We start from the raw sequence: 72,089 nt of genomic DNA, 5'->3' as shown, positions 1-72,089 counted from the left end.
GTTGGATGACAGGTCAATGCTGCTGAGGCTTGGGCACTCCCAGAATGCATTGCTGGCTATAATCTCAATGAGGTTGTGTTGGAGGAAGAGGCATTGCATGCGGCCAAGCCCTCTCATCATACCCTCAGTTAAGTTTGTCAGCTTGTTGTAGCCCAGTTGAAGAACCTGAGAGAAAACACAAAAAATAATATCAGGACAACTGTATTTCTTTTTGCAATGTGGGTCCAGTTGTACTCATCATTTGTGCAGCTGATTACTCCACTTTGATTCAATTTATTTGCTGAGATTTAGTCACGCTGCAACATTTTCGAGAACAGAGTTCAGGAGGGCAAGCAACACAGGTGGTCTAAACATTTTGTGTCATTTCTTTGTTGTGCACATCAGCACTTTTTCTATGCAAAGTATAATTATAACAGACATATCAGGCTCCCTCACTTTCAATTTCATGTCCTTATACTGTAGGTAGCTTAAACAGTATGGTAAAATTGAGGTTTTATTGACAACCTGTGCGATTGTCTCACTGTTTTACGTGTCCAGTGGACTCTCCTTACAGTAAGCAATCCCACAGATTTCATGAATTAAGTTGTAACCAATAACTAATACGATAAAAACAATAAAGTATACTTAATGCTTAACTGAGAGACTGTGAGAAAGTGCCACATACGAGTGAGTACTTTTTTTTGTGACTATCAGTACATTCAACCCCATGTCTGAGTTGTTAGTGATATTATGCCTGCCACTGAGTTTTTAAATTAATTGGAGTATGGTCTCCTTCTAAGGCATGTTTTCATGTATTCGGCAAAAAATTCACTACATTAAAGTGTTGCGTTAAATTTTCAAATAAAATAAAGAAATTCCCCTGAAATGTAGTTCAATGGCATGTTAAAGAATTAAGCATCTAATTTCTGGAAGTACTTTTTTCAAAATGAATCAAAATCTTTCTCACACTGTAGCCAAAGGGAACATGTCAAACAAAACAAAGGTCAAACAAAGGTCTAGTGCATTGTGAACTGTATACTTGTGTTAAGTTGAAGGCTTTATCATTTATTCCCCTCTCACCTGTAGGTTGGCTTGTCCTGCAAAGGCTCCGTCCTCTATATAGCTGATTTCATTCTTGGTGAGGTTGAGGTCAGTCAGGTTGGTGAAGCGGTACATGGAGCTGAAGAGCACAGCTTTCAGCTTGTTCTCATTCAGTCTCAAGTCATGGACCGTGTTGTTGATGTGCTGTGGGATAGTCTCATACGGTGGCTGGTTCTGACTGCAGATGGCCAGCCACACATAGCCTTTGTCTCCCTCAATGAGCCAGCAGTCCCCGTTGACCATGTTGGGAAAGTGGAAGAAGAACAGGAGGGAGGGGATAACAAGAAGGACAGTGGAGGTGGTAGAAGCACCCTGCATGATGCTGATGAAGAAAGAGGGGATGCTATAACTATTAAGGAAATAAACGTTGGGGCAGGCAGGAAGGTTGCGTTTGTAGGAGAAAGAGAAGCAACAAAGATCACTGGGAGGAATTTGGAAAGAGGAGAAGGGTCCGGGTTGGGTGTAGAAAAAGGGGTAAAGGCTTCACAATGCCAGTCACAGCTCTATGGTTATCATCGTGATTAGCAGGGGACCCGTTTTATGTCATATCTTGTTGGGCTGCAATGCGGGGTGACATAGCTTGTCTTCATACTCTCTCCTTAGACTCAAATGGATGGACCTGTGGAGTAATGGAGAATCTGTAGAGGAGAACAAGAAAAGACACAGAAGAAGAAAGCAATGTAGTTAGTTAATTATTATGAAACACGATGTCAAAAGCAAATTTTTATTACCTGTTTTTAAAGTTTTTATTTATGTTTTATATAGATATCATATTGCCTGTGCTTTTGTAACGGAGTCAGTACTTTGTACTAAAGAATGACAATAAATAATCTTGAATCTACTGTAAATGTATGGTACAGGGTAAATAAATTCAGACTGCACCAAATTCCTGTAACTTTTCATTGCCTAAGAATTATTCTATTCTCTGAATCTGCAGGCTTCCCAAAATCAATCTCAATTTTCCTCAGGGCTCGTTCCACAATTTCTTCTTCAGCTGTTTTTCTTTCTCATCATGTTAATTTTATGCAAGCTGGATTGTCCCAGCAGGTCCTCCTTTAACCTACTGCATCTGCACTTAGTCATTCCCCCTTGTGCTCCACCTCGTAATGCTATGAGGTCATCAAGCTTTGCCTGACACCTATATGCGTCTGCCAATCTCTCCTCCGCACTCAGAGGAGAGGCATCCTTTTTTTAGACACGAAGTGAAGCATTAATCACCCAAATACTGACAGCACATTGTCTCCACAGACATTCCTTGTTATGACACTATCCTGCCAAAACCTAAGCTCTGTATCCCATCTGCATGTCATTTGAATAGCAGTCAAGCGTTTACATAAGGAGAGGATTAGCTGCCTGTTGCATCATGACAGACATTGTCCTCTTGCCGGCTCAGCAGCTGGGGAAAACATACTTACAACTACACACACATTACACCAACATGGGACACATGCCCTCAGATAAATGTGTATATGTGCAGACTCAAGCACATGCATGTCCTTATATAAGAAGAATGTATATGCACACAGGCATTTGTACAGATATACAAGTCAAAGCTATCAAGATTGATTGATTGAACACACAAATGGCTGTCTAATACATGACACAATACAGTTTATCTATCTGCCTGTAGTGTTTGTAGTGTTCCCCAGGTCCTCCTCTTTCATCTAACATCCTCTCCTTTTTACATTCTCTTGATTTCTATCATCATCTCATCAAAACACCAAAGAATATATCTCTCTGTCTTTCTCTCTGAGGAACAGTCCAAATTTCTTCTTTGTGCTCCAAATTCAGACTTCTTTCTAAGACCAAGAGAGAATTGAACTAATTCCCGTCTATTCCAGTCCACGTTCCCTGGAGGTGCCAGCAGAGAATCAGGTCCATCCTCTTTTTTAATCTACTTATTACTGTAGAAAATTGTAATACCTAAAGCATGTGTGAAATTGTACATCATCATGTAGATCTAATGACCTTAGGCATATGCTAGATTACCTGTCTCTACTTATTAGGCAGAAACAGGGGAGAGGACATGCATAGTAGTCAATGTGGTCTCTAATGTTTGTGTTTGACAGATGGATATATGCAAAAAGCTCAATTAAAATGCATATAATCTGGTCAAAAGTAGACAGCTAGAAATACAGGTACCAATGTACCCACAAATCACTATAGACACTTTCAATTCAGATCACTGAAGCCACCCTCAGGGGTGGTTAGCATGATTACATGTAATGTGATTTGATAACAGTCCTTGACTGCTTTAAAATGACCACTTAGTCAACTTGGTGAAGCAATAAACATCTCAATCAGGGTTAAGATAATCAACATCTTATCATGGTATGCTAAAAATTTGGGCAAAGTTTTCAAGTTTGTACCTGAAATGATGTCGATCAGCAGTTCTCTTTTTGCTGTTAAGTTAGGAACAGTTTGGTATATTATAACAAATTGTGTTTAGAGGTGCCCAGATTTCTGACATCGATGTAGGATATCTTAAAAAAAAAACTGGGCTGAAGATCAGTGATGATCAGGATTCACAGTCCAATGATTTAACATTTTCCTTAACAGACTTTCAGGCATATTCATTTCCATGGCACCGGGCTGTGTGATACAACTATTAGGTCAAAATAAAATAAACCAGTCAATCAAATTGTATGATCACTTCTCATAAACACTACCACAATTCAGATCAGCAATAATCCAAAAATCCTTTGTGAGTACAAAGATCTTTACCACTCCAACACCTGCACACAATACACTATAGACATCCCTCTTTTTATCCCTCATTTGTTCCACTGTTCCTGCAGTACATGGATGTATTGGGACACTCCCTTAGAATTGATTGTCTGAGGTTTATTCCTTTCACATGAGACGTGATCTCATTTGGTGCTCCACATAGTGAAACCCAGAGGGTTCACATATGGGAGGCAGGAAGCACTGCATGTGTGTGTTTGGGGATATGATTACATAATTAGAAATATGGGACATGCAGAACACCTGTCTCAAAGGGAAGGAGCATGACTCTTGACACCGAGTATGTAAGTATCAAAGTGTAGGACAGAAGATCAGACTTTTCCCTTCACTGCTGCTGTGGGTTAACCTCATTTTTATCAGCATTTTACATAACGCATGTTTAGCCTTCATGTTTCAAATAAAGATCAGCAGAGATGAGGTCATGCAGTTGCTGCTTTAGTCTGCCCTCGGATGATATGATGTTAAGCCGCATCATACACATTACATAGGGGACACTTCTTGCCTCTTTTAATGGCAGTCAAGTCATTTTGATTCGTACTTGTGGAACAAATACAGTCATTTAATCTGAGTAGGTCACAGCAGCAGAAATCTAGGAAATTAACGTGTGAACAGGTGGTGCAAGAGTAGCTGCAGGTGTCTGAATGGCCTACTTCCACCTTTTCCAGAAATACATCTGGTAACACAAATCCTCCGTTTTTAAAAGCCTTAAGGACAATAGTCACACCAGTGGTACAGACAAGAGCGAACTGCTAACTCACTAGCTGGCTTTTACTGTGTTTCTCAGTCACAATAGCTCTTGGAGTCTCTCTCTATTTTTTCTACTGTTCTGTTTATGTCCCACTTGGCATTTTGTTCACCTTTTTGTTTTAACCTTTATTTAAAAGCCTCTATTCTGCAGGAACACCATGATCATACTCACAGTTACACACATTCATACCTGGAAGTTGTCCAGTACAACCACAGTCTGATCTGCCAGCCACTGAGCAGCTCCACTGGAGCATCAGGGCTTAAGGGCCTTGCTCAAAGAGGGAGGGGCAACCACTGCTTTTTCACTTTCTCCACCCAGATTTATCCAGGGATTGTACCGACGACCTTCCCGTCACAAGCTCACTTCTCTAACCTTTAGGCCAGGTCAAAGTTCACCGAAGTTGAACTCAACGTGAAAAATTTGTGCAAATTGAATCCACTGATCTCAGCAATTGTATTGTAACAACTTGAATTCATTGTGGAATTTTACCATTTGAAATGCTGGTGTGACCAGGCTTTGATCCTGTAATTGAATTACTGTTATGAGGAAATAATTGTGTTACTAAATGAACATTTATTGACACACTTAACCACTGAGTGTAGGTATTGTTTGTTATAGCAGTCCATCCAAATTCAAGTGCTATACTTGGGAACTTATTAGTATCATTCAAACACATCTGTACACAATCTGAAGAATTAAAACACTGAGCAAGGATAGCTTTCTCATCTGCAAGTCCTATGTTTCAGCCGATGTAATAGCCAAAGAATAAATTCTGCTGAGTGCGTCACATAAAGTACAGAGGCTAAACTTTTTCATCATGTGTTTTCCCATTAACATAGCCAATATTCAGTAATTGTTACACATACGATAGATTTAGCACATTCAATTTTCCCAAACACATTCAAGATCAGTTTTCTTTCATCTTCAGAAACAACATGTGGATGCAAAACACCTTGTGAAGGACGAAACATACAGTGTAAATCCTTGTGCCTTTTTAATCCAAACACACACACACACATGCGTGCACGTGCACACACACACTTCATCAGACCCCTGCCGTCATGTCTTACGGATCTGGGTTATTCAATGTACATGCTCGTATTGATCCTCACTGTTGCCATGGAAACACACTTATGATTGACGGTGCCAGTTAAGTGTAATGCTAACAGAATAGGATGTTGTTGGCATACACATCAAATCAATGTCTCTTCCGCTTCATTAGCCACAATGATGGAACTCTCCTTAGTGAATTCTAATAACATCCAATGAACATCGAGTGTGACAGGTGTTTGAATTGGAGAAGGTCCATATCTCGACTCTTGGAGCTGAGCCACTGTCGGTCCGAATGTAAATTTATTGACTCGGACCCTTTGTGCTGCTGGGTGCATATGATGGTGTCATTTTGAATCGTGTCACCTGAGAACTATATGTGCTCACTGAACTGACATGTCAAAACAAAGAGAGACAGATTTATGCTGTCTTTGAAAGGACATGGCACTGTGTCTTTCAGTCAATTTGTGGTCACAATATGTTTGTAATTAGTGTCTGATTTACTCAGGCAGCAGCTCATTACACAATTGGACAAGGACCATCTGCATTCTAGGTGCATTTTGAGAGCTAAGAAAAGCACTAAAGATTTACCTGAGGCCAGCGAGTTCAGAAAAGAAATCAAATTGTAGTGATCCTGAAACAGAAATGCTAATTAATTAAGTAATAGCATTCCAAAACATTTACTGAGGCTGCAAGTTAACTAACTGAAAATATTATTTTGTCATCCTTTACTGAATGCATTACAATAATAATATTCTTATGGGTTTGTAGAACTTATAAAGTAGGAGTGAACCGCTATGACAAACTTGACTGAAATGTCAATGGAATTCTTTTATGTTTGTTTTGAATTATATAACTTTGATGACAACAGTAATTAATAAAACAAGTTATACAAATACACTGATAAGTAATTTCATATGCTTTTTGGGGCATATGAACATGGATTCATATTTTATATGCGAGTGTTAACGCCCTACACACAGCACAACGACATTTCCCCAGTCAGCCACAACATCCCAGTGTTTGCTGTTGCTGGTGTTTGCTTTAAAAATAACAAAATACAAAAACATAAACAAGGCCAGACTTCTGTTACTAAAAAACATAAATAAATAAAACTAAGAGAGGAACTATCACGGAGATTTCCTGCCAGGTACTTTAAAGAGCATCAAATAAAACTCGAAAATCCCACTGGATTAGATGACAATAGAATATTGTTGAAGTTTGATACAGTAGTTGTTTATCAATTTGTTGTTTACCAACATCCAGTGAATATTTTGGCAGGTGCTGAAAAGTCTGGCTGTCAACATTTTACTCTCTTTTGACACCCTTGTGACTGGCTGCAATCAATGTAATCTGGCGTACCTAAACAGCCATTCACAGTGTACCTTTGAAACAGTTTTGGAAGAGAAATGAAATGCTATAAATCAGAGAAAAGATCATAGGATGGTGCCTGATGATTTTTATATTGATGTTTCGCCCAGACCTGGTTTCTGATTGACTGATACTCATAGCGACTGAGTATTCACGCTCTCACTCTATTCATCCTGATGCTATAGAATTGATTTCATTCCACCATTAGTCAGAGGATCTTAGACAGACTTAAAAGATTGATTTAAAATGGGTGTGTCTAGCAATGCAAGTACTGATTTCAAGCAGCGAAAACATATACAAAGTTAACAGGATGGTATCACCACTGGAATACTTTTAAGGGCATGCAGTCAAAAAATTCTTAGTGTGTTTCCATTGTAAGGTCAAACCTATTGCTTCTTTCTTCAGACCAATGAAGAATTTGAACTGACAACCCCTCTGATTGTCCACAGGCTGATGTCAAGACCTTAATGAATCCTGTGTTTATTCACTACTGTGATTTGGGGCAGACTTGAGTCACTATGGTAACTGTTATACTAAAGTGTTTGATGGGGGGGTTTGGCTGACGGCTCACATATTTTCATGGCAGAAGATGTCATCTACACGCACACGCACACACACACACACATACATCATCATCATCATCACCATCAAGTAGCCTATTACTTTGCTCTATTTCCTTAAATTTCCTGTTCAGCTTGCCATGCACAGATTTATAGTGTAATGTATGCTATAAATGGCCACAGTGATGTCTTTTCATGAACCTGGGCAGGAGAGGGAACAAAAGCACAACTTCTGCAGGAGCAGAGCGAAGGACTTGGATTATGCCTAAAAGACAATGTAGATGGCTTTTTAGCATGTACTGTAGCTGAAAGTGTGTGTGTGTGTGTGTGTGTGTGTGTGTGTGTGTGTTTGTGCATTTTCTGTGAGTACAGTGACCAGTTTCCCTCCCTGGCATTTGACTGACAAACTGTTCATCACAAACAACCCCACAGACAAGAATCACGTAAAACTCTTTGCTCTGTTATCTTCCTCCAACTCCAATCCTTTCTACTCCCTCCCATGCATCTTTCCCTCTATCCCTTTTTGTCTCTCAACTCCTCTAACCCCTTCACAATCCTTCATATTTGTTCTTGTCTCTTGATTTCCTTCAGTTTGTCTCCTCTTCACCTCTCTCGGTCGAGGCAGATGGCCACCCACCCAGAGCCCGGTTCTGCTTCAGGTTTCTTCCCATTAAAAGGGAGTTTTTCCTTGCCAGTGTCGCCAACTGCATGCTTATGGGGGAATGTTGGATCTCTGTAAATAATATTGTGAAGAGTATGGTCTAGACCTGCTCTATATGAAAAGTGCCCCGAGATTTGGCGCTATATAAATAAAATTGACTTGACTTGACTCGACTCTCCCTCTCCTCGTATCGCTCTCTTTCCATCACTGTTGTTATACTTGCTCTCGTCCAGGCCAGTTCCCTGGAGTACAGTCAGCGTGATGCAGAGAGGTTGGGGCTGTGAGCAAAACACTCTCTTTCCTCTCCACTTCACACAGGGCTTAGAGATGAGACAAACACAACTACAGACAGATGAGTGGAACAGATGATTTCTCAGTGGCCATAAGATGAACCAGCTAAAGGCGAAGGCACTACTTTGTTAAGCACTTCACAACAAAATGTTGCTTGTTGACTCTTGGCAGAGCTTAAAGATCTCTATTTGTTTGTCTAAGTGTGCCCCTGCATATACAATAAGTCTGTATATATGTTTTTACAGTATTTCTCTGCAAATGAAAACCTATATAAATTAGTGTTTTGACCATCTCACCTTTATTCCCATGTCTTGAGCAGCTATTATTCACTTGTGTAGGATAAAAATAAATATAATTAATGAAGAAGAAGAGAATGGAAAGGAAATGGACTGACAAGACAGAGAAGGCAGTAAGAGAGAAATCTGAGACAGAACTGATGAGGCGTTGGTTTGATCTTCGATTCCTCCACAAGCTCCGTTTTTCTAAGCCACAAAGAGCAGAGACCAAGTCACAGACACTGAAACACAAATCACCTTGGATGCACTGTATTATGATGATGATGATCCAGGCTGCAAAAAGCACAACAAGGAATGAAAGAGATAGCAGGGGAAACAGTGTTCTAACTACCTCTCTCTGGTTTGATCTATAATTCATATCTCATTGTCATGTACGCCTTGAGAAGATCTTTTCAACTTGTGTCTCCTTTTTTGTGCATGTCTCACTTTTTCTCCGCCCTTCCTGACCTTCTCGGTTTGTTTGTGTCTGTATCTGTTTGCCAATGTCCGACGTTTAGACCTCTGTCATCTGTGGTTGCTCATGCATGACATCATATCCATTTCCTGGATGCCTCACAGGAAGAAGAAGTGATGCAATGAAGCGTGGCAGAAAAGGGCCCGAAGGTCTGGGACTAAATGGAGCGGAGCAACTAAGCACCCCGACTGACATATCACCTATATCACCACTACTACCATGCTTGTTTTTCTGTCTCCCAAATGACTGGGCGCATGGCCAGGGGACCTGGTCACTTTGTGGGGTTGGGCCTGTGAGATGATGGGGCAGTTGGACAAGGGTGCATATCACCCAGAGATGGGTTTACAAGGCTAGAGAGGGTTGGAGGTTGAAATTCAAGAGCAGTTACAGCAACCATGTAGAAAGAAGCAGATTGTTTTTGCTAGAAGCTAGGACAGGATTTGGGGAATAGCAGCGTAGAGAGAGGCAAGACGTGTGGCTTGGATATGGGCCACACAGGGGCTAAGGGGAAAACAGAAATTGGATGATGTGAACTTCAAACGGCAGTGGGGATAACTCAATGATTGAGGTCAGAGAAATGTCAGAGATCCCAGCCTGGGCAATGATGCCATTGAGGGCACAAATGAGTCCTGGTCCTGTGATAGAAAAAAAGGAGAATGCCCTCTAAGGTACAAACATGTAAACTTACATGCCTAAACAGATGTGGATTATGGTGAGTAAAGATCTCTGAAACATTTTTGCTGGCTCTCAAGAAGAGTCACTGGGGCTGAAAATCGTGCTTAGAGATCCACGGTGTATTTTGTTTAGTTAGAGGTGGCAGCCTAAATATTGGGGAAGCAAGTTTAAATCTCGTCTGTTAGTAAAATAATCTGCAAATCAACAGTCCTCCATTGCCTTCGAGAGATGAGAGGCTCAACAAGTCTGAAAGGCTTGAAAGGTCTCTGAACAGAGAGACCTCCAAGATGGGTCGGCGATAGAAAAAAAACAACACCAAAAAACAACAACTGTCCATTAAGCCAATACTTAACATATAGATCACCAGAAAAAAGTCAATCACGTAATAGGGTGCCAAATCAATGACATCAACTGACAGTAACATCTTGAGTCCAATGAGGCAACACATATCTCAATGTGGTTTCAATGGACAGAGATGTGAATAGATAATCAACAAATGGCCATAAAGGAGAGCCAAAGGGGTTTGAATTTCATGACCAACTGACATCAGACCCCTCAATAAGACTATGGGATCAATGAATATGGATGATGAAACAGAAAATTTTGTTCAGCTATCTGAGGTAGAGTCAATTTCTGGATCCACCACAACCAACCAGAGGAGCAGGCATGGCTTAAATTAGACATCAACAGACCTGGGGTCAGATGCATAAACGATGGGTATGCACAAAAACCTTGCATACCCCATTTAACGCACATAAACTGGTACTTATAAACACAGAATGTGTGGTGAGAATGTGCACACCTCATGCATTCTTTAGACCAGGCGTACATGTTTTCCCAAAGCGATCTGAGGGTGATGTGCTGAGGTGGAGATAAAATATAAGGTGAGAGATGGAATCTTTTTTATTTTGTCCTTAGTTGTGTCATACCTTGTAAAGTTGGTTTAGACATGAGCGCTACAAACTAATCACGGATTACATTTCTGAGATATCACTGCCAATGATAGTTTACAGGTCCATGTGATGAATTAATGATATGGACGATATAAAGAGACGCACTGCCATACCTAATGGTCGTGCATAATGACTGTTCTTCTGTTGTAGAACCTTGGCGGTGCAACACAATCAGTGAAACAGCTCTCTTTCTTTCCTGGTTGTTTCATTGACAGGTGTACAGACTGGTAGAGCAGGCAGTGAACTTATATGAAAACAGTTTGTTCAGTGCGTGTCTTCATCTGTTTATGGCTAATTGTGGGAGTGGACATGAGGCTCGCACACATGTGCCCAGTTCCTCAATGACTGAGATTTATAAAACAGAACCATGCATATGTATGAATTTATAAATCTGTCGAAAAGAATGCGTGTGCACATTTCTGGCTTTGTGCGTACACACAGTTTTAGTCATGAATCTACACAGAGTTACATGCATCTGGCCCCAGGTTGCAGCTAATGAAAATGACTGTGCGGTGCCTTTACACTGGATAAACTACCTATCTACTAAAGCCCCAATCAGACAGGATTTATTTCTCCAGGGGAGGAGATTTCAATATTGCATGCACTGATCAGTAGTTTTAATCCAATAGAAGTACATATTATGTGGAAACAGGGCTTACTACCTCTGAGCTCTAATAATCAGAAAGTTATTGAGTTATTGATCATAATTCATCACTTCTCTCTTGTGCGTTTTTATTGTAACATATACAATGTCTAGGTAGTTGAATATTTTGCAGGACATGCAGAAATGTCCTTCCTTCAAAAAGAAAAAAAAAGCTCAACAATGAACCTTTCCCTTTCATTCCTGATGTGCTGTTTAAACTTTAGAAGACGCAATGCACTTACACCAGTCACAAAATGTGCTGACTGCTAACGGCTGTTTTTAACATGTTTTAATAAAGCCGGGGCTTTCTATTGAATTCATAGAATTCATGCTTCATATACCTATAGGCTTTAGCTTATATAATCCATTGATTTCTCTTTGGCTAGAATGTCCTGAAGTGTTTGCATTTGCAGAAAATTGCAGATTCATGTTTGCTAACATGGACTCTCGACAAACACTCAGAATTTATTACACCAATTTAACTCTTATTCCACAAACATTCATATATTGTGGGGGCAGCTATGGGTTTAACATTTACAATTTCTGACATATGAGACCCCAAGTTAAGCCGTGCTTTCAATCAAAGCACAATACATTTGCCTCTATCATTGCATCTGTTATCCTCCTACCCACTTGCACCAGTGCTGTCAGAGCAACAATGTATCAATTCTGGAGGCGCGAAAGCACAATCACTTCTTGATCACAGAGAAGAATGGGAACCAATGATGCATAAAACATGGAAAAGGACAAATGGCGAGAAATTGAGATATGGGGGCCAGATAGAGACACAAGTAAATTTCACGTTGGACAGGTTTTAGAAAAAAGAAACTGAGTTATAGAAAGAATGCGATAGAGAGCAAAAGCACCACAGGACAGACAGATGTGTGGAAATCGTAAATGTGGAATTGATCAAATTTTCAGAGGATACGTCAAAAGATTGTATGAGGAGCGATGATGCCGGCAATGATGAATCAGCAGTAGCTACATCAAACTGCTGTGCTCACAAAATAGCAGCTTCACAATCATATTCATATCATCTTTTTTTGTGATGATTCTCACAATCCAGAGATGGAGGGTGAAATCATTTGGCCAACACTCCTCCATGGCAGACTCGATTTGGGTAGAGTGGCGCAGCAGCACTGCCATTGAGATGTGTGAATGCTATGCCAATGTGCTCTATAACTTTTCATATTAGATTGTGATTAGTCGCACCCGTTTTGGATGTTATCACTCGATTGAATGGGCATGGTGGTCAGTGGTTAAATGCCTCATAGATATGGGTATGAAGGGGCCTGTTACACTCACTAGTAGGTGTATATCAACCCATTGAAATAGGACCGTGGCAGATATCAATAGGTAATATACCACTATGTTATGTTACACTACAAAATAATTATGTTTTATGATGTGACAATGCTGTGGTTAGGTTTAGGCACAAAACCACTTGGTTAGGGTTAGGAAAAGATCATGGTTTGGGTTAAAATGATCACTTGGTTAAACGTGGCAATCGGCGGTCATGAATGCAATAAATGCAATAAAAATGTCAGGTTAAACATTAGTAAAATGCTGTGAAAATGTCCCAACATAGGTGAACATTGGTCTCAAACTTCATCTCTTGGCAACCTGCAAGTTGCAAGCTAACAATCTAGTATCTAGTAAGAAGAGAAATAAAAAATGCCACCAAGTTAGTAATCAAAGAAATCATGCTACAGTGTTTATGGCTCAAAATAACAGCTCAAGCATCAGGATGCTAAGGTTACTCCTGGATGTGTTCAGCCTCATAGATATTGAACTACAAAAGGTGGCCTCTTTTCCATTGTCCATGTTGATTCAGTGTAGCATCCATGATAATCAAACAACAAAGTGTTTGCATTTCTATGTGTGTGTGTATTTCCATGGTAGAGGACCTAAAAACCCACTTGGGAGAGCGATGTGCAGTGCTATTTATGTTTGAGGCATGAATAATCTAGATGCCTACTTGCATCTCACATTGTTCAGGAACTCCATTGGCAAACCTGAAAGTAAACCAAAGAAAGTGAGAGAATGAGAGAAAAAAAATGAGAGAATAAAAAAAAATTGCTTTGTTTAACAACCACCCATTTTCTTTTGCACAGCTTTGCTGAAGTTATCAGGTTGTCTTGTTTGCTCTGTGGGTTGAAAATGTGCCACCTAACATTGCCAGGGTTAGGGTTTAGGAGAATCAGATGCTCTCAATAAGCCCTAAAATTGCATGAGTACATGTACCAAATGGCATGGCACTGTGGCATCAGTTCATGTTATATCATTAAATTAAGAGGCACAAACAAATCAAAGAGCGGATGTCTCTCGTCTCGTCTTACAACCGTTCTCCCAAATGTCTCCCTCTGATCACTCATTTATATTTCAATCAGAGACACTTAAGTTGAGGAATTGAACATTTATTGCAAATGGGTACACAGTGTTATCTGGTGGAAAAGGCTCAAATTTTAAGGAATCCAAACTGCAACAAGGATTCTGCATGGGGCACTAATCCGCAGAATAATGACATAGGCAGAATTTATAGATAGCTGTAAACAGATATTGAAATATAGCAAAGTCAACAATACTTAGAAAGGTTTAACACAAAAAGGAGGGGGGTGGAGATATGGGGGAAGCTGCAGAAGCAAGGATGATACAAAACAATTGTATCATATTGTACTGATGGCTTAGTTAAATTCAGCAATGTTTTTGTCAAAACCCTCCTCCGCAGTAGTTGGATTTCAGAGATGGGTGATTTTAATGCTGATCAAGATTTTCAATTGAAATCAAACAGTAAGCCACCTTTTTCAAATGATTTGTACCATTTGCTGTATTACTTTGGGAGAGGGATGACAATGTGAAGCCCCTCAAGTGGAACATTCCTTGTATTATTTATCAGTCTTTTTCAATCATCTATTTTTCAACACCATATAGTGACTGACTTCCCACTGAATGCAAAGTGTTAGGTGAAATTGCTGTACTGTAAGTCTCTGAATGGGACACAATGACTACCAGGCCCCAAGGTTGCTCGGGGGGCATTGAGAGCACACAGCGGTTTCTTGCATCAAATATTCAATTTGACATCGCGGGGAGCAGCACTTTGCCTGTTTTTCTCCATTTACCATCAGCCTGACAAGCTTAGCTACCACATAAAAACTTTTGTACTTTTAGTTTTACAGATAAACCCAAACTTAATGACCCATTCTCTCACTCCTCCTCTTTAACGCAGACATTCAATCGCATACTTCAAGGTTTGTTTAAAAAAAAAGAAAAAAAAACATGAAGAAATGCCTTCATGTCTTTTTTATGAGTCCTGAATTATTTGCTCACAGAAAAATATGATTTCTGGCTCTGTTGCCACTGTCTCCTAAGTTGCTTAATTGTCAGAATCATCTAGTTGATGATATTGGGATATCAGGAACCTTGAGCTTAGAGGAGCAAGCTCCTTATTGCAAGATCAGAGGAATTAAAGGATAAGTTCACAAATTTTCAAGTCTTAACACAACAGTCAGGTGCCCAAATGAACACTGAAAGAGATTTTCCTTGCTGTTATCGTTCCTCCTGTTCATACTGGCTATTAAAAGATCCCCTTCAAATGTGCTTTCAATGTAAGTGATGGGGGCCAAAATCCACAGCGTGCTTATATGAGGCTTCAGCAGTCTGAGTTAGTCATATCAAGTGGATATCTGCCACATTTACATTCTTTTTAGCATCAAATTCCCTCTTTGTGTTTCCTCGGACAGTGTTTCTCTGTTGAGCTGTGGTGGACATATTTTAACAAAAAGAGGGACTTTGGCACTAAAAAGATTGTAATGTTGAAAGAGATCTACTTGATTTGATTCATTTGACGGCTGAAACTTCATATTAGCTTTAGTAAACTTTTAAATACATTTTTGCACTGAAGGAGGCTTGTGGATTTTGGCCCCCATCACTTACATTGTAAGTGCATTATGAAGGGATCTTCTAATGGCCAGTATGAACAGGAGGACTGATTATGTCAAAAAAACAACAACCCTATTTCAGTGTTCATTTGGGTATCTGACTATTGTTTTATGACAGACTTGAAAAACTATGAACCCGTCTTTTTATTATGTTTAGGCTTAACATTTCACCTTATTTCTATGACATTTACTGCATTGCTGTACTGTACTGCACTATGTTTTTCTGTGTTTTTGCTACTGTTGACAGTGAGAGGGGATTAAATAATGATCAGCAATGGTTTTGACAATCACCTGTGACATGTGTCTCTTGATACTGCAGGTCCACTCTACAGCAGTCGTGCAATTTAAAAATTTTACGTGGCAATTTTTTAAAAACTTTCCATAAGGGTATTGTAATGTCACAACTGGTACATCATTCGTACCATATTGTTGTTGTTATATTTACCTTCTATGATCATTCATTGGTCAGAAATACAAGAATATGATAAAGTTATATCAATTTTATGGTGCGTGTCTGTCTTTTCAGGCAAACTGTTTTTTCCACATGAGAGTTGAGCCAATCTAACAAAACAAATTAGCTTTAGAACAAAAAAAAAAAAAAAACCTTGGCAGGGAACAGAAATAACATGTTCCATTTTCAATCGCTCAGTTAGAAATTAATGTAATGGCAGGCCCTCCTTTTTCTTTGTAATATTAAATAAGCTATTTAAATGATTAACCCTAATCTAACCCTAACCCATTATAGAAGAATTTTGATCATTTCTGGAGTTAAAACCGAGGTTCACAGCAAGTCCCGTGATAGATCCCTGCAGATGAGCTTGGGTGAGGAATGGCTTTTAGTTGATCTCAATATAGAAAATTATGTGATATGGGATACACCTTCCTCCGGCTCTGTAATTGTGCTACACTCATCGTGTCATACTAAATTAGACTGATGCAAAGGGGAATGTTCGGGATACAGGAACAAATGCTGCTGCAGTGCAATCTCATTGTCTCCAATATCAGTGGGCGCAATCCTCATGCCCAAAGAGATTGCTGAAGTCATTGCTGCTGGATATCACTATGAATCAGAGTTGACAGCAAGTAAAGTGACTCAATTTCACTGCAAAACAAAACAAAAATCATTTGCGCTTGACATTATTGTTTTTACTCAGCAACCAATGCTCTACATAATTCCTTAGAAAACTTTTCAATAGTTTTGGAGCATACATTACAGTATGTTATCCCCAGTGTATATTGATTCATTTGATTAACAATGAGTAAATAGTGAATCCAGCCAATGAGTCATGTTTAATAATAATGGAGATGGCATATGACTGTCTGGGCCCCAGATGGATGGCTTCTCATAGGGCAGCCTGCGGGCCAGCATCCTATACTACAACACATTACAACATGGTTCAACTAAAGCCCAACACTGGCTGAGGCAACTGAGTGACACGTGCTGACACATGTGACTTGTGCACAGATACACACACGTTTACTATAAAAGTACAGACACAAATGGGAACACATGCATGCAAACACAAACACACACTCTGGCTTACATGTGCACCTGCATTCGTTGGTCTAATTCTCTCTGCTTATTTGTTGCTTTCTTTTTCTTTCTTCTCTCTGCTCCCCCCTCGTTCTCCATATTTATATCCTTCCTGGCTGCTGTGATTCTTTGAGATGATATTTAAAGGTCTTTATTGTCTTATTGTGATCGGGAAAGGATCATTTGTGGAGCAAACATGGACCGTGTGATGACATGATGAGCCAAAAGACATTTTTGTCTTATTTTTTAGCCTGGCTAATGGCCTGGCTGTATTGATGGCAACGTCAGCCAGTCTGTCAGTGGGTCAGTCTGTCCACCACTTTGGCCCAGACTGAAATATCTCAACAACTGTTAGATGGATTGCCATGAAATTTTGTACAGACATTCATGGTTCCCAGAGATCTTAATGACTTTGGTAATCCCCTGAATTTTCCTTTAGGGCCATCAGAAGGTCAAAGTTTTCAATAATCCTGTGAAATATATCAACATCTATCACATGGATTGGCACAAAATTTTGTAAGGACATTTGAGGTTCCCTGGTGATGTATTCTAATGACTTTGTTTAACCCCTGACTTTTCTTTTAGTGCCACTATGAGGTTCAGACTTGTAGTTTTGAGTGAAATGACTGCCAAAAACTTTAGTACATATATTCATGACCCCTTCAGGATTATTTGTAATGACTTGGTGATCCTGTAAGGTTTCCTCTGGTGCCATCAGGTCAAAATTTAAATTTGTCTAATTCTTTGGTGTATGACCAAATACCTGTAAAACTAAATTTTCCAATTACCCTCAGCTGTACTCAATAGCAAATGTTTGCATGCTAACACGCTAAGCTATGACGATGAACATAGTAAACACTGTACCTGCTAAACATCAACATGTTAATATTGTGATTGTGAGCATGTTGTCATGGTAACATCAGCATTTAACACAAAGCACCACTGTGCTTAAGTGCAACCTCACAGAACTGCAAGCATGCGGCTGTAGATTCTTGAGTCGGCCTTCGGACTGGATTTATTTCTCTGGGGGAGGTGGGGTGACTTAACATTACTTGAGCTGGTCAGTTATTTAAATCCAGTCTGGAGTCTATATTTGGGTATTCTTTCACACCTCAGTAGTAATAACAGCTGCAATAACCTACTTTTTTTCGGAGAACTCACTGTGCCTCCTGTAATTCACTCCCATCTGCAGCAAGTCTTTGTATTTTAAAGTGGATCTCTTGCTGGTAGGTTGCAGCCACCTGACCAGTGCATGACATGTGTGGATTGATGGTGCATGGTGCAGCCACCAAAATTCAAATGCCAACAATGGAGTCGGAGTCAGATTTGGGGGAGACAGCATTGCAATGCAGAGTAAAGGACAATGATCCGTGTATCACACTGACAGAGCTTTCACAGGATGGGATGGGACAGGATTTTTTTATTCTCTTATGGGATTGGGGTGGGACAGGCATATTTTTGTGGGATTTGGATGGGACAGGAGTGAAAATCCACTCCCGTGTCACCCTCTAATTGCCACAACAGCTATATAACCAATCCCTTTTTCAATATTCTAGACGTATGCATGTGTACAGTAAGCTTGAACAATACAGTATCAAGCAGCATCCTTTGTGTCAGGAAGCAGGTGTGCTTTCCTCAAAGCAAAATGCTATATGCTCCAAAGAGAATAAATTGGCAGTCATGCAACAATGCAAGCAAAGCAGTGTGCATGTGTGTGTGGGTGGGTATGTATGCTTGTTTTTGTGCTTCTACAATACACTTAGATAGTGCATATGGACATCTGAGCATCTGCACCTGCATGTCACTTCAATAGGGGCAAATGTATAGATGTCCATCTATGCATAAGTAGTCGTACATGCATGGGTTTTGAACCTCCCTTGATTCCATATTAACATTGTTTTGTATGGGGGTGATGCTAACAAACCTTCTGCACTGCTAAACTAGGCCACTGCCTGGCTGCCGGCAAAAAAGAGATGGAGAGACAGAGAAGGGCTAGAGAGAGGGAGAGGGGAGGAGAAAGGGAGGTAATGAAGAAATTACATAATAGCATAAAATACCATGGAGCAAGTCATTCCCTGTCCTTGTGTCAATCTGCTCCTGCATGTCACAGTGACCCACAGAGTGCTAGTATTACCACGTCATATCAGACAGACAAAGCAGATACGCTAACAGGTAGGGAGGTAGATTGATCTTGTCTAAGTTTAACTTTGCAAAGAAGAAATGGATGATATATGAGTGTTACTTTATTGTTTGTACTTGTAAGCTGCTCAGAGTTAAGACCATCAGCTCAGTGTCTAAGAATCTGAAATGTAATGATCTTAATGCTAAGAGGCTTTCATGCTCATCCAACTATTGTTTCATGTTAGTAGTGCAGATTCAACTTAAAGCCTTCTTAATTTTAAACCCTGTCACTGATGAAATGAATTGTGTTCTTTGATACTGTAGGCTTAAGTGTGTATAATGTATTGCAGGAGATTTGTACTGTTATTATTATTATTATTATTATTATCATTAATGATTTAAAGAGAGGCTCACCTTAAACAAATCCACACTAGCTGTTCTAGTGAGAACATAATGACACAGAATAACACATTCTCATGTCAAAATAATGGTTTTGTCCCTGCTGTGACATTTTTCAAGGGAACAGTTTAGGGAACAGTTTAGTTTAATGGCTTTGATGGTGAGTTAAATCCCCATATCTTCCTGTCAGCTCTGTTGGTGGAGATAACAATCAAGAGAAAACCAAATATGTATCCTTGTGCTTCCTTTGATTAAACTCATGGAGGGCCGAATCTGCAAATGAGAGCATCACTAGGTATCACTGTGTGATACCCAGCATGGTGTTAATGACTCAGATATCATTTTTGGATGTTGCCAGTTTTTTTTTGTTTTGTTTTGTTTTGTTTTGTTTTGGGTTTTTTTTCCCAGCAACTTGGAATTTTTATTGCTGAATGATACTATATCATAAGACAATCTTAATGACTGTGAAGATTTTACACATGTGCAATAGTGCCTAACAATATAGCTTCAGTGAAAGTTTAATAAGAAAAATCTTTCTGCCACATTTTGCCTTCCTTCAAGGGCGAATTTCTGCTTTTTCCTCCCGCTCTAATCTTTTCCATCACTTTTCCTTTCCCACGCCATCAAAGTCCCTGCATACACAATCCTGACATCACCATATCTGACCAACAATCTTCTTATGCCAATGGAGGCTGTTCTTCAACCCTATTAGTCTCTACACCAAATTTCTGAACCAAAGTTCCATATTTCATTCAGAAACACCTTATCAGTCATTAATAAGTGGGTGATTAATCCTTAATTATGCTTTCAAAGAGCATAGATAGTGTATTCTTTGGTTTCTTTAGGTTTTTTGTGGAGAAAAAAAAACATTCACAATCACATTATCTTATTGTCCTATGTTACGTAAAACAGGATAACTTAAATACTTGTCAAATTTAACCTGGAACACCGTCTACAACATGGACAGCAATGAAAAAAAGTTGATATATCTCCATTTTTTATATATTCTGGGTCACTTTAGGAAAAGTCATAAAATTTCAGGCTAAAAGAATGGTATTCATGGTGTTTTAACTGCTCTCAAATGTAAAAACAGACATCAAATTTAAACACTATGTAAGGGTTAAACATCATTGCATTTCTGTCATTCTGTCTTTTAGATCTACTATTGTGCAACCCACTTTACTCTATCAGCATCTAGACCAGGGCTCAGGTCCTATCCCCTATCTTCATATGGGCCTCATTCATATGAAGATGCTTCACAATGATGAATCTAATCACCAAAGCCTTTCTCTGTCACTAACCTCAGTCAATATTGTTATAAACTTTCAAATGAACCACAGCAATGTGGCAGGACATAGAGAAGGAGAAAATTAGGGTAGAGAAACAGGGAGGAACAGGGACATGTGAACTAAGGATTGGGGTTGACAGAGACAACAAAGGGCTCGACACCAGATATAAGACAAGCTGCGACAGATCGTGTTATGAAAGTCTCCCATGTCTGTTAAATCTCAGAGACGGGGAATATCTGTATGACACAGAAAGAGAGACAGAAATAAGGACAATGAGAAACAACTTTCTAGTTTGAGGTCAAGAACATCCGTCGTCCTCAAAACCCAAACAGCAAAAGAAAAAGAGTCAGAAAAGGAGACAAAGTTACATAAAAGAAATACAGGAGGTGTACAAGCAAAAGAAAACGAGATAAAAGAAAGATGTTTTTCTCATCTTCTCACTGATGGCAACAAATGAGGGCAGACAAGGAGAGAGAAAGTAGCAGAGAGCAAAAGTGATGAAGATGAAACGAGAGAGAATAGAAGACGGGGAGACTGAGGTGGAAGAGATAAAGATAGAGGAAGTCAGGATAGAGGAGGAGGAAAGAACAGGGCACAGATGAAGAGATGTAATTAGAGAGGGAAGTGGAGAAAACAAGGCTCTGATAAACAACACAGAAACCAAGACAGTAAGGATAGAGAAACAGAGAGAGAAAGAGAGGGAAGAAAAGGGAGAAAACTAGACCAAAAACAAGTGCAAGAAATGAAAAAATAGTTTCCAACAGGCCAAGAGTGCAATGGATATTTTAAGAGATGCAAACATAAGAGTGCTTCATTGATAGCTGGTGCTTGGTAATTGCATCTAAGGAAGACTAATTACAGAAGGTGTGTTGGCACTTTAAGATGTATTACCATTGGACCGACTCTAGTGACAGCCGATGTCAAAGGCACACAAACAGCTTGATCCAGCACCACACACAAACACGCATTCATAAACATCTTTAGAGAAGGAAGGAGAAAAGCTTGCTTTTAATGGTCTGTGTGCTCATGTGAAGTTGGGAGGGTAAAATTTGAGAAATGACATTTTAAGTCCATCTGCACTTAGAAATCTGTTTCGCTTGGTGTTCTTCACCTGGTTGTTTGAGTTTCACTGTGCAGAATGATGTTTGTGCAGAGTTTGATACTAGAAGGCCGTTTTCACATTCATGTGCTGAAGGGGGAAAGTGTCTCTGTGCTCACCTAAAACCTGAGTTTAAAGCAAGATTTTGAAAGAGGAAATAGCACATTCTTCATTGTACAAATGAAAAGATGAATTCATAAACAAACAAACACACCCTTGCTCAATTCAGTACACTGTGGTGTTTTGCTATAGTTTTTCTTGGTCTGGTATGACCAATATTATATTATAATACAATATATTAGCAAACTTCAGACAGACATTGCTGATTCAGTTTGACTTTGTGTCTATTCTCTTCTTGTGCTCCTGTACATTATGTTTCAGCATTGACCATTATACTGTTTTTGTCATTTGTGGTCACAGTGACGGCAAGAAATTTATAATCTCACTTTAAGGTGTGTAAAAGCATAATTTTTGACATCATAACTAGTTTGTAAGTGTGATCTGAAAACTTGAAGCCTTTAGTGCACAAACACTGACAATGGACTTTCCAGTGAAGTAGGAGACATCTTGTTTCCAGCAATTAATCTTTTGAAATGAAAAACACTTCCATATTCACAGATTCAAGATTTTTCAATAAGGGAGAAGAAGTGGGTATCATTTTAAGGATTGTAACTTGGTAATTGAACAATTAATTTTTCAAAGCAGAGTATTTTTTATATATTTTAAAACATGTCTGGAGGGGATCTTTTTTCCTAACTAGCTCCAAAGAAAACAGTAGTGTGCAAATGCTCAGACTTGAACACCTTGCGCCGTGTGCAGGAAGCTTGTAATGGGTTTTCCCCAGCATCTAGCCACCTTTAACCATTTTCAGCTGCATCTATAAATCATCATAGGTAATGCAGCTATATGATGATGACCTGTCTAGACTTAGGATTCTATAGAAATTCCAGCATGCTTCACTACAAATATGATAGGACTGCAATTCTGCTCTCTAATGAATTATTTTTCTTTGAATATTAACTTATAATTTACGTAAAATCTACCGTCTCCTGTCACACACTCCAGCTCGTCTGCATTATCCTGTCAGTCCTTTAAAATTCTGCTGAGGCTGTGTTGTAATATGTCATCATTAGTTAACTGGGTTAAGTAATTTGTGTGTTCTTAATGCACACCTGCATAACCAGATGGCAAGCCAAACCCTAGATGAAATGCTGGAAATCGGTGTGTCATTTCCATTACTCCAGTGGGCACATTTGTCTTTCAAGATGTAAGACACGTGATATTGTGTGGAGGCATTAAATGCAACATAAGTATCCCTTCAATAACAAGTGAAAAACACTTTGTATCAGCTGCCTGTTGTTACCCATATCATCATTCACTCCTAAACCTATCCCTGCTTGTTCTTTCTCCTTCTGTCTCCCCTGATGTCCCCAAATCACAGCCCCCCACAGCGAAGGGTATTGTCTCACACTGGGAGTTTTAACTAACTGCCACTTTCCCCTATTAGCATTCCTAAAACGACAAGATTTGTCAACCACAATTGCAGCCCTTGGAAGATTGCAGGCACGGACTGTTACAAGACCGAGTTTAGATGCATCTGAGAGTCTGCATGCATCAGTGCTCTTTCAGCACCTGTCTCCCCCCGAAGGAACAACAACAAACAGTGCTTCATTTGCTCTCTCATGCCAAGAGTCAAAACTGTTCAACGCTTCCTGCACAGCAAATCCCAGCCTCAGTCAAATAGTGCCAGGGGATTTCAAATCAGTTGTTGAGTCCGTATCTTGTCTGTACTTCTGTCATGAATTAATTCTGTACCACATGGTCAGCTGGTGCTAGGTAGACTAATGTCTATCAACAGTAACAACAGAGACCAGACAATGTTTTTTTATTAGTCAAACTGTCTATTTTTGGTGATAATGAGCCCACTCTTGCCTTTTCTTCTAGTTCTTCACTGACAGCACTAAAACCTGACATGCTGTTACTGATTTGGTTGCTCCTCTCAGATGCCCTTCTGCATGTCATTCACCTCTGACATTTGATCATTCTCACTTAAAGCATTCAGTACTTCCCATGATTTTTCTCTCTCTTTTTCTTGTATCCTGTTGCTACTTGCTGCCACAGTCCACTTTTCCCGAGTGGTTCATTGAAGTTTCATCTAACCCTATCTCACACCTAATAGGAGCCTTAAAAATATTTAATTCTCTTTGTAGTCAGCATGCACCATGTTGTAGTCAGACATCTGATTTGATAAAGGAACTGAGCACAGATCAACAATTATTAATATTCATGAAAACACCAGCAGATCAAGAGAATCATTATCATTTTGACTTGTCACAGCATAGATCATATACCTAACCATGCTTATTGTAATACTTTTATTATATTTGTACATTTACATCCATACATACTGTACATAAAGCACATGCTCAGTGTGACAGCTACCAGCACAAGTGAAGCTCACTAATAAACGCATTATATAGCAACTGTTGAAATCTATACATTTGTGCACGTGGTCATGTGTGCACAAATAAAGACACCAATCATGAATTGTAATCTTCCAATTTATCATTAAGATATGCATTAGATGCACTGAAATGAGTAAATCAGTTAATTAGACACCAATGTCTTGTGAAACAAATGATTTTGTGATTTAGTTTTTTCGTGCCAAAGTTGGAGGTCCTATCAATTGTCCTTCTGTGGTTTCAAAGAAGTCAGGGTCTTTTTTTAAACCACAATCTAGCAGCCATTAGAGGACCTGCACTGGCCTCAACACTTAGCTGTGATGCCTACTTCTTACCATTGATCCCTAAGCCCATGGTTAAAGAGGGGTATTCCTAGAATGTACCCTTGCTCACCTCAGGGCTACAATATGGGTACTATTGAGTACCGTATTACTATAGCTTCTGAATCTTTTTTTTTTTTTCAAAATGTAGACACATTTCTCATAAACTCCAGTGCTTCCTGCTTTTGCACACAGGTGCTACTGTACTTATACTGTGCCTGTGTGTGAACTGTCCCTCCCTGCAGGAAGTGACCCAGTGGCCCTCAGCGTAAATTGCAGGGTAAGAGTCATCTAAAGGATAGTCTTGTTTGTTTGTGGTAATTACTGTGATGTCTCAAATTTAATATGACAAATGCCACAAGTGATGCAGTGCAACTCAAACCTGTCACATAGCAGCTGCAATGTAAGCATTAAACTTTCTCCCACAAATGTTAAATAGGTATGACTATGCCTGCCATCAGCGCATCACATACAATTTAAATACTGTGTGCATAGCAAGATATGCTTGCAAAAATATGCATACAGAGAGACAATGGGAGTTAAACTAGAAAAGTACACTTTGTCTTTGGGATTATAGCTCCAGATGTGAGTAGATGTTTTAATGAACTCACTGCTCCTGAGCTGGACACACACGTGTCCACATTACAAGCTGCCCAGAGATACTGTGCCAGATATGAAACCTCTGTGGGTGTGTGTTAGAATCATACAGTATACAGTATGCAAACAGAATCTGCAGCTAGCTGCATCTTTTTTCATACTGTCAGTGAGTATTTGAAAGAGTATGTAAATTTGTGTGAGAGGAACATGTACGTTGCATTACATGTAGGAGCAATGAATCGAATGCAAGTCTTGATCTCAACAAAAATGCAAAATTTGAATTTGACATCCACAGATAGCGTTAACTTCCTCATAAAACTGTCAACAGCACAAACAAACACATTTTTGACATTTTTGCCAGAGTACGTGGCTAAACTAACATTACTGGTACATGTCATCAAGCTAATTAGCATAGAGTAATAGCATTGCCTTGATATATCTGATAATTGCTTTACAGATGGGTAAGCAGAATGTTTTTTGCCAAGAAGGGAGAGAGCAGATGTGCAAGAGGAAGCGAGAACAAAGGTAACTATTCATAATACTTTGACTGTTACAATAATAATAATACATTTGAAATAATATATGAATTTGAATGCGCTTTTCACAAACTCAAGGATACTGTACAGTGTAGAAAAAGTTGTAAAGAATAGAGTAAAAAAGGGATTAAAAACATTAATGTCTGTCAGAAGCTCTAATAGGTTAATTGCTGTTGCTGTTTCACTGCCTGTAGATCAGTTTTCACACTTTTTCCCCCTGAGGACACATTTCCACAAATGTTTTTATGATCCAAAACTGATTTGGCATATTATAACTCTACTGAGACAACATTTGTCCTGTTTTTGGACCACTGAACTACCAGCTTACAGTGTTTTATTCAAAATGTCTATTCTTCAATGGACTTGAGAGGCTTTGGCTTAATATTATGCATCCAGATAATTTGGGGACCTGTTTTAATCTTCCCAAGATGCATGTACAACAATGCTGTAAATCGTGCATTCAGCACTATGAACGTACCTTCTAGTCTGCATAAAGTAAATTTTGTTTTGTCTAAATTGGTTTGATGGGTAATCTTTGAAACTAATTGTTAATGGCTATATTCATTTTATGGTTACTAAAACACTTGGTAAAAAAATCCAACACCATTGATTACATTTTTAGTAATGTATTAGTAATGTATTATCGTATAATATATGTATTTAGTGTTTCAACTAAGCCGCATCATGGTGTTAATGCCTGTATTGTCCACCCAGTAGACGGCAGCACGCCCATTGCATAATGCAGACTTCCCAAAGTTCCCCTTGCCCCCAAATTTCAATTGCAATGGAAGATTTGCAGTAGTCATACAATGCAGTAAAATTAAATTAAATTTAGGCAGTAGTGTTCCAGGCGGAACAGCAGGGATCACCCCCCCAAAAAATTGGTCTGCACAACGCTGACCACAGTCCCAGATGGTCTGGGCTTTACCCCAGACCTTATCCACTCCTAGAAATGCCCCTATTGGGGACTGTTGCTCATGAAGGTGAGTTTAAGTGACCATCTGCATGCAGAAGAATCATGGCACTTTAGGTCAAATAAGACATACCTACAATAATTTGACAACCTGATGAATGGAAAGTTAAAAAGAATCTTAATAACTTTTAATTCACGATATGCAAGAACAAAGCCAGACTACTACTGTCCTGGCACCAAGAACTGAGTTGAGAATTGCAAACAGATGAGCTTCTGACTCCATTCACAAGATTTATCAGCATTTCACTCTCTCTCTCTCTCTCTCTCTCTCTCTCTCTCTCATTCTTTCTCTCTCACCCACCCCAATCTTTGTGCTCAATCACTTCTCTGTTCTTGCAGAAAATAATCTCTCTCAGTATTTCATATTCACACTTCATTCCCCCTCTTTTCCATTCCCTTCTTCGACTTCCACTCTTAAATCTGCTCCCACTTAATTAATCGTCTCACCTGTCTGTCATTCTCACACTTTATCTCCCTCTCTTCATTCTTTACTGTAGGTGCTTCTCTGAACTGGGACCTATTAGTCTCCTACTTGAAAGCTGCCTCTTCAGTCTGATGCAAGCGGCCCAACATGAGGCTTCATCTCAAGAAGGGCACTTCAATCCAATTTGATGCTACTCACTAAAATGTATATACAGACAGTTATGGCAAACTATGAATTCTCTGTTGAACTTGAGGAGGAGAAGTTCCTTTCCTAAATGACATGCAAGTCAGGGATTTTCCTGACTTTGGTGCAGCATGTCTGTCTTTGCCATTAGCCTGACTTTTAACCATTCTATAGAGCAGTTTTACACTAAAAGAACAGCAGATTAGGAGGCATATGAAAGTAAGGTCAGAATTAATAGTAAAAGAAAAGAAAATTGTTAAAAAAAAAACAAAAACAAAAAAAAAACAACTCTTGTTCTTCTTTGGTCTTTCATCTATATGGGAGATCAAGTCCAGAGCAGACTTGTTTGAATGTCACAGGCCAGTGTTGGGAAGATAAACTCATGGCAATACATTTAACTGAGCAGCACAAGTACCAATAATTATTACTTTTTACATGCTGTGACGGGCCATCTTACTCTACCTGATTGTGTGCCTTACTCTACTCCCATTTTTTGCAGATACTGGGAGTCAGCTAGAAGGTGGAGCTGGGAGGTTTGCCTTTTACCTGCCCATCTGGGTTGGGCTTCCCAGAAGGCATAAAAGGACTGCCTTCTGGGAGTCTTTCTCTCTCTCTCTCAGCTGGGCCTACTGCAGGGGCCTCAGCCTTCTTCTTTTGTTTGGTTTGTTGCACCATCCAACACTCTTTACACCACATTTTCACGCATCCATACATTACAAACACTACTGATGTTTCTCCGACTTACACACCCCACCAGTTAGTTGATATATTATTTCTTTGAGTTAAATAAATTACTTTTGACTGATACGTCTGTGAGTGGCCTTCCCTCTTGTTGCCAGCCTTGAGCCAGGTGGTATCAATGCCAATTTAAATGTAATACATTGTCCACCATTCATATTTTAGGTCCTGAAGACAGTTATGGAGCATATCATTTTTCAAAAGTAATTTCTGTTAATAGAAATGTAGATCACTGCATCATCTGCATAACAAAAGAGAAACTAAAATTATGGGAACACTGGACAAAGGAAACACTAAGAAAGATGGAATGATTATTGGTGTCAAAGATGGCCCAAAGCTGTAATGGATGAACAATTGGGAATATTCTATGGTTTTAAACAAATGCGTAATGCAAATGACTGATTGTCTAATTAGCACACACAGCAAATAAACAAAAAATGTTCCACAGGGATTTATACAATAAATTGATTCCCGTATGGAGTGACAGAACACTTATCCACACATACTATCTCTTACTTGAGTGACAAAGAGATTGCACTTTGCTTGCTTTGGTTAAATAAGTGACAAAATGAGTGGTCAGCTACAGGCTTTTATTTGAATGCTGTATTTCTCATTGTTTTTCTCTTTCTGTCTGTCAGTGTTGCTTGACAGACACAGAAAGAGGAGGAGGGAGAAAGACAGAATGAGGGAGAGAGGAAACTATACTGTATCCAAGTGTATACACCTACAGGAGGGGTGTTAAGATGAATTATAAATAGTGAAAGTGGATGGAAAGTAGCTGAAGACATCTGCCTCGCTTCAAAATGATGAGGTCAGACAGTGAGAAGTGGGTCGTGGGTAGGGAGGGAGGAAGAAAAGAAGCAGTAAAAGGAATGCCGGATGAAAAGATTGGCACGAAGAAACAAGTAGAAAAATGAGATAAAAACAGCATGAAAACATAAGATGACATAGAACAATGTTGAAGAAAGCAAACAGATGTTTTTGAGTTTGACACTGAGTGGAAGATAACAAAATCAAGCCTCATTATAACTCGTGTTGTTCCCTGTTCTGCTTTGGAAACTTTAGAAGTCATCATTACCAGTTTACCTGCTCCTCTTTCAACCTCTCTCTCACCTTTCTGACAGCTTGGTATTGGTAAGACTTTGCTTCCATAATTATGTGTGTTTTTGTTTTTCCACCTGACATCCTGCAGCAAGCCACAGCAGGAAGGCTAATTTAAACTAGAATAGTTTGCATTTTCTGAAGAACATGCGTGTGAGAGCTGGAAGCTGGAAGCTGTTAGCTGCTGCTGCCACTGCTGCCAGCTGCTGCTGCTGCTAATGCTGCCATTTGCTGCTACTGCTGCTGCTCCAGCAGCATTTTTTAAAATCGTTTAGTGCCACCTACAGGGGAAATTGTATCAAACGTACAAATTTGTTCAGCATCCCAATCTGTGCGACTCTGCTGAATTTGGTTACCATTGAAAATGCATATTCCATGCTGAATTCGGTTACCATGGAATATGCATTTAAGAGATATGGCAGTTAATATGTAGTATGGTGGTGTTTTACTAATGATCACAAGGATCATAGAGAACTTGTTTGCCAAGTTTAATTTTATTAAATACAACAAAATTGCAGAAATATTATGTTACTGTAGCGTATGAATACTTAAGCACTTTTAGTTTTTGAGATATAAATTTTAAAACATTCCTCCCATAGACTCTCTATTATTAATGGAAATTAAATGGAAATTATACATTTTAATACTTTTAAAACTATATTCACCCTGTAACATCCACCGGGTCGCTGGCGACACGCTTAAGCCAGTTGTAAGCGGTAGCATCACACAGTAATGAGTCAAAGCAATTGCCACAATTTGGCCAATTGGAGATGATTGGAGACGTTCAGGGACAACAGTGACAACACAAACTAAAAACTCCCTAGCTCCCACAAGGTTAGGCCTAGAGGTCTGGAATTTTATACAGGTTTGAAAAGATGTAGAAGGTATATGGTATTCTGCATAGTTCTGGCATAAAGCATGTCCTAATTATTGTTATTCAAATATGACTCATTATAGATGAGGACCAAAAACACTTTTTTGAGCCCTATTTGAACTGATGTAGTTTTGTTTGTGTTTTAGCCACATGCTAAACAAACACATTTCCAGAAACTAGAAGATGTCATTTGTCAAATGAAGCCTAATACATGCATCATGGCCATACAGTTCATCTGTTATAAGCTTTTCCGTTTGGGTATGCCAAATAAGTGAAAATTCTATAAAAAGGGTGGATGTTAAGGGGTTAAAAAAGTATAAAAGTTATAAAAAATCTGAATGATAGCAGTATTGTCCTTAAAGAGCTGAACATTTTGATATTTAAATGGTTTCTGTAGTTGAAAGTATGCAGAAGTAGTTAGTGACTGAAAAATGTACGGAAGAAAAAAAAAATACAGAGCAAAGATAACAATAGTGTGAGAGCTTCCAGCTCTAAAAAGGGGAATCAGTGGGTGTACCTTTTCTCAAAGTTGTAACAATGTACAGCACCCATTCTTGGCGGGATGGTGTACATGTTTATTTGTGCAAGTTGTTGTCTGTCTGTCTATCTATCTAGTTTATTCTGTCCTCTCTCTTTCGCTGCCTCTGTCCGTGGGCGACAGTATTCGCGACAGTATTCACCATCTCGATGATGATATGTGCATGTAGGCATATCAGCATATGGCCTATAATCATATAGCTGGTTGTGAGAACAATGGTTTTATACACCGCTGACTGCAATAGCAATAGTCGCTGCCACACTCTCACTGTTTTGTAAGCCAAGTGTGCCTCGATCAGTTGCACACACATAAATAGAACTGTAATTCACAATTTTAGTCAAGAGCACACAGACGTTTGCCACGTTTGTTATGAAAGTTGCACAGCTATATGGTTCATAATTTCATAAACATGCTAGATCAACTGAAAGCAAATGGGAATGAAAGTGTGACAGAATATAACATGGAGGTACAGTATAATTACCCTGAGGGTGAAGTGAAAACTTAATGACTTTGTTGACCCCAGGAGAGGTTGTAATTTTTGTCAGGTTTCACAAAGACAACTCACCACCAACCCCCATTTATTAGATAGTACAAATCAGTCTGTGTGGCTACACAGAGGAGGTGGTATAAAACTGTCATAACACAAACTGAATAATGAGAATGAAATAAACATTCGCAAAGAAGCAAAATGCAGGTTAGTCAGTCTATCAGTCAGTCAGCCAGCCAATGCTCTCTCTAGCCTCATATTTTCATGGAAGCTTACTCAAATTGTGTTGTACATCCTACTCAGCCATCCCACTGTACATTTTTTAAATAATGTGGTTAGGATAATGCTATTAATGCATTTTGACTTACTAGCTTTTATGTAGAGTTATTTCTAACATAACATCAGCAACTAATGTGTTGTTTTTTTCTGATTACTTTAGGACTGTACAGTAGTAGTGCCATCATGCTGCACACTTCAACAACATCAGATCCGCCCCTGCTATTACCAAATAATGTGCGACATTGATGGCCTGATTTTATACTGCTCTGATATACAAGAGAATTATGTTGTTTTTAACAAATTACAAAATATTTCATTTTGTATAGGTTTTTTTTATAGTTGATCATTGTAAAATTGTTGCTTTGTAACTACTTTGTCTTTCTATCTTTTTTTAACTATGGCTAAGTTTTTGAGTTGGACTGTCTTTTAAGCAACCTTTAGCACTTTATACCTATTTACCAACCCATACAGTCTGCATGTGCTAAGTGGCTAACAGGTTGCTCACATTCTAGGCTACCTAGATAATATAACCCTGACATGCTTCCCAGCTTTAAAATAACACAGGGCTAGGTCTCAGACGACACACTCTTCCTCATTTAGTGCTCCAGTTTCATCTTCCTGGCAATATATGTGTGCACTGGTGGTGATAGGTGTATGTGTGTGTGTGTGCATCTTAATTGAGACCCCGCCACACACACACACATACACACAAATTATGGCCCAGTAATAACACCCTGTGACTATTCTAAAAATACTTCATATCCAAACTTTTTAATAGTACATTTGCTTATTTGAGTAGAAGGCTGCAGCAGAGTGACATGAAAAACAGCACAGAGCAAAAGGTTGGATGAAATGGAGCATCGCTTGGGAGCTGAACTCGAAATCAGTAAGTGGCACCACAGTTCGGTTCTTCGCAAATCTCACAATGTTCTTGTCAGTGAATCTGGTATATGTATACTAAGTCGCTTGATCGTTTACTGAGTAGCTGTAATCCTTTTACAGAAGTAATGTGAGCAGACATTCAGTAGTTCAAAGGAGTGTTTTTCTGAGCTCAAATAGGACACAATTTGTTTCATATAAGTCCGCCTAACTGTAAATTGTGAACTGAGTTGCTGTTTATTTGTATGTCATAAATAGATAGATCAGGATAAAAATGGATAAATGAAACATGAATAAATGAAAACTAAATAGAGCGTATCTGAAAGTGCAGTCTGACTCATTGTCACTCATTTCATAAACAGGGTGAGAAACAGTCCTCAGAACTGTGTGACTACAAACAGTGGTTTCTGTTCAAACAGATGCATACTCAAATCCCAAAGTGCAACTGGGCCAAAAAAAGCCCCAAAAAGATGATGCTATGGCACCACTTCACTGCAGTTTCACACACATACACTTTTTGAGATGGAAAGGCTTGAAAATGTTTAGTGTGATGTTGAAGTTGCTTGTTTACAATAACTGAGTTACATGTAACATATTATTTATCATTACACTAATGGGTGTAACATGTGGGTCCAAGAGTAGTGTTAAATTACTTTACTTGTGAGCAAGGAAGAACCACCATGATCACTTAAAGGAATTTAAAGCTCCTTTCAGACATGCAGCCCTTTATGTTAATCTGTTGGCAATTTAACATGACGGTCTTATGTTTGAATAAGCATATGCTGTCAGATTAATGTAAAGACTACAGCAGGTAAAACAGAAAGAGAAATGCTTGTTTTATCTTCCCACACCACTGTAATAAATTTAATACCATTGAACGTTGTAAAAGAGCCAATTTTACAGCTTTAAGGCTATAAGAACAAATGTTCCTCTCACTGTGCGACTGGAGCAGAAAAGGTTAAAAAACTTTCCAACAACCACATGAATAATCAGATCAGCACGCCCTCGCTATATTTTCAATTTTCATTCCAACTGCTGAATAAATGAATACGCCTATCCAGAAAAAATGCTTAATATACAGCATGAGAAGCAACTTAACATCCTGTCATTCAATGATTGTACATGTCAGACAGGCAGCAGAATTTGCACTCTGATAACATTAAATGATGAAATTTATGTGAAAATGTATTAGTGAGTCCACAGTGAGGAGCGAGAGCGAACATCCCTCATGCCCACGATGGTCAATAATTAAGACTTCAACCGCAACATAAGTTTTGAAATCCATCAGTAATGCAGCCTATGAACGAACAAAAAAAGTCCTCTTCCTTGTCATCATAATATTTTTGACTCATTGCCTTCTCTCTCTCTCTCTCTCTGTGCTTCTTTTCATGCCCCGGGCACCAATTACCACGACAAATATCTTTCCATACATGTCCCCTCATGTCCGAATAAAGCTGTGAGGAACACGGACGTAGAAGTCACCTATGTATGAATGACAAAAAGCCACATCTTTAACAGCTTGATGAAGCCAGCATTTTTATGTGTTCTATGTCTGAAAAACAGCAGAAAGATAAAATTATCTGGATTTTCAGAGAATAAAAAAAGGCTTTATGTTATGCTCCTTCCATTCTCTGGCCTTATGATGGTGTCATTGCAGTGAACTGCATAGAAACAGTCAATGGCTTTATTTATCATGATTTTTTATGTTGATGACACCTGAGTTTAGAGGCTTGCTAATGGTGAAGCATCACCTTACCTGTACAGATGAGGGTGCATATTGAGTTGGGACAGTGAGATGTGACCGTCATGATGCCTATGACTGTTTGGAGAATGTGACGATCACATTGAAATAGAAGAAGCTTTGAGTGTAGTCTGTTTTAACAGGATACTTCTAATCCCTACCGTGGATTTAACTGGAAGTCCTGTGAATCATACTTTTAAAACCTGCTATGCAGTCAGTCCACATTCTGTGCTAACAAGGGTTAGCGGACAGATATGGTCATACTCTGAAGCTTACACCTCCATCCCCCACCTACTTTTCTATTCCTCTTAGAATAGTGAACATTAAGGATAACATGGACCTAGAAATATCATAGCAGTCATGAAATATAGATGGTAGATAGGCCTACACAGTAAAAACATGCACTCACACACACATGCACTATTCCCTGCTGTGTGAAGTATCTGCCCATGAAACAAACGCATTCGAAGAAAAGCCCAAGCTGGGTTTTGATGCACAATGTCCCCATGGGAGAATTGGCTGAATGATGCTTCATTTAGTCTTTGATCATATTTCTCTCTGTGTATCTCCCACTGCCTCAACCTCTAACTTGTCAATCATTACACTTTTTTAGCTGAAGTGCTACTGTTTAGCAGTTGCTTCTGGATTAGGTTTTTGCAAGCATACTGATCTGATTACAGCACTAGATAGGTCAGCTTATGCAACATGTATGGCTCGCTGCATATGGAGGATGTCTCTCTCTCTGTCATACTGGGAATACTCTCCCACTGTTTCCTTTCCGGTTTTCTCCCACTCTCTCGGTTTATTGGTCATACCCATGGTGAATTGTGACCTAACTAAATTTAGATTTTAAAGGTCCAATGTAATGAAAGAATGTATTGTATTGTTTAACATAGGACATATTTATACTTGCCATAACAATTATAAAAGTTAATTCCATTCCATTTGAGAAACTATTTGCATTTTCCACAAACGTCCTGATATGGTGTTTTGTTAATGCAGTGCTAGTCTTTAAGGCAGTGAGTGAATGCTTTTTAAACCAGCAAGTTTCACCCATCCGCACCTAGAAGGCCAGATTTTTCTAAATGTGTTGTGGAAAGCACAATTACTGGAAGACTGTCGTCCCAAGAAAAACTAGAGTGTCAGTTGTTTCAAAAACACATACAGTATGTTTGCTTTCAAATGCAAAAGCCCCAGAGCAGAGGAATGATGAGACTGCTTTTTGTCTGGAGAAGAAGAGGAAGTTGTGTGACATTACTTGAGGCCTGTAAAGGGAGGAAGATGAAGTGGATGGATAGAATGGATGGGCCAATAAAATGTCAGACTTTGCACTGTTCATTCCCTAAAAAAATAGTAAATTTAACCCAAGCCATGATCTTTCCCTACATCTAACCAAGTTGTGCAAACCTTAACCATAGCATTGTCAGATCATAACCAACAGTGATTTGTAAGTGTGTAGTGATTTGTTTTGGAAGGCATAGCCAAGTCAATAGGGGCGTCAGATCAGAAAACCTTTTTATGTGTCGTTCTGTAGACATGGACAACTTATTTTGTAATTTAATTTGGAGAATTTGTTGGTAAAAAGCTTTATCTGTGCGAACCATTTTCAAAAGAAAAACTTCAGCATCAGGCATCTAAAAACTGTATATAAGTAAGGTTATAAAATGATGCAATAACCACTAAAATGCACTAAAACCAGGCAACAAGTCATCTTTTGGTTAAGTTTGATCTTGGAACTGTGTTGAGCCACAAGAAAGCGGAGTCAAATCCCTTGTATGCGTGAACATAATAAAGCAATAAAGCTGATTCTCAGATGATTTCTTTTTCTCTCCCTTTTCCTCTGTAGGCTTGGAAATGTTCTGTTTTCATCTGGTAGAGAGCAGGGCCATAACATGAATTTCAGCGTAGATTAGCATGGATGAAATGAGGCTGATGCAACCTCTCAAACAAACATATTGTCTTGATCTCTCTTTTTCTTAAACTTCCATTTGTACGTCATGAACAAGAACCACGCTATCAAACCAATGATGTTCCTTCATGTCTTGTCTACTACTCCCTTCTCCTCTCTCAGAACATCCCTATTTCCCCTTCTCCCTACCCCCATTATGTCATCTCTTCTTCTTTTCTGTTCTCTTCTCTAATTGAGGGTATGCTACAGGCAATATGTATGTGTGTGCATGTGTATATTCTGTGTGAGTTTATAAGTATGATAGTTGGTGTCCACTACAGCAACCAGTATTGTATTGAAGAGGCTAATCTTAGTACATACTTTATTTGTCACTTTATTTACAATATACTATAACCTGAGACTATCACACAAAGACACACACACACAAACAATACACTGAAATATAATAGCAATCACAGTTATAATTGTAATTTCTCTTCAGATCTTTTTCGGACACTGGCACTCTCACACACGCAAGGCACTGATAATTACTTACAAGGCTGCAGCTTCATTAGCCAACAGACCTGGCAAGTGGATTAAAACTTCAAAGAGTGGAAAAGAAGAATGAGGGAGGATGTTGGGAGCCAGGAAAATGTGAGGCAATGTTTAAAAGTTCAGTTCATTGCAGGAGAGAGAAAAGTAGGCAGGGACAAAGCTTGACATAAAAAATATAACATAACACGGTATATGACATACGTTTGCCTCATTCTTTCCTTTGAAACATTATCACACTTCCTACCTTCACTGAATGTGTGCATGTCTGTGTATGCATGCACCTGTGTGTACCGTCTGTTCTGTGTTTCGGAATGCACCCATGCAAGTATGACGCTTTGCAGGAGGGGCTGAAATAATACAGAAACATCTATAAATAAAGAGACAGAGCCACAAATAGATTGGGCAGAACTGAGAAAAGAGAGAGAAGAGACAAACAACATGCTAACAGACTCTATCATTTTACCTCCTCTCTGCATGAGACTTGGAGCATAAGCTCAGTAATCGCGCAAACACTGTATCAAAGGAGGAAAGAGCCAGTGATGTAACCTAATGTGAGCAGGATTAGCAAATGCTAAACACAGCATACTGGCACACTGACTGCCACAGTAACACCAAAAGAAGGGGTGGGAGGGACGGGAACACAACAAGAGATAGAGACAACAGGAATAGAAAGAACCTGAGAAGCACTTATTAGTTTCTTTTTGTATAAAATATCAGACCGGGCACTGTGTTTCACCAACAGATGTATGGGAGTGAAAATAAATGCAGCATAAAAGCAAGAAAGCAGGAGAAGCTGTAATGGAAAGAAAGTTCCCCTGTGATACAAATGATAGACATATAGATGACAGAGATGAGTGCACATAGATAGATTTATCAGTGTGCATTTGCCGCTTGCTTCCTTTCCTGCTCTTTATCTTGTTCTCCTCCCTTACCGTTCAATTTCTAAGATGAGACTTGTGTGTATGTGTAAAGTGTATGATAGTGAATGGAAGAGGAGAGGAAGAGACAGGAGGAAGAGAACATAAGAAGGGAAAGTATGTCTCATTCTGCATGCCTCATTGCAAAAGACAATACTGCAAAAAAGTTATGATTTATATGCCTGCCAAAGTCTAATCATACCAGATTGGTCTTACTTTTTCTTTTTCCTAATACTGACTATATGACACAATGACAGCTAAAGTGTGGCAATTATTGTGTGCTTAAAACTAATGAGTCAGAACATAATTTAAAATACAAATGTTTGAACTTATAAAATCATCAAATTCTGCAGGATTATTCCACCTGAGAGAATAAATTTGTACATGAACACACATTCATGCTCACGTATTGCTCACGTACAGACAGATGGAGCACATATTTTCGTAGACTGAGGTAAGTGTTATGGAAAATTCTAACTTTAGGGGTTACAAATTGGATTACACTGGGTCAAGCATGGACCTTGAGGTCACAGAGCAAGCAACACTAAATCTTACTGAGAGAGACACTGTCTCTCTCCTTGGGTGCACAGCTGTCTGGATGTTTGGGGACAGCAGGAGCCACTCTGATAAAGAGTGAACAGGCGTTGTCCCGGTAACCAAGGTCAGGAAGATGGTCCTGAGACTCCCCAGACACCACAGATAGGTGATTGCGCAAATTCCATTGGCATAACCAGACTGTGCTGACCTGAAGCTCCATGCAAAGTGACCTGAACTAACAGGGGTAAAGTGCAGTTCCTTGTTTAGAAACTAATGAGCCAATAGACTAACTTTGCATACAGTAGATGCATTGAGTTTGACCATTTCTGGCTGTATAATGTTTATCGTATGCTCTGTAGTGGTTTAAAGACCAAAGTCAGAGCTGAAATCCTAAGAACATACAGATGGCGTCAATGCACATTACACTGTGATTCATAAGATTTCTGTTCTCCACTTGGCCAAGTGTTCAATAAATATTCTCAGCATAAGACATCAAAGGCTCCTGGACACTTTCTTCACTGATGAGTTGACCGTTGATGAGCATTTCTCCATAACAGTAAGCATGGGTCAATTCAAGGCAGTAAGATGGATTTATACTAACAGTCATGCATATGTAAATAAATAAATCTGCGTTACATACAAAATAGCAATAAATATAACCACCCTACCCACTGGGGTTGAATCCACGATTTGTAGATTATGTATGTATAAATAATCGGTTTTATTGTTTTTTATTGTTGAATGTTTATGATAGAAACATTGTTGTACACTTGTTGCTCTCACACACATTTAGGTTTCGAATCAATTTTATGTGTCAATCCAAGTGCCACTGAGTGATAGACGAGCTGTAAACAGCACAGTAAGTTGACTAATGTAAAGTTTTACAAGAAGAATGTGTATCTCCCAGCATGCACAACTTTGAGCAATGCATGGGTGACAATTGCAGTAACTTTCTAGACAACAAAGTACTCAACAAAAGTCAACACTAAGGTGAAAATGTGGTATCAAAAAGGTATCTGCTGCTATCTTGGTTCCCAGCTCCCTAAAATGTGTTTACAATTTTACTGATGGCAGTCAAATATAAACCTAGCTGCCATAACCCTTACCCATCTACTTTTCCAAGTCAACAGATGCAGACAAAGACAATTTACAACCACTTTGATGTCTGAGATAATGGGAAAAGCAAAGTAATAAGAGTCTTGGTGGATATCAGTCAAAATAAGCTCAGAGCTCATCAGTAAAACGTGTCACACAATTGATGAGACTCAAACTGTGAGGTAATTTAATGCTTCATTCCTACAACCCTTCACTTGCAGCACCCACATACACAGACGGCACTCCAGACGATGGTGACACACACACACACACACACACACACACACACACACACACACACACACACAGACACAAACATACACAAAGTCTCAGTTCTAGGCTGCCACCCAATCGATAATCCCATTATAGCTGAAAAGGCTTTTTTATTTGTTCTGATTGAGTTTGGAGGGACGCATGGCTCATAATTAAAGCAGGATTTGCTAGATTGATGGTTAAATGAGGAGGATCAGAATGTAAGCAGACACTTATGATAAAGTATATCCCACAAAGACACAAGCTTAAATTTTGCCTCTTTCCCTCTCTCTGTCTCTGCGCCTCTTGCTTGGTCAATCCCATCTCTGTCATTATGTGTGTGGATCAGTAGGGGTGAATACAGGACCGGTTTGAGTGAAACTGAGTGCTTGAACAATAGTCGCAGCCTTGGCTTCAATTGAAATGTATGTATCTCCAAGCTTACACAAGTTTACACAAGTGGCCTTGACCATACAGTAGTTCCACATGGGCACGCTGTACACCTTTACAGGCAAGCACACACAGCATATACACCGGTATTTCAGAAATACTTGCATGTCCTCACAGATTTGATCACTTGCAATCTGTGAGGAAGCACTTTTACCTTTTGGAAATTGGCTTCAAAGTGCCTTTAAGCAAGGCAATAAATCTAAAATGCAACTTCTCATGTTGACCAGATGGTTATACTGGAAAGCTCTAACAGGATGAAGTGTATAGCGTGAGAACTGTATATATAACACTATGTGTCCCAGTGCTACAGTTCCTTTCAGTTGTTGCTGTAACAATCGTGCCTTCATTGGCATTCACACCACTGGCAGTCACAGTGCAGTGTAACTGCATCACTGCCGGTTTCAGGTACATGTCTGCTAAGTATAAAACCATAGGTTCAGCACTGAGAGCAAGCAGTTCCTTAGCAAAACATCCACTAAGTTCTAACCAGTTCAGTCAGATTAGCCACTTTTCAGTGCACACAAATTAAGAAATGTTGCAGTCATCACATTGATAAACCTCCGATTCCTGAAATTACTTACAGCATTAGTGCATGGTTGGTTACTTGCTTAACAAGTGGTTACAATGGAAAATTGCGAGAATATTTATTTCCTTCACACTTAAATAAGTCTAGGACGTAACTGAAAACACAGATTGGCCACTTTTTGCTCAAATTACTCGAATGATTCCTCCATAAGGGTTTGGGATCAGCATGTGTTATGTGCTGGTTCCTTGGATTGATTTCAAACTGGACAATTTATTCATGACTGAAGCTGGAAATATCATCAGCTTTCATGATGACACAGAAGTTTACTTTGCATGTCACCATATCCCTGACCATCTGTACAGACTCTTCTGTCTCTGATGCCATCAATCACACCTGCAACACAGGAAAATTCAAAAGTCCCACTCCATCTCTTCAATTTCCTGCCTTGTTCGTAGAAAACTGACACGTCAGTGAAAGGCTGTAGTATTCCAGCAACACAGCCAACACGTCACTGGAATGAGCCCAATGCAAACACCTGAAGCGTTAACAGAATTTTAACAATGCTGGTAATGACTTAGATCTTTGAGTGGCAGACTTAATGTCCCCCTCACTCTCATCAAGCCAGTCAGTAATTGTCTCCCTTAACAGCTTCTTACAGTTAATGGTTTCTCTGTTGGTTAACTGAAACAATTTTAATGTCTAAATATTTTCTCCTTAGGATGCCTGGAATGATGTTAGTGCCTCTGGCTCACTGCAATCATCACAACAGTAGTAGTTTTATACCATAAACATTATGTCTCTTTACTACTACATTCTGCACCTAGAAGGCCAAATTTTTACTGTAATTGCACTGAGAATTCAGCCTTGATTTTTATTGATTACTCACCCTCTAAACAGATTGCTTGCATTCAAAAGGGGTCATTTCTGTCCTGAAATGCAAACTATTACTGTTATGTGCATTTCCACCCACCTCTGTTGGTTTGTGAATCAGAAGCTATTTTATGTTTTGCTGTACAGGTACAGTATGTTCACAAAAACATCATAACATTGTATTAGTTCTCCTGGCAGACTCAAACTTTCCCTATAAGGGGCCCCAAGAGGCCATTCTGCTGCTAAACGCAACTGGACCAAAGAGATTTGAAATCTGACAGTGCTTTCCTCACAGCCGCGCACTTTCACAAGTGGGATGAAAAGCCTTCAAGCATAAAGGGAACATTAATTTACTCATATAGGCGATTATATCACTGTTGAATGTGACCGACCGTATATGTTTTCACAGGGTTGCAGTTACTGATTAAGCAAGTCACAGCTGATTATATAGAAAACATGCATTCACATAACTTTGCACATGAAGTATCATACTTACTCAACATCTGATTTCTTGATGTGGGCTGTGTGTACACATACAGCCATAAACACGCACTCTAAAGGCACCGCAACACTAAAATTGTAGTATCAGCACTTCCAATTTAAATGCAAAGCGTCTGTTTCATCTCTGTCTTTCTGGATCTGGGTCTTATGAAGTCACCGTAAATGAGTTAAAATGTTAGGGGTTGGCTTTTGTTTTTTTTTCTCCTCCCTCTTAATGACTGAGCTGTTTTATTATGCTAGAGTGCAGGCAAACAAATGAGCCCTTTAGCTGGTGAACTAACTATGACTGCAGAGAGGAATGTCAGTGCTATACATGTAATGAGCAACATTTTCAAGCTCATTTGATTGATGTCCATATTTGAGCCATTCCTCCGTTCACTGCTGAGGATTTTGTAAAGGAAGGACACTTCATTCAGAGCTGCTGCTGTGATTCAGGGAGTTTCCCTGTGAGAAGGCACCACAGGATCCAACAGAGAGGCTGAAATTCACAGTAACTGCTGGTGCATGTAAGGACTCTGTAGTCATGCCCACAGAGACTGTGACTGTATGCTGCAGTGAATGTGCACCACGCACAGTTTTTATTTTGCTTGAAACCATGTCTGACATTGAGGAGCTGGGATCATTGTGTGCACACAAAATTCCACTGCATAACAACACAATAAACAAGTGAAAGAGACACCAGAACGATTCTCTAACATGCTCATTCAGTTAGTAAACAACATACTGTATATTTTACAAAATGTGATACATCACAAATAATGTTTTGTCCAGCCATGTTACACCATTGATCTGAGCAAAGGTGTATTTTTTTTTATCTCCAATAAAGGAATAGAAATTGAAAACCTATTCCTGCCTGAATAACTGCTCCTTACAACGCAGATTTCCAAACTAATTTTCATACAGTTACAGTATTTATTGTACAGCCGAGGCTCAATTAATACATACAAAACATGAAATTGCATAAATATAAAGGGTGTCAGTTTTGTCCTTTAGTTTCAAAAACATAAGTGGGGATCTAAAGTATCAAAATTTGTATATACTTAAATATAATAATATATATATAATATATATATAATAATAAAATATTATTCTTGTGTATAGTATTGTTGATTAGATATTTTTTTCTTTTTTCTTTGGTTTGTACTTCAACATCTATGTGCCCACTTTAACCACTGATGACACTGCTCATACTCTCAGCACTGTGTATATTTTTTGATTGGCAAAATCAATTCCATTGAACAATGATTACATGTGTGACCCCCCTTTTTTTATGGTGCTATTGTCACAGGTCTGTTCCTGACCATAGCAATGATGGCATGTGATCATCATAAAATAGTGGTGAAACATTGTTTCATGAATACGCAGGTGGATAAACTGAGAAATTTATTCTGCCTTACATTCTTCTAAGAGTACCGAGATTTTTCTCAACACTTGCACAGTAGGCGGGAAGAGAACGAAGAAGAAATAATTACAACAATTACTTCTTTTGCTTTATCTCTGCCTGACACACACAGCACACTCGCATAGCACACACATACAGAATATAATAGCTATGGTAAGTGAAGTACTGTCAGCACTAATGACAGTGTTGCCAGTTAAATAAGTGCAACAAAAACAGGGATGATGGCATAATATATGCCTCTGGAGACACTAACTAATGCTTTCGCCCCAGTTCTCGACTGTACTCACTGCACATACACTTGCGGGAAGTAACATGCCACTGTCCTCCCAAGAAAAATTCATTTCAGTCAGTCATTTCAGTGAGTGTTCCCAAAAAAAGATGTTTCACAAGACAGCGCCCTCTAGCAGCCGTAGTAATTATGATGGGAGCAAAGGAGGAAATCAAGTGACATTATTATAGAGTACCAAAGTCTGTGTAGAGATGAGGTTGGGGGGGATGGATAGATCAACTACACCACTGTAACATGACCACAACAGACTTATATGTGTTGTTCTGGAGTACATGGACCAACTGCAATTCTGTTGTTGTTCTGGAGGACTTGTTGGGTAACGTACATGACACACACGTACAAACGCAAACATAGACAGTGGCAAAAAGATTAAGGCTACTGAAAAGCAGAGCACATGTGTCTGACTGTGAGGTTGTGTTTGTGCTGTTGCATAAGATTATATCATTACCAGTGTGTGTTTTGTGTATGTGTGTACATCACAACAGGTAGATAAAGGTCAGACATGCTGGTATATCGCTAGGAACACACACACAGTCACACACAGTGTGTGTGTGTCTACTGTGTGTGATTCACAGTAACATAGTCAGTGGCATATCCAGGACATTTTGACTGGGGTGGCCAAGATGGGACACAGAGCTAGTGTGGGATGGCCATGGTATAGTTAACCTTAATGAATGGCAGATTTGAATAGCAAAATGTGTAAACACAGATGTTCAGTGCATCACATTGTTTCAACCTATGCACAGATAAACTCGTGTTAGCATCCATTGTAATGTTTGGACTCAAGCCCAGTTTGATGTTTTAAAGTTCTCAATGGACTTCATTTACTTTAAACATCTCGTACACAATGCTACAAATACCTAAGCTACACCTGAACATTTTCTACACAATAAAACAGCAATAAAATGGAGCAAACACAATCATAAACATTTTTTCTCGTCTGCATAAGTGAAACTCTCTTATGATCCACAGCCTGCTCTTACTCAGTTTAACTAATTGAAAACATCACATTACAACTTTAACTGTGTTTACCGAATGACCTCAACAGTCTAACAATGGCTGGGAAATATAATAAATCTCACTTTCCAGCCTACATCTCTACAGGCTCACAGGTTTAACTTGGCTGGTTAACTGCCTGTATGTTAGCAATAATCTTCACTCTTAACACAAATAACATTACTCGCATGACACAGTAAAATGCTACTAAACAAAACTGAACAAACTACTTTGTTGGGTGTATATAAACTAAACATTTCACGGGCTTTGTTGTATCAAAATTGCAGTTAATGCTTTATATTAACACATGCTAGACTGTACATTACATATGCTAATTGCTAACGCTAATCACTAGCACAAAGCACTAATGCTTCCAGCACATACACACATCATGGCCCCACTTCTACATTCAAATTCACATTGTATACAACCCCAAACCAATGTCCACAACACTTACAGGAGTTTACCCTATTTTGTCACCATAACTGTCTCATTATACTTTTCTTACCCGTGCAAAACAAATTTAAAACAATTGTCAGCAATGATATTCATATCACTGTGGCGTTAGCTCAGCTTGAGGTCACTGTGACCGGAGTCCTGAGTCCTGACAGTCATTATGTATTTCCGATTCAAGACCTGATTTTTTCTGATTCATGGTGTAAAGTCCACTGACTAGAGATCAACTCTAATGGCCTCAGTCCTGCCATTCCTATAGTAGAAGGAAATGGCAAACTGGCACTATATCAGCTGATCAGCTGTCATCATTGATTGTTTGTCCCTCCTTATTGTGTTGACCTATCAGAACAACCTACGACCTACGAACAACCTATCAGATCTGGGGTGGTCACAAAGGTGGCCAATGAGATTTCAGGGGTGGCCGGTCAGATTTCAGGGGTAGCTGTGGCCACCCCAGGCCACCTCCTGAAATCACCACGGTACATAAGTCTGAAGCTGTCTTGTTTAATGGATTGTATCACTCATACAAAGACTCCAAGTTCAAAACTGTGAAACTCTTTCTCAAATAAAAGCAGAACCTCAGTTTAATACACAATAGGCAAAAATATATTTTTAGAAATAATCTCCTACCTGCTTTCTCTGTTTGTTGCCTCTTTTCGCTCCTTAGTTGTCTTTATCAAAAGTGCTCCTTTCTCTTGTCTGGCCAATCTGCTGTGTATCCTTCATGAAGATTTTGCAGTGAGACACTGGTGTTTCAAAGTTTGGCAGGTGTTGGGATAATACACCAAAGTGAGTTGGTTCCTTTGCTCTTCTTGGACTCACTCCAAGTCCTTATTGGCTCTGCCAGGGTTACAGGAGACAAAACTGGATCTGCAGCTGAAATAAAGAAAAATGAAAACAAAATAAGAAGTCAAAGTGGAAAAAAATATATAGAATATTAACATTGAAATCAAAGGAAAGACTAATATTTTCAAAAAATTCTCTATTGTTTCATTTACTATTTCCTGTAGAGTAACAAGCTAATGTAAACCGTTACGCACAGTCACTCACACAAGCAATTTGTTCATTATGTCCATTTATGGCACAAACCTGTATATCTGAGTGTTAGTAAATGAAATTCAACCTTGGATGTAAATGGCAGAGAAGAATGACAGTAAATAATGCATCACTCAGCACTAGAGGATTTGAGAAGGAAATGGAAAGGCAGGGGAGTGGCAACGCGGTTGAATAGACCTGAGTTGATACTACAGTCAGACAGAGGGAAAAAAAAAAGGTGAGAAAGGAAGAGCGAAGAGAGGAGGAGAGAGGGTTTTCAGAAGCATACTGATTTTTCTCTGCATCAAGAACCATGAAGAAATGCGCAATGAACCCATGACAAGCATTAGAAATAATACTGCTGAAGCAACAGAGGAAGATTCTATCTATCTATCTATCTATCTATCCATCTATCTATCTATCTATCTATCTAATGATTGTCACATGCCTAGTTATTCGTTTTCTGTCTGTCCTTCTCTTTTTCTCTTCCTTGCTTTCTCTCACTTCATTTCAGTTGCTGTGCTTCACTTAAATTAACATCACCAGGGCAGACAAGCAGGATAACAATAATGATGACAATAATGGCCAATGATGCATCAGAAGGGTACAAGGTGACAGATGGCTCGATCTGTAAGTGGTACTATATAATGAGATGCTATCTTTCCATTCAGTCACAGAGCAGGACACCTGTCACAACACACCTCAAGCCGTCAGTACACAACACGCTGCCTATCTATGAATAATTTGTGCAAATAACTGTCAGAGAAGCTGACATGCACATAGCCCCCTGCTTTTCTTTCTTTTTCTCCCCTTCTGTTGGCCTCTCCCTTTTCTCTCTGCCTCTCTTTAACTGTCTGTTTCCTTCTTTCTCTTTCTCCCTCCAGCACTTTCACCCTCTCCCTGACACACACATACACACACACACACACACACACACACACACACACACACACACAAGTAGAGACTTACACACACAGACAGTCTAAATCAGTTAGAGAGAGCCCGGCTGGCTGCCCCAAAGTGAGCTGAGCGTGACATCTCATTTTCAGCAGTAATACTGGGCTGATCCTACTCCTCCCTTATAAGTTAAATGGAGGGGAGCTGCATTACACATGATCATGACTTGGCACAGCTACCGTAACTGACATGTGTACGAGAGAAGACAAGAACGACACCTCATAAAAACACACACAAGCTGAGAAAAGCACATATACAATAAGCCCTGACTTACGGTAAATATACTTGCAAGCGACATGAATACACACCCAAAGTATGTTTTGAATGTATCCTCCAGACAGACTCAACCACTAAAACAAACACACACACTTACACACAAACACACAGGCTTTAGAGTGGACTATTGAAGCAGATTAGAAGTGTTTTCCCAGTGTGCTTTCGTTGAAGAAATTCAAGACTATTCAAGCCTAGAGTCATAAATAATACTTATATTATTTATGACATAATAAAATGATTTAATCTCATCACATTTCTCAAAACTGCTATTAAAGATTAAACTATTAAAAATAAACTATTAAAACTGCTGATTTTATTTTTAAGGATATGTTTTGTACCCTGTGTTTCCATAAGAGAGGTCAAAACAGATTTCCAAAGGGAGCTTCATGTTATCGGGTCATACTAAGGCTAATCATTTGAGCTGAGAAGAAGCATTGCCCAAATATGCTGCACATTCATGCATGAACCATTTTCATTTTGGAAATTCCTGTGGGAACACCCTTAGGTCAAAGCGCCAAATTTCTACCCAAGATGTCAAAAACCAATGGCCAGATTTCTATTCGATTTGCTGAGGATATTTACAGTCCCTAGAGGATGAATTCTTATATTTTGAGTGAACCCTTTGACCTTTCCTGCCTGGGCAGCAATGTCTAACTGTGCAACTTGAAATATTTTCTGGGAAAAAAAAAAAAAAATCTCGCAAAAAAATCTTTGGAAACTCCATGTGCTTTCATCTTACAAAACTCTCATGCCCACAAATAGCTGAAACCTTTTGATTCTAAGACCAAAGAACCTTGGCTGAAGTGATGCTGTCAGAACAAACTCAATTTTTTTAACCTCACTGATACAGCTCTAAGACCAGCACACTTATTATCATGTTGTACCTTCCGTCAAATGGTAGCACTAGGAACTAAAGTATAAGCACTTTACACTCAAATACTAAGCATGTACTCAACTGCATCTAGTCATCCACAAAAAATAGAGGAAGGATATCATGCGTTGCTCCCTCTCTGAGCAATGTAATAGTGTGTTTTCTAGTCTCGATGGCATTCTCAATAATGGATGGACACCTAGTCCGACTGCTCTGTCAGCTTCAAGTGTGTATTTATAATAGCCAAATGTTGTAGACACAAGACACATCAATATTGAAACTCACTCAAATATGTCACTTGTACAGCTTTAGTTGAACACTGGGATGTGCAATATGGCCTCCAGGGCACTAGAGGCTAGTTGGTTATTGCTGCCTAAATTTCAAGAGGTGACACCTGTGCAGCAATTCACACTGAGTGCTCGTATTCCTTCTTCATATGTCTCTCTTTCTTACAGATGTTCACCGTCTCTCTCCCTCTCAATCATTCTCTACTTCTCCCACTCATAATCACATCAAAGAGAAGCAGCTGCTGACACAATAAGAGGGTTGGAAGTGAATCAGTCATACTACATTCTTCTTTTTTTTTTATTTATCACTGTTCAGCACACACACACAAACAAAAAGTCTTACTCATAGCAAGGTGTAGTCAGCATTTTTAGAGCCTCCACTCTCTCTCATGGGTCCATGGGTGGGTTACACAAATGGGTTACAGAATCCCATGCGTGTGGGTGGCTGTGTCTCTGTAGTTGCACATGTGTTATTTCATACTTTGTATTTACAGCATTTCATCAAGGTGAGTGGAGAAAAATAACCTAAAAGTGGATGAAAGGGGGGGAGTGGGTAGATGAGTTTTGAGGGAAGAAGTAAAAAACAGTAGAGAGGCCAGTGCCAGGAGATGAGTCAGTAGATGTGAGGAGAACGAAAAAGCAATTGAAGCAATCAAACTGAGATGGAAAGGAGAGGAGGAGTTATGAGAAATAGATCAAAAGTGGTGATTGGAAATGATTGGAAAGATGGAAGGTTAGATTGGAGATAAGGATATACATTTACATATCATTAGTCCGACACTCTGAAGTGTCAGGGCCACCTGAAATTAACCAATTTCTGTGTGTGTGTGTGTGTGTGTGCCTGTCAAAAAAGGATGGACTTGCTGAGTGTAACGGAAACATGATTTCACAGTGACAGCTGACCAAACTTCATCCCTAACTGCAACCCAGAGCAGCAATTAAAGAGAAAATTAATGTCAGCTCCAACCAGTCAAAGCACCATTTAAAATGATCATTTAAATATTCAGTCCTTTACTTTGCTATCTCAGTCACTGTATCAAATGGGACTCAGAGTCATTGGTTGAATATTCAGCTTGTCAAAGCTAAAAAGTCAAGTAACTGTGATCTTTTTTTTTTCTTTTAATATTGTAGTAGATGTCCAATGTTTTAATGGATCATTGATGTCAAGGGTGCGAGTCGGAGTGATAGTATTTTCCTGTCAAAAAATGGCAAGCAAATGGAAGAAATGCCACTGTGTGCTATAAATGAGAGGTTATTATTTCATAAGCCAGTTCATGTGTCAGTGTTAAACTGGAGCTGGAAAACTGACATTGGTGAGAGAAACGTTGTAAAATCTCCGGTCATCAATCCAAAACAATGGTCCTATGTGTCACTGTGAGACACATCCACTGACAACTGATTTGAAGCTTTGGCGACCAAAGACAGCCTGAGGCAAAATTCTGAAAGTGTCAGAATTTTAAAACTAAATTCTCACAACGTGCCACGACTCACGTCTACAATCATACCAATCAGAATACGACATGAAATGACACAGCAAACACTGGCTGGTGTGACAATTCATAAGTGCAGTTTTTTTTTAAAAGTTTAGGGGGAAAACACATTCATTTGTTTGTGTGACTTTGTGTGACAGACTGATTATGTGAGCAGATTATGTCCTTACAGTACAGCACAGTCTGACACAGATTGTGACCAAGATTTTTTACTGTAGGGGTCTCGCACAATGTGACATGCAATATACTTACATGACCACTGTTGTTGCAAAGTCTAAAGGCGCCTTAACACATAGTACAAAGTTCACTCATCTAACTCACTTTTCCTTACACCACTTGGGGAAGACCAAATCTCATGATGTAACCCTATCTCCTAGAAATTATGTTCGTATACAACGAAACAGTTTTTCCCAACTACATTGTGTTGACAAAGATAATCACTGCCAGGATATGTTCACAGGTAACATTTTTTCAAAATGTTAAGCAGTACCAGACCTCTGCTCAGTCAAATTCACATGAATTTAAAGCTTCACCCATGAAATGTATGCATTTTTTTCCCTTTCACTGCCGTCTTAAAAGTCATGTGGGTAAGCTTATGAGTTTGCATAATCAGTTGTATGTTTTGAGCCTCTTATGTCTTTGCTGCACTTGAATTTCTAATTTCAAACAAAAAAAATATCTTGAGCGTGAGAATGTCTTGACCTCTCCATCTGTAACTTAACACGCAAACATCCCTTAATTAGCTTGATACAATGCCTACGTGATGACAGATATGCAGGCGTACAGTCTCGCTATATGTGATTTCTCGCTGTGTCGAAAGAGCATTGTAAGATACCTAATTATGCTTGAAAGCGTCTCAGTGCTTTATAATATCATTTGTGCTCAACAGGCAAATAATGCAGGGGGAAATCTCCTCTACAAACAAATAAATAGAAAAAAAATCAGTCAGTTGAGTTGTGTTCATCTGGACAATTCCCATTTGTAATTTGATTATGTACACATCCAATTATCATGCCTCATGTCACATGACCTCTATGAGCTCATCAGGCCAAGAAGCCAATTCAGAATGAATCATATGTTTGAAACAGTCTGTACTGTATATGCTTCTCTGTATTCAATGCTATAAGTCTGAATTCCCAGGCTGTGTGCCCACATAGGATTTCCTGGAAGCCTTGTACAAAAACAGCCATGGGTAAAGATGCTTTCATTAAATTGGTGATATTACATGCATTAAGAATACATATAATATAGATTTTAGTTCCTTTTATTTACAGTAATTCTGATGTCTGATGATGATGTCATAGGTAATCTTTGGCTCCACATGTCAGAAGTGCACTCTACCAGCTCAACAAGCCTCATAAAACGTTATTCGTTCACATGAGTGCGCCCATGCGAAGCAAAAACACCAAACCCTCCTTAAATGTTTTAATAAACACCCTATAAAGGCAAGAAAATAAGGCTTCCAACAAAGACAACGGTTTAACAGTCTGAGGAGAGCAGGTGTGTGAGTAAACAAGGTCTGGGGAGGCAGGTGGGCCAACTGAGTTAACAGTTGAGAAGAAGCCCACATCTGGTAAATGTGTCACTGTTGGTTAGATAACAGTGCCAAAGGATGAAACAAGCTTGAACTAGACATTGACTTGTTCCTGCACTCACTGTATGAGACTTTTTAATGGCAATTAGAATTGACCAAATCCATCACAAAAAGCATGGCTGGTAGTAGGGGGCTGATAAATTGATAGTAAGCCCACTACTTCCTACTTGACTACACTGACAGAGTGGAAGGATCGGAGAGGAGCGAGGACTGAAATTGAGCTTCTAAAAAATACCGTCTATCCCCATCGCTCACCCATCTGTCTTTCTGTCTCTGTCTTTCCTTTAAGGCACATGTGTCCTTAGTACTGCCAGGCAAAATCTGCCACCGAGGCTCCTAATTGCAGAGTTTCAGGCGGGTGAGACAGAGACAGAGAGACAGAGAGGGAATAAGAGGGCAAGGAGAGCGTTAGTGTTAATAAAGCAAAATAAAGTGACAAAATAAAGCGAAATAAAGCGACAAAAGATGAAACTGCTGTAGGGACGTGTGTGATTCATGAGGAAACCTTTCAAGGTGTGTTCCATATATGTACATGATGAATGTGTCTGTGTAGACGTGCCCACAATTGTTAAATGTGGATGAGCTAGGGCTGCAGGAGTGTAGTGCATGCTGAGATATGCCTGGCATACATCGAGGGAACAGCCTCCAACGGTGGCCAGCAGTACATCTGACAAACACACGCGCGCGCGCGCACATGCACACACACACACACACACACACACACACACACACACACACACACACACTCAAACACAGAGAGTAAGAGTAATCCCTGTCTCACATCAAAATGTGTATGTTGTTTTCTCATGTTGGCCTGTTCCTTTGTATTGGCCTGAATCCAATGAAAAAAAAAGGCCATTCCTTGTATTCTCAGTGGAAAGTTAAATATTTTAAAATAGTTTTGAAATCAAAATGGTTTTTGATAACATTTCTAACGAGAAATTATTACGAAGATTCTTGCAGGCTTTCTATCGTTGCTATGGTCGCTGCTATCAACTAACCACGTAGTTGCATGTTGTTTGAATCATTGTCTTTGCATTGTGTAGTTATCTGAGCTGTTATGTTATTTGAATTATTTTATATAACTGTTTGACGATGTTCTTTCAACAAAAAAACGTAGATTTTAGAGTGCTTCAGGAATTCATTTGAAATCCAGAATTTGGAGCTTTGCATTTGGCTGACTGGAAGACCAGCCCAGAAGTATTTTCTTCACTGTCACCATGTTAAGGTTTTCTTTTAATGGTATCTTTAACATTTCAACATAACACAAAAACACAAAAGTGTCCTTGATAATTCAACGATAAGATGTATTAATGTTATGGCCAGAAATAGTGCTGTTGACAGTGGCATGTTTACATGTATGCAGCAAATTGCTCCTTTCAGCACTCCAAACTATTTTACAAGGCAAATCCAGCTCAATCTTACCCTTTCATCGCAAGCCATTCTAGTCACCATTCATGGTGTCAGCTGTGCCTATTAAAATATACCAAAGGTTTTTTAGCCTGCCAACAACCCCAATGGAAGCCTATGGCTATGACCAAACCTTTGGCAGAGGGCTTTAGGTTTTGGACTGAGTGCTAGTGTTGCCACATGCGCTGGTAGAACATTGTGGATTAGAGGGAGAATGGGGACTTTGATAATCCTACGCCCATCTATCTGTCTCCCTCCCTCTACCTCTCTTAGGTGGTGAATGACTAATCTCTGTGAGGTACTGTTGAGAGTAATGCTGTGATAGTGTTATGGCTCTGTCAGCACAAAGTTTCATAGTTTTTTTCTGTTTATATTTTTACTTGGAAAACAGAATAAACCAAATGGATCATCAGGGTCCCATGTGATATCTTATTGTCCTAGTTCTTTATGCTACTTAATAACTTTATTTATCTTTTATTATTTAGGTTTAAGGGTTAATACCTGAAAAAAGAGCTCTAATTCCAACCTCAGAGCTGAGTTTTAATGACAATAATAACATATTCACTGCTTTTGAGCCATATTTTGGCAAGAAAAATATGTTTTGCTTTGTGAAGATAAAGTATCACTTTCTGTTGTTCTGTTGGCTCTGCTGTCCATGCAATCACATCTGGAACTGTGTGATATTAGGGAGAATGTTGCATGCAAAATGTATGTACAAAGTGAATAATATTATCTGTCATGAAATATCTCTGACTCACAAAAGTGGTCTCTGTACAAGCCATTATAGGAGAATACTTAGACCAAGTCTTGCAGTTAGGACTTATTGAAACAAAGGCAGAAAAAAAAACATAATGATAATCTCCATAAATTGAGTATTTCACCTGCAGCATTAACATAATTAAATTTGCAACATAGATCATCCCCTTCAACTAATAAGGTGTAACCAGTGTGTGCAGTTTGCTGGTACAGCAGTGGTCGGGTCATTAACTAAACAAAGATTGTGAAAATATTTGCACTTTTCAGGCAACAGATATGTGCCAGTCCTCCTCAGCTCATGTGTGCGGGGGACTGTTTATGAGAGGAAAGATAAGAAAACGTCAGATTAATAAAATTCACTCTTGCAAAGGCAGTGAAATTAAATAAATGTTCGTGCCTCAGAACTTTGCCTACTCTGAGAATCTATCAACTACAATACTTTCACATTTCAATTATTTCTTTTATGTGAGCTGTGTACAAAAATGTTTAATTTTATTAGCACTTGTACTGTAAATTAAAAAGAAGGGTGCTCATTTTCTTACCATATAAACCACAGCACACTACACTGCCACACACTCACACTCACATTCTCACGCACAATCATCTAAGCTTTTGTCGCCTGGCTGGTGGATTAAGTGTGAGCATTTGTGAAATCATTTGAACCCCTACGGGTGCAAAGAGGAGTGTAGACAGTGTGTGTGTGTGTGTGTGTAGATGAGTGTGTGTGTGTGGGTCTCTCATAGGCTACTTTCAGGGACAAAATTCAGACTAAAGACCAGCTGATTGGGGACAGCTTGTCCAACTGGGGAGAAGTCCATGTCTCCAATTAGGAAAACGCTGATTTTTGGGTCAGTGGTTAAGGTTAGGGTTAGGTTAAGGTTAGGGTTAGGGTTAGGGTGTGTGTGTGTGTGTCTTTTTCGCATGCATACATACTGCATGTTGGTGTCACTGTGGTTATGCGTGCAATGTGGTGTGCATCTGGCTTAGGTCTGTGCACATTTTACAGCATATGACTGTTTGTGTTTGGGGCCAACAGTGTGTCTGTGTGATTCAGCTCAGCTCTGACTACATACCACTAAAACTGCAGGAAAAGAAATGAAAAAGTACCAGAAAAGTGAAAAAGAAAAAACAAATGGACTTCCCTTGTTTTAACAGAGGATGTAGAGCAATCAATATTATTATTGACTGAGGGGAGAGGTAGCATTTGTTTGACTATCGATTACTTCAAACCAACAGTTTATTTCTACATTATAGGCTCCACGACTCCAGACTCTCAGCCTGAGAAGTTGACTCAGCATCACGGAGCATCTAAAGGAATCTGAATGGAGGAAAATGAAGACTTTTTTTTAAACTTCTTGGATATGAATGAAGGGACATTAACACTGTCAAAGTGTTGTCAGTTTCTAATAAGAAGTACAAGGGAATACTGAAAGCAGCCTCTGCAGACTGCAGGTTATCGTGCGGGATGTGTTTCTAATCTGTAATTCTGGAAGAAATTTATTTTGCCCTTCGAACACCCGTCTGTAGACCCACCATCCCAACAGTGCTTCTGGACCACAATTTCAGTCAGCCTCTAAAAGTGTTTGTGTTTTCCTCCTGTGACATATGTGACCTGCAACCAGAGCAAAACTAATATGGAATCGAGAGGACTGACAGACTGAATGCCTGATGGATGAGGAACAGAAACAGAAAAAGACACTCTACTTCAAGAGACTGTGGCTCGGGAGGCAAGCTCTTACATCTCAGGAGGGCTTCCAGGACTTTCTATTCTGCTTGTTTTTTCCATCTCTCATCAAAACACAAGTCATTTTGCATCGAACGAGGCAAGCTGTGTCAGTCATAGTGAATCTAAAGTGTTCCAAGAGGCCAGTGCTGTTGTGTAAAGATATTTTTCACACAAAGGGGATCTATAACCAGAACTCAACAAACTGAAGCAAATTGGAATAGGTTAACAACATTTTGGCACAAATATGTTCTTAAAACGATATAATGCCCCAGCAGTTGACAACATTAATGGTTTTTGTTACATTGAAATGACCAACAATGATGCTGGCCTTTCAGACTTTTAAGCTAATAGCATAACATTGCATGTTTGGTGAGTAGGAAGGTTCATGAATATGCAAAAATGAATTCTAATAAAAACACCAAGCACATCTGTGGGAGTGTGTTTGCATTGTAGGTGTATACAACAATACACTAAGTGGGATGATAGCCTGTCATGGAGTAATTGATTTATTATCCCGTTTCTCTCTTTTCTGTTGCCACATTTCTCTATCATAGTGTCTAAATTGTAATTTTCTTGCTCTTAAAAAGCAGATTGCTCTTAAAAAATACAGAGTCCCCTAAGCAGATGGGTTCTTGTTGAGCCTCTGCTGAAGTCCAGGTTCAATGTTCAATATGGCAAAACAGCAATGACTTTGCGACTTCACCACAAATTTGTGTTTCTATCAAATTACAATAAAATGGCAGCACGATGCACTGTTCTTTTTTCACTTTTAGTTCAACTTTTTGGGGTTAAGTTTAGATATTTTTGGTTTAGTTTTGGGTAAATTATTTTGTTATATACATTTTGTTATGTTAAAGGCTCAGGTGAGGTTGCTCCCTTTTGTACATGTCAGACAAACAACAATCAATTTCAAACATTCAGCTTCTGTAAGCTGTGGCACACATTAGAATGCAAACAGATGCTTTAACTAAACTGTACATAGACAAACACACACACATACACACACACATGCACAGGGGGAATAGAGATAGTGTCTCTCTGTGAAACTGCAGATGCAGGGTGGGTGACAGAGCTAAAATATTTATACACAGATCTTAGCTGTCTGCACTGAGAGAGAGAGAGAGAGAGAGAGAGAGAGCGAGAGGGAAAGATGGATAAAGAGAGGGAAAGATGGATAAAGAGAGGGAAAGAGAGTAAGATTGAAGAAGAGAGGCAGGCTACAAGAAGGAGGGCAATGGTAAGTGTGTGTGCGTGATTGTGTGTGTGATTGTGTGTGTGTGTGTGTGTGTGTGTGTGTGTGTGAACACATTTGTGAGTATGAGGAAAAGCAGAGTGATAACAACAGCGAGAGAGAGAGAGAGAGAGAGAGAGAGAGAGAGAGAGAGAGAGATGAGTGTGCAGCACAGATGCCAAATGAATCTAGGGCAGATGAGAATAAAAACAAGGCATTATTCCAAAATCCACTTTATATGTGTGTGCAAGTATGTGTGTGTAATTGTATTTCTATATTTGTGTGTGCGTGCGTGTGTGTATGTGTATGTGTTCCGGCAAATATGTAAGCATCCGTCATGTGAATGTAACAAGCCAGAGGCGGAAATTCAAGTACACCACAACTTTTTTTTTTTTCTTTTTTTTGCTCAATCTGTGTGCTTTTTATTCATCAGCCTTTAACAATTACAGTGCTCACTGCATCACACCCACTCTCCTTCCAGCATGTTCTGCCTCTCTCTCACATATCCACGGTGAGATTTTTTTTTTTTTTTTTCCCTTCATCAAACTTGAACGCTAAAGCATTTTGTGTGTGTGAGCATGGGTGTGGGTTAATAGGGGTGGGGGGTTGGCACAAAGTAAAGATGATGGCAGATGGTGTCCTTACTGAACACACATACAGTACACACACTAAACACTAACTAAACAGATAAACCCTCATACAGAAAAATGGGCACATACAAAACATAAATGTCGACCCTGCTGAGCCACCAGAGGGACCAAATTCATGTTATGTGAACAGTTTCCAAGGATGGTGGATCATGTCAGGAGGGTTGCTTTTCATATTTTGATCCTTGGTTCCACAGTTCAATCAGAGACCGATTGTTGCTGTACCAATTTTACACTTACAATTAGTCTTTAATTTTGCATGCTGAAATGGTACCGTTTAGAAATTGTTCACAATATCACAGCTATATTTTTCATACTCCTGCAATTACATTAACTTCAAATAAAAAAGAAATTCATACTCTCACATTTATGCCACTTTTTTCTGGTCAGATAGTGTTTTCTGATTTTTCTGAGTTAAACAATTTCATATTGCAGCGCGCTGAAAGCCTGAGTAAATCCATTCTGTATTAGTGCATAATGCGCTGCATTCAGAGCCTGAAAATAGGACCCCTAACAGTAACAGCTGCACATTGTAGGAGTCATGTCAAGCTCTTTCTTCCTCAGGGGATTACTGCATCCAAACGCTTGCCTTCGTTGAAGATCAGACTAGTTGAATTTCTGATGGCATAAGAAAAACATGGCTTCATGGGTTTGAATAATTTACCCAGTATAAATATCATATAGCTTCAATGACATGTTGAACCAAACAAGTACAGAATATATCCAGCATGTGATTCTGTCACACACTGTTACTGTATTTTCTACATTTAAAGAAACCTTGGGGTATATTACGATGAAAGCAGGATTTAACCAGCATTTAGTGTGTATGAGTGTGTATGAGTGCCAGTGTGAACAAAAAAAAAAGTGTGTGTGTGGGTTTGTTTCTTTTGGCTGATATACTCACATACTTCAGATTAACTTAATGACACAACATGCCTTCCTTCCTGTACTGAATGGAGACTCGGGTGTCCATACACAGCTTACTTCAGTACGTCACCACAAAAGAATCAACACCTTCCCTCAAACACACATGCATCACTGCACCCTTCCCTTTCTGCTCAAACAGATTTTCCCTGTCAAAAGCTTTCTGTCAATGTCAGGTCACATTGCACCACTTTGTCACTCCAATTACAGTCATAAAGCTCTGAGTTGTGAATCTATTAATGTGAGAGAAGGAATACAAAATCGTCAGATGATCGGCCTTGGCATAAAGACTGTTGCCTGTCAATTAAGCATTTGGATTCCGGTAATTATATATTATTATTATATTTATCAACCTCCACAGTGTTCACTGCCCACAGTATTTTCCCCGGTTCCACGCTGGAACATATTGGGTCAGTGTACGTTGGGCTAAAAACACTGGGTTACTCTGGTTTCTACACATTTTCCATCACCCTTCTCCCTACTTAAATTACAGTTACAGTCAGGTTTTGCCTGCACCTGCCAACTGTACCTGTCATCCAAGGGGTTCGGGTGGTGTCGAGGATTTGTGGTGCACCAACTTCCAATTAGTCACTTTCTCTTATTTTACTTTCTTCCTTCCTATAAACTGCAACATTCTTGTTTCCCTTCTTTACCTTTTTCATATTCCCTCCTTTTTATTCCTTCCCTTATTTCTCCTGCTTCCCAGCCTCTGTCTGTCTACACTCTCTGCACTCCTTTCACGTCTCATCTTCCCCTGGAAACGAACACAGCGGCTTTTCCCTATCAACACTTTCCATGCCTGGCGAAGGTACAGCTAATGAAACTGCATACAAATTTATCAGACCTGTTGCTGCTGTTGCATTTCTAAAACCTCGTCAGCTATTTGCTGTCTGCCATGTCTCTCAGTCTCTTGCCCAAGGGGACCTCCCACAGGTTCCTGGCAGTGAAAGAGTGACGGGTGTTGTGAAACATGACTGTGGTATTGATTGCACAGAGCACTACAACAGCTGGTAGGCTGAAAGAGAGCACAGTGTGCTACGGCCAAGGATGTGATGTGGAGGAGTGAGCAAGTGTGGATGTCTCCCAAGGGTTATCCCTCTCAGGATCTTTGCATAATCCTTCCTGATGGATCCAGAAATCGATTTGGAGGGCGTGGCTGCAGGAAAGGGAGGTCAGGGGAGGTGGAGCTGGTGGGGAGGTTCTGAGATTGCCAATTGTGGGCCAGGGAGCTGGCTGCCCTGATTCGATGAAATATATATACTTAGAATCAGAAAAATATGAACACACAGTGTAACAACACCAAATAAAACAGCCATGCAATCAAAGAGGAAAGAAATCTGAAAAAACATTATTATTCAAAATTGTATATATGTTTACATATTTTTTATTTCTGCTCACAGTATAGTAGACTTTGTTAAGCATATACTGTCCAGATATACAATATGTATGGAGGAAATCGGGAGGAAGATGAATAATACATAAGGTTAGTGAAAGGCCTAATCTGAATTTTTATGACCAAATAGATTGTGTGTATATTTACATCATTAGTCAAAGGTGTTGAAAAGTTGGCATTTTGTTTGTTATCTCAGTTTAATTCTAACATTACTCATGTGTAAAAAAGACCTTTTACAGCGACTGTGACATTAGTAAACTGTTTACATTTAGATCACAGATTGCACCTTTAAGGTTGAATTTGTACCTACAGCATGGAGTTTCTAATGGCAACAAGTCAGTTGTTGATAGTGAAATCGCATTTGATTAAGTGATTTAGTGAGAGATATAATGAACAACAAAAACAGTCAGTCAGCTGAGCAGCCGGTCTCCCTCTCACTATTAGTCCATCAGTAATGATCAAACTAAAAGAAGCACCCACTACACATGACTATTGCATGCCTGTTCAATTATGCATATATTTTGTCAGCTAGACATTTATCAAAAGTGAGTGAAATGCATAAATAAACAAATGAATTTTGCTGACTTATAGTCAGAACATCGTCAGCATGTAGTGTAGTTGCGCAATCAGTCCATCACATCAGGCATCAGGCCACTAACTGTCTTGGCCTCTCAGGGCACCAAGGTCAGGGAAATATAATGGCACTAATGGCTCTTGTTATTAACCATTCAGTAACTACTCAAGCGTCTGCCCACCTGGCTTTCAATTGGCCCAGACAATTAATAGAATGGAAGTTAACGCTTGAGCTGTGAAGACAGACTGACCTTAGATCGTTGCAACTGTCATGCATTGTTATTTCAATGATCCATCAGGCTAAATTATACTTTTGACTCAGAGTATACCAATGTACAGTGAGTATTCAGTTAGTAATAAATATATCTTTTTCTCTCCCTCTTTAATGCACATATATGTAACTTTTGGCGGCATTATTCTCTTGTTTTCTTTGCTGTGTCCTGATTATATGTTGTTGTGGTAATCTAATCTAATCTAATGGACTTCTTACTCTCTTTTTTAGACATCAAAGTAAACACCAAAGTCTTAGTTTACATGAGTTGAATTTCACACAAGAGAAGTAAACAGGAAGAAAATTGCACTTCAGTTTTCTTCCAGTGTAACATTCATCACCTCTCAGGAGCAACTCCAACAGACAGGCGCTATGGATTCCCTGAATTATGGCTAGCATAGTTCAATAGTATTCTGATGAACTGAAGATTACATAGCAACAAGGCAGTGGGTTTGGTAGGTGGGTGGTCATTATTCAGGTCTCCAAGGCCTGCCTCCCCTACTGATTTCCTTTCCCCCCTTTTCCTGGTAAACCACTGATCTGTGATTGCAATTGATTGGAGACTGCTCATCATTCCTCCAAGGGCAACATCAGGAATCATTGACATCAAGAGGAAATGAATTGAAGGAGATAAGCAGAATGGGACAAATGAATGCAGGGGGTGGAGAGAGGATGTGTGGAAGGGGTGTAATAAAAGAGAAGGTAATAACATAGGGCATAGTATGTTGAAATGTATTCCTCATGTATTTCTCCTTAATTCAAGTGAGTGTAGCTAATGATTGATGGGACCAGGCTTACGGCAAAGGCCTATAGGAGAGGGTTTCTCTATTGACCATAGTGAAAACAAATTTACTACACTGCGTAAGAAGGAATCCTCCTACTTAGCAGACCAAGATACCCCTCTGTCATTTTGAGCTGCAGCTGATAGAGCACTTATTAACTATTGATCAGCCATTGACTAAGAAAGCAGTGCTGTCCTATTGACATTCATGTCTTTAGTTTAAGGCCAGCATAAATTGACTGTAGCACGTGCCTTGACATTCGCACTGAAATCAAAGGAATCTTTTCCCAAGCTATAGAAAAAAATGTTATGGCACTCACTGTAATTTACTTATATACTTTATTTCAGTCAGCATCAAATGTGCTGATTTATAATAATGTAAGGAGTGTCATTTTAATTAAGTGTATTTTCATGAGGGTTTTGTTCTCATAGTTTGCTTGTTTGCAAACATTCAACAGTTAGTTCACAACAATGCTAAGTAGTAAATTAATTGTTTTTCATTACAGTGTACCCTATAACTTTTAAGAGTGAACTTATATACTGTACATACAAAAACACAAGAAATATACCATGATAAATCCTCATATATGTTATCAATCAATCTATAATTTTGTCATCTTGTTTTTGCATGCTGTATTTCTGCTATTTTGATTTCTTGGTCTTTTCTGTACACACAACATGTATTGCATGTCTGTTCAGCCTGGGAGAGGGATCCCTCCTCTGTCACGCCTCCTCAGGTTTCTTCCATTTTTTCCCCATCAAAGGGTTTTCCCTTATTTGAGGATAGAGGATGATGTGTTTCTGCACAGATTGTAAAGCCTCCCTGAGGCAAAAGTGATTTGTGATATTGGGCCATACAAATAAAATCACCTAACTTGACTTGACTACCAGCTCTCTTATACTCCAGCTGTAATTCCTCTATAAACATTTCCCGTTATTATTCTCTAATCACCAAAGTGAGCAGATAAGCAGATAAATCGCCTATATTTTGATTATGCAGGCAGATCATGTTCAAGCATACGTCTTAGAACCATTCATTCTCCCCAACATGTGGAGCTCACAGCCCACCAAAGCCCGTTTTGCGCTTGGTCAGCACAATGCGCTGTCCGTGGTGCTGAAGTACTGCACTCCATCCAACGTGTCCTGCTGTTTCGATTACAAATACGTGTTGATGAAGAAAAAGGGACAATATTACTTCCCCAAACAAGCAGCTTTAATTGCCTACAGACACTGTTGATTAACGTAGTGACTGAAAATGTTTAAATATTGTTCACAGTGGCTGCGTTATACTCGTGCCTGGCAGTCCAAAATGTGTGGGCGACGGAATCCGTGTGGTCTCTCGGTCAGTAGCCGGACACTGTTGCTGCTGTTGGCAGGAAATCTCTCTCTCTCTCTCCCCTTCTCTCTCTCTCATTTTCAATCACTCACACGCACGCACGGGCACGGGGAGGCTGAACGCAGCTGACACCGAAGCCCTCATTGCAGGTAAAGTGTGGCGCCTGTCGTGCGACAGAGTACACAACACTGCTGGAAAGCTGGGCCATTCACCCTCAAAAACACAAGCTAGAACACACACACACATACACACACACACACACACACACACAGGCGCAGACACACACCGCCAGTTTTATCCCCTGCGTGATTCCTCCCTCGATACTAAATCCCTTCTCGCACATCTGTCCATGGCGCGTACTCTGCCCGTCCATCGTATCCCCGCAGCATAAATACCAGCCTCGCTTCATGTGACACTTTGAATCAATAGCCACAGATTTGAATCACTTGTGTTCAGCATTTAAACCCGCACATGCTGAAATATCGCATTGTGATATACAGCAACAACTGTAGCAAAAAGGGAAACATCTGACACCCGCCAATAAAATCTTATTCCATATTATTCAATATCACAAATCTGCTCAACAAACGCACTTAATGCAAACCCCCCCAAACAGAAAAACAGGCTTTCAAAACCAACCATATGGGCTTCTGTTGCACCAAGAAGACTCAACCCAGCAGAGCGTTGGAGTCTTTAGTGCAGGTGCATGCTCACTCTGCCGTCGCTTGCATCCATCGCATATAATTCATCATATCAAGGCTACATAAAATAACATAGAGGAAAGAATCTAAATCTTAAGATGAAAGCGTGCATTTTGGTACAATACCTTTACTTATTTCCCTTCCAAATTATGCGTCCGTTGGCTGAAGCAAAGAGGGAGATTTTTTTTTTTTTTTTTCCATCCACCGCTAACGTCGCAGGCTCAGCAGCACGGCGGGAGAGGATGACACAGAGAGAGAGAGGGAGCGAGAGAGAGAGCGAGAGAGAGAGAGAGAGAGAGAGAGAGGATGCACAGACCTCTGCGTAGAGTAATATAGTTGAACTGCAGTGGGCATCTGCCTCTACAGCTGGCTTTTTTTTCAGTAAAGTAACTACCTGCAGATTCAGTTTGAGGCAGCACTTACCTATATTAACTGATAACATGTTAAAAATAGCAAACAGAAGGGCTCTATTGACATCATATTGAATAAATCATTATAAGTCTGCAAAATTGGAATTATCCATGTGCATACGCAGGGATAAAATGAGACGGAAAAGACAAGCACACAATCAACCTGATTAGCCTGTACAGATTATATTGTAAAAAGAGTTGAAGGGTTGGAGGGAGAGGAGGAAACGAAAGAATGAACTATACTGACAGATTCAGTCGCATCAACAGACAAGGAAGTTAATCACTGACTAAGATGATCCATGCAAAAAGCAACACCTGTTGTAAGACCACTGCAATGATTTGGGGTATTCTTCTCAGTTACGATGAAAGATTCATTTATTGATGTATTGTTTCAATCTCACAATAAAGTCAAATAGGTTTGTTTGCATTAGGATGATCAGAGGCCATAGTGTTTCCCCCAATTTGTCCACATAAACATGTGAAGCTTTACGAAGAATGAAAGAAGTCTCCAGCAGTTTGTGAATCAAGCTGTGGGAAAACAGGAATGAGAAGGTTTTGATGATGTTCTGCATGCGCGTGTAGGCGACAGGGAGGTTGATACCGCCTGTTTCACATGACGGAATATGTCAGAGGTGTGATCATACTCAATTAACACTCTTCCTCTCCTCATTTCTCACTTTTTTTTTCTCCCTTCCGATCCTTCTCACTCACAAAAGCGAGTGAAAGCAGACACATGCAAACACACGTGCATACTTCAGCTCATTAACTCACTTGCTCTCCATCTCTGTCTTTTTTCTCTGTCAGTGGAGGACTATTAGCTGCAGTACTGAGACTCTCATTAGTATTTTATCATTATCAGCGCCTGTAGTGTTAAGCAATAGCACAATGGCTTGTCTTGGCATGATGCTCGACAAATCTGTTATCTATCGCTGCTACTGGGAGGATGTGTAGCCATGTGTGATGAGCTAGTTAATGCCTATGTTTCCACACACAATAGTACATTGTATACCGGAAGAAAAAATACAGTTATGCCATGAATGGATAACAATGTTTTGGGGTTTTTTTGCATCAGAAGTAATTTCTTAATGCTGACATCCTTATTCCACATCATCTTTTTTAACCTCCGTGCAGCCGAGTCGTAACCTCGCCTTCAAAAGGACTAAACTTGGAAAATCCTGCTCTAATAATCCTCACTGCACTTGGTCAGCTCTGATCTACTAATTTTCTGAGGCTGCATTCATTGGCTGAATGCAATCGAGGGAAATTAGAAGAGCAGAAGGCCAAAATTGGAGCAAGGCCGAGAGAAAGAAAAGGGGGGGGTTCCGTTTCCTGACTCACCCTCCATTAGCCTTGGCTGCATGGCTAAGAAGTTTTTATTCCAACTTCACCTTTGCACATCAGATCCAGTGCATGGCCCCCGAATTAACTGATCGAGCTGTATGGAAGAGCTGAGCAGGAGGGAAAACTAGAGGGAAAACTAGAGGGAACTAGAGGATCGGACTGGAGAAGATACAGTATGACATGAAACACTGTGGAAAACAGGTAAAGAATGTCATCAACAGCAAATCTTATGTAAATCAAGTTAATTGGTTTTTGAGGTACTTTTCTCGTGGATTTTGACCTGATGGTGGATGAAAGTTCACTTGTGTCAAGACATACCATAGCTATCTGGCCAATGGCTGTTGAAATACTCAGTCTTGTTCTGGAACAAAATGTTAGGGGGACATAAGGACTTGGCTTAGTCACTGGTGCAATAAGAAGGTAAAGGGATGACTCATATTTTTTGTCTGACCACAAAATGTCAGATTTCAGGCTTGTGCTGATTCTCATACAGGACCTCAAAATGCTGGCCGGTCTACTTGCATTTCTTAACAGCCTCATTCGGCTGTGGAGTCATAAATAATTCTTTCCCAACTTCACTCTCACATACAAAGCTACTTTGATGCATGGTACTCTTCTCCTGACAGCCAAACAGTTAATAGCTGCTCTTATATTCTCCAGTTACTGCCAGGGACTTTCATTTTGGATCCTTTTTGCGAGGTTAACTATTACAGTGAAGACAAGTAGGGTTGTCATCAAGCCACTACTTACTGCACAGTTTTGAGGCCATGACTCTTGATGTTACATTAACGAATCTAATTTCAGAAATCTTTTCAGCTGGGTGCATTCCACTCTACGCTTTACTACTTGATTTATTTTTTATTTATAATTTTCTTGGGAAACTGCTTTGGTGCACCTTGTCAACTCCATCTACTTATGTATTTCCTCCACTCAGAGCTTCTTTGGTGGTGTTGCCTTGATCCATGCTCGGCTTTCTTGTACAGTAGGTAGGTCAAGGTCTGCATAACTTTGTTCCACTTAGCAAAGATTATTCTCTATGTTCAAGTGCTAAAATTGCTGAACTGTTAGAGGCCAGTTAAAGGATGCTCGGCTTTTTAAAGTGTTTAGAATCTGTTTGAATCAGCTCCAGCCTCACTTTAAAGCAAATTTATAGAGGAAACATTCTTTTCCTACAGTGCATCTGTCGAGTTTTCTGGTCTTCGTTGTGGTAATCTCAAACACCACATGTATGTATGTCTCTGTTTTGCCTGTTATTGTGGTTGCTGTATGACAAACAGCTAATGAACTCACTACTCTGGATTAGAATAATTTCATTGGTATTACAGGCAGTATCTGTGTCAGCTTACTTATGTTCCTAGTCTTTACGATTAAACAGGCTCATACCATTTCTGTTGTTTAATGTAAGCTGAATAAAATATTATAACTTGCACCAGAAGTTTAAAGTTGTCACAACTGCTGTCTGAGTTCCACCTCTGCTCCTGCCACCTTTCTAGCACCCATGACCTTTGGCTGATGTCTACATCTTTTGACAAACTCTGACGCATACCCGACATATTCACTTGAGATTGCAGGTTTGTTTACCAGACGAGGTATCTCAGCTGACTGGTCTCACGACTCAAGCGCTGCAAGTGTGTTTCCATGGCAACCAAGTGTAGCATTGAGAAGAGGAACAAAGAGAGTGAGAGGGGGAGAGACACCGAAGCTTATCCTGAGCGCTGTATTCTCTGGTTTTTGTCGTCTCCCTGCCCCGTTATTTCTTTCAAGGGCGGCCATAGCTCAAATATCATGTCAGAGCCGTGGTGGCGTGATTGACTGTAACATTTATGTTAGACACTTTAAAATGTGTCTTGACAACATTTGTGCTTACGCAACTCTGCTCTCAATCCATTAACATTATTGCCTTTCACAGCTCCAGCCCAGCAAAGATGCACATGTTATTGATTTTTATAACAAATTTGCTGCTCTGTAACCCTTTAGAAGTGCTTTGACACCATTCAGTACCCAGTGAAGGAAGAAAGACATGGCTTCTGCAAAGAGACTAAATAAGATTCAGTAGAAATCAGCAGTAATTGAAACCCTGGGTTTTAGAATAAGATCCTAACAGAAGTACAGGAAACATTAAGTACTGAAAAGAAAAAAGATCCCTCTACTGTCTTTTCCTGTGTATTTAAGGAAGTGAAATGAACTTGGTCATGAATGAGGTTATTTACCAAGTGAGACAGAATTCTCTGAAGTCATTTTCTAAGTTTTTCTAAACTGTCATAATTAATATTGCATAGATGCAGTGTTTAAGACACTCTGAATAAATGTTTGCGGACAGGGTTTTTAGAGTGTGAACGCTGGCCATGTCATCGGCGGCCTCATGCCTCGACAGCCGTATAGAGATGTGGGCATCATCACTAGATTCAACTGGGATGCAATCAGTACTCAAGCAGACAGAACGCAGAGTTCCAGCTGATCCTTACAGACGCTGTGCATCATTAAGCACGAATCTGAATGTACAAAGTTTCTCTTTGCACATTCACATACATGTATGTAAGTACAATCACACACAGAGATATTTATTACAAAAATATTTAAAGGACATTCATAAGTCTATAAGATCACATTGTTTAATTCATTCTGATTGCATCATTGCAGATGAATATGTAAACTTTTGTCCCTGCACTGGTTAGCTGCCGAAAAGAGTACCTCTATGCAAATGGAATACACCCCATGGCATAAAATATCATTTGCATATAAGAGGAAGTTCAAGGTGGTGAAATGCAAAGGATATCTCACCATTCACTTGCTGCTTTAATGATTATCCTGTGAATAAAATGACACTGGAATGAAAGCTCCAACTTTCTGTTCTTGGCAGCAGAATTGTAAAGATATAATTTGTCTGGAATTCAGTGATGATGCTATATGGGGGACTGCTTACAATAAAGCCAAAATTAGAGCTGAAAACAGAAGCAGAGAGTAGCACCTATGCTAATAGGTACTGTACAACCACGGCTGTTCAGATCAGGAGCTGTTGTTTGAGGAACATGAGAACCAAAAGCTGTCACAAACCCACTCAGTTAAAGGTACAATTAGTAAAATATGGCTCTTTTATAACATCTAGTGGCAGTCATAGGAAATTACACCAACATCACCAAGTGTGTTTCATGCTTTATTCTACAGTATTTTCAGATTTGACTTAAAATTTCAAGGCCAGCCCAGTGGCAATTTATACAGTTCTTTAAAGACACAAGGCTGCTGAAACACTGTTAATAACACAGTCAGTAACAATTATAATATGCAGCTATACAAAAATGTATACAAGGAAGTATTGAGGCTTTGGTGGAGGTTAGCCATCACAGACATCTCTCTCCAGCAAATAAACAAATTAAAGAACCACAAAAAACCCCCACAATAACACCTTATTCATCATCCTATTGGCATGTCAAATAGCAATAAAAAATAAAAATTATAATCATCTGTGCAAAAATAAACATCATCATACTAATGGAAATAGTCAGTGTATTAGATTTTAAGCATAATATCATCGTCATCATCCTCAATCTAGATCCACCAATAATAATCTATATAATAATAATAATAATAATAATAATAATAATAATAATCATTGTTGTCTTATAAATTGTGCAATATTGTTAATAGTATTCTATTTAATAATAATAATCCTATCCTAATCCTCATCCTACCAGTCTGTCTTTGTAAAGTTCATAACAATAATGATAACACAACAATAGCAACAACAACAATAATAATAATAAGAGGAAGAATAAATAATGATGATAATAATGTATCAGAATCAACATCCTCCTTATTCTTATCGTCATACATAATAGATTGTGACATCTGTAAAATTAAAACAGTAACAATAACAGTCATCATCATTAAAATGATCATCCCAATAAACATCTTCATCAAAACCATTTATATCAAAGTTAATCAATATTTTGGACTAGGATCATGATTAAACTGTTATTTAATTAACCAAAATGATGACATAAAAAAAGATAAGAAAACATGACCTTTTCAACCTTCCTTTCATTTTATATATGTATATGTTGTACTTTTAAAACATGACATGAATCAAAGTGTAAGCTGTTGAAAGGTGGGAAATAGCATTTTGATAAGGGTTTATAATATCTGTGTGTGTGTGTGTGTGTGCTGGTGGGGTTAGTTAACTGGCAAGTCTAATGAGATGATAAAGGAGTGTGAGGTTTCAAAAAATGGTTTCTACAATGAATGTCTACTATGGTGACTAACATCACACATGAATACAATTTAGGACTCCCCTCCCAGCCCAACCAATCCTCAATAATTATGAACTATTGCTAATAATCAAACCTGCTCCTAACTGAGTCCCAACAGTTATAATGTTCAGTTTTCATTTCATCTTTTTTAGAGAGGTGTTGATAGATTTTATGGGCATTTTGGAGGTTGTAGTATGTGGTGCTGTTGAACTGTACTGGATTATACTGAGAGGTGCTTCTAATAATTTAGCCTACCCTAATTCATATAAATGGGATGGACAAAATATTAGAAACACCTCTGAGTGTACAATGCAAACAGTATTATGATTGCCTGTACGCTCTTGTTTTGAGGATACAGAAAAAAAGAAAAAAAAAACATACCCAGCATAGCAACAGTAACCATGGGGCGGGGCTTAGCAACAGGATTCAAATAAAGCTTTTAGAATGTCCATGCATATCTTGATGTCCCCAATCAGCCTTTTTATGTCTGACTTAATAGAGGACCACCAGTGTTTCCTCTATAAGTGCAAAACGAAAACCTGCCGCCAGGCCAAAAAAATATTTTTAATGTCAAAAATAAAGCCAAATATCCATTCATTCAGAAATCAATAGTGTTTGGGAGCCTCTGTGCAGCACTGTTCCGAAATGTGAGTTAACCTCAGTGGCGTTGCCTAGGAAACTCTTGGTAGCGTAACTCCTTTTAAGGAATAGGGCAGTACGTGATATGTGTACGTAGCAGGTGAGTGAGTGGTTGAGTGAGAGAGTGAGCGGCAGAAAAGTGATGGTGAATGTGAGCGGAGCAGAGGGAAAAGTTAGTAGTAAGTTGTCAATCAGGTAGTAAATGTACCGCACAGACTACAGTGTGTGCAGTGTGTTAATAAATGCTGCAGCATATCAAGACCAAGAAAAGACACGTCTGTTGTTTCCCCAACTGCTGGAAAAGTGAAGGTTTAGTTAGCAACAATGGGGTAGCCTAACCCGAAGACACTAAACAGAGAAACAGTGAACGGAGAAATGTGTGGCTGCTGAGTCTCCCAACTTTCTGCTCTCTGACTGAGACCCAGAATTAGAAGGAGGTAAAAGCCCAAGGCTTCACTGTGAAGGCCCCCATGAAGAACGCTGTGGTCGAGGCTACAGGGTTTTTCGGGAGCACCCTTCTAAACCAACCAAATTTTGCTCATTCTATGAGTGTGGAGAGCTGCCATTGGCACTGCAGCATAACCTAAGAGGTAACTGCTCTGTCTGTAAGGTGGATATTGAGAAACTGGACTATCATCCACAACCTGTCTCTGTTCTTTGATGGCTTATATGAGATGGTTCACTTGTACGAGTTCTTCGCATGCCAGGGAGTTCATGAATTGCTCCAGCATGGAGGCCCCAGGATCTGTCATCCCCCAGCTCATCATCCCCATCAGGAATGTCCTGAACACGAGAAACCATCAGGTGATGGCCACCACAATGAAAGTCCTGCAGCAGCTCCCACCCCCCCGGGAGTGGCACCACCCCTCGCCACCCATAAACAGTCAACCTAGGGGAAAAAACGCTTGTGCCGTACTACAGACAGATCTTCCCCATTTTCAGAATATTCAGGAACACGAATATAAACTCTCAAGGTGGCATTGAATGCCACCTGGCATCATCTAAAGTGTTTACTGGGACGTCAAGCAAAATCCAGAATGACCTGATCCGTGCCACTGCAGATGCAATGAAGGAAGAGGTGAGGATGAGGGAAGGATGGATTTGATAAACATCAAATACATGGTGCCGACTAGAGGTTGCAATTCTAAATCGAAAATTGATCGAAATGAGCATCTGATTTCGACCTTTGAAATCAATGAATCAACGATTCTCCCACTCCCGCTCACTTGCACGCATGTGGCGGGCGTGTCCAAGAAAAAAAACACATTTCAAAAACGACAGCGTAGCTTACTGGTAGCCTGCATCTGCATTACTTTTCAAGACACCATGGCTGCTGCCAGAGTCAGAGATGACAGAAAAGAACTGTAAAATCCTCCTGCTTCCCTGAAGTCACTGGTGTGGAAACATTTTGCATTCCCTGTGAGTTGTGTACAACGAATGCATCGTTGACAGAAAAACCAGAGTTTGTAGGCTATGCTACGCACTTTGGTAAAGTTGGAAATATATTGACACATTCCAACTTCCTGGATCAATAACTCATAAGCGAAATGTTCTTAAAACACAAACGACACCTCTTTCCTACTGTAGTAAGATAGACAACGAGCTACAACCTAATGTAGAATCAATATCTCTCTGCCAGAAGTAACGGCAGCAATGCCATACAAACAAGTTGAATGTAGATATCAGATGTCTCATACTGACTAGCCTACACCTCATGAGGAGAAATGGGAAAAGGTACAAGCTCAGCATTATCAGCCATTTAATGGCCTTAAAAAAGCCATTCATGTCCATGGCAATAAAACTAGAGATGCAAATTGTAGGTTTACAGTATACTTCTACAACTTCTTCTGTCCTCTCTCTCTCCCATCATCTGGCAAAGTCTGTTCTGTGTGCGAGCTGCTACTCTTGGCTGTGCTGCTGCAGGTACTCTGGGCTGTGACAGAAGAGGCAGCTGCTGTCATTCTGGGTTGCATTTGAATTAACCAGATAACTTCAACAACACATCATGTACATATTCACTATCTGCTTAAACAAGCTAAAATGAATGACATTACTTATGCAAGCTTTAAGCTGAGCAGTCCTTACCCTTGAGAATAATCTACCATCTTCCTCTTCTATCCTGTCTTTCTTCCATCATCTGGCTAATTCTGTTCTCTGTGTGTGCTGCTATTCTGGGCTGTGCTGGTGCTGCTGCTCTGGTCTGTCCTGCTGTTGTAGCTCTGAGCTGTGCTGGTGCTGCTGCTCTGGTCTGTCCTGCTGTTGTGGCTCTGAGCTGTGCTGGTGCTGCTGCTCTGATGTGTGCTGCTGATGTGGTTCTGGGCTGCTGTGCTGCTGCATTTGAATTAACCAGATAACTTCAACATCACATCATGTTGTACATATCCACCGTCTGATTAAAAACGAATCTAAAACGAATGACA

General features: G+C 39.5%; 1 protein-coding gene and 1 pseudogene across 1 annotated transcript in view; one reads left to right on the top strand and one right to left on the bottom strand.

Moving 5' to 3' along the window:
- LOC121883734 (protein phosphatase 1 regulatory subunit 29) overlaps positions 1-1,709 on the bottom strand; it is a 6,756-nt gene extending 5,047 nt beyond the window's left edge. The window contains exons 1-2 of the mRNA XM_042392196.1: positions 1,060-1,709; positions 1-165 (exon numbers count right to left, since the gene is read on the bottom strand). The exon at positions 1-165 is cut by the window's left edge and continues 5,047 nt beyond it. Coding sequence (XP_042248130.1) covers positions 1-165; positions 1,060-1,398 — 504 coding nt within the window. The 5' untranslated portion in view covers positions 1,399-1,709. The remainder of the gene's footprint in view (positions 166-1,059) is intronic.
- Positions 1,710-56,325: 54,616 nt separating this feature from the next.
- LOC121883915 lies at positions 56,326-71,882 on the top strand (annotated as a pseudogene).
- Positions 71,883-72,089: the final 207 nt, after the last annotated feature.

This window comes from Thunnus maccoyii, chromosome 18 (assembly GCF_910596095.1).
Source record: "Thunnus maccoyii chromosome 18, fThuMac1.1, whole genome shotgun sequence".
Lineage (NCBI taxonomy): Eukaryota > Metazoa > Chordata > Actinopteri > Scombriformes > Scombridae > Thunnus > Thunnus maccoyii.
Note: the sequence above shows the minus strand (reverse complement) of the source record. Positions and strands in the feature narration are given on the sequence as shown.